The sequence below is a fragment of the Manis pentadactyla genome, chromosome 1 (assembly GCF_030020395.1).
Source record: "Manis pentadactyla isolate mManPen7 chromosome 1, mManPen7.hap1, whole genome shotgun sequence".
In the NCBI taxonomy this organism is placed as follows: Eukaryota; Metazoa; Chordata; class Mammalia; order Pholidota; family Manidae; genus Manis; species Manis pentadactyla.
Genome location: NC_080019.1, coordinates 21,498,013 through 21,565,151, shown reverse-complemented (window position 1 = coordinate 21,565,151; position 67,139 = coordinate 21,498,013). Strand labels below are relative to the sequence as shown.

At 38.3% G+C, this 67,139-nt stretch overlaps 1 protein-coding gene across 1 annotated transcript; it reads left to right on the top strand.

The window, feature by feature from the left end:
• The first annotated feature begins 19,277 nt into the window (after positions 1-19,277).
• Positions 19,278-50,191, top strand: LOC118924894 (IQ domain-containing protein M-like). Its single transcript, XM_036910127.2, has 4 exons — positions 19,278-19,383; positions 23,681-23,763; positions 25,575-25,839; positions 50,031-50,191. The coding sequence occupies exons 1-4, from the start codon at positions 19,278-19,280 to the stop codon at positions 50,189-50,191; spliced, it is 615 nt and encodes a 204-aa protein (XP_036766022.2).
• Positions 50,192-67,139: the final 16,948 nt, after the last annotated feature.

Here is a 67,139-nt window from a genome sequence, read left to right as displayed (position 1 = left end):
AAGCAGCATATGGATGGGTCTTGCTTTTTTTTATCCATTTTGTTACTCTTTGTGTTTTGATTGGTGCATTCACTCCATTTACATTTAGGGTGATTATTGAAAGATATGTACTTATTGCCATTTCAGGCTTTAGATTCATGGTTACCAAAGGTTCAAGGTTAGCTTCTTTAGTATCTTACTGTCTAACTTAACTTGCTTATTGAGCTGTTATAAACACTGTCTGGTGATTCTTTACTTCTCTCCCTTCTTATTCCTCGTCATCCATTTTTTATATGTTGGTTGTTTTATTCTGTGCTCTTTTGTGTTTTCTTTAACTGCTTTTGTGAGTAGTTGATTTTATTTTTTGCCTTTAGTTAGTAATTGGTTGGTCTGCTTTCTTTTCTGTGATTTGATTTTCTCTGGTGACATCTATTTAGTCTTAGGGGTGCTCCCATCTAGAGCAGTCCCTCTAAAATAACCTGTAGAGGTGGTTTGTGGGAGGCAAATTCCCTCAACTTTTGCTTGTCTGGGATTTGTTTAGTCCCTCCTTCATATTTAAATGATAATCGTGCTGAATACAGTATCCTTGGTTGAAGGCCCTTCTGTTTCATTGCATTAAATATATCATGCCATTCTCTTCTTGCCTGTAAGGTTTCTGTTGAGAAGTCTGATGATAGCCTGATGGGTTTTCCTTTGTAGGTGACCTTTTTACTCTCTCTAGCTGCCTTTAAAACTCTGTCCTTGTCCTTGATCTTTGCCGTTTTAATTATTATGTGTCTTGGTGTTGTCCTCCTTGGGTCCCTTCTGTTGGAAGTTCTGTGTACTTCCGTGGTCTGATCAATGATTTCCTCTCCCAGTTTGGGGAAGTTTTCAGCAATTATTTCTTCAAAGACACTTTCTATCCCTTTTTCTCTCTCTTCTTCTTCTGGTACCCGTATAATGCAGATATTGTTCCTTTTGGATTGGTCACACAGTTCTCTTAATATTGTTTCATTCCTGGAGATCCTTTCATCTTTCTCTGCGTCAGCTTCTATGTGTTCCTGTTCTCTGGTTTCTTTTCCATCAATGGCCTCTTGCATCTTATCCATTCTGCTTATAAATCCTTCCAGAGATTGTTTCATTTCTGTAATCTCCTTCCGGACATCATCCCTTAACTCTTGCATATTTCCCTGCAGGTCCATCAGCATGGCTATGAGCTTTATTTTGAATTCTTTTTCAGGAAGATTGGTTAGGTCTATCTCCTTCTCATGGGGTTGACTCTGTGATTTTGGTCTGTATCAAATTCTTCTGCCTTTTCATTGCGATAGAGTTAGTTTTGCTGAGCTGGTGCATGTGTTGGCTGGTAGAATGTTCCTTCTTGCTGGTTTGTGGCCTTCCTCTCCTGTGGCCTTCCTCTCCTCTAGCAGCTTGTGCTGGGCAGGTGTGCGCACATGGGGCCTCTGTTTCTTGCCCTGCCGCTGAGGAGTTAAGCTCCACGGTTGCTGTGGGCGTGGCCAGCCTCAGTCAGCTGCTCCAATATGGCGGAGCCGTGTTGGAGGGGAAACAGGCGGGAGGCTGTTTATCACCGTGAGGGGCCTCTAAGCTTCACTGCCGCCCAGGGTGTTAGGGCACCCAGAGTTCCCTGGGATTCCCAGCTGCTGGGCTAAGTGTCCCGGGACACTTCCGTCCAGCTGTGGGGTCCCTGTCCCTTTAAGACTTTCAAAAAGCTCTCGCTTTTCTTTGTCCCAGGGGTGCCAGCCGCGGGAACCCACTCACAGGTTTTACTGTCCTGTTTCCCTAGTTTCCAGCACCCCATGCACGCACTGTGTGTCTGTGCTCCAGTGCGGATGGCTAGGGCTGGATGATTAGCAGTCCTGGGCTCCCTCTCCCTCCCCTCTCCGACTCCTCCTCCCACCAGGAGCTGGGGTGAGGGGTGCTCGGGTCCCGCCAGGCCGCGTCTTGTATCTTACCCCCTTCACGAGGCACTGGGTTCTCGCAGGTGTAGATGTAGCCTGGCTGTTGTCCTGTGTCTTCTGGTCTCTCTTTCAGGAATAGTTGTGTTTTCAAAAATATATATGGTTTTGGGAGGAGATTTCCACTGCTCTACTCACACTGCCATCTTGGCTCCCAGAAGTCTGTTTCCACAGCTTTTTGCCCTAGAACTATTGATCTTTGTTCTAGCTTCCCTTTCCTACATCTAAGTCCTTCCTCCTCCTAATCTCATCATTGGAGCTTGCTTCTAGAAGATCTTTCTTCACATGCACTTATATTCAACCACTGTTAATTTTTTTTTTTTACTTGTTTGGTGTGTTTTTGTTATTTTTAACCAAAGCATTTTTTCTTACAAAATAAAACATAGAAAGAGCTCAAATATGTAAACCAGATAAGATCTGAGCTGCTCTGAAAGAAGGAAGCACCCTAAGGCATGTGAAATTGGTGAAGCACTCTTAAAACCACTGCCTTAGTCTGGATTTGATTCACTGTTTTATTTCTCTTGGGATATTCTGTTTTAAACTTAATCTCTAATAATCCAATGTAAGTGTTTTCCTTTTTTAAAATTATTTTTGCATTTCTTTTTTTTCCCTTAAAGTATTATTGATATACACTCTTACAAAGTTTTCACATGAAAAACAATGTGGTTAATACATTCACCCATATTATTGTGTCCGCCCCATATCCTATTGCTGTCACTGTCCATCAGTGTAGTAAGATGCCACAGAGTCACTATTTGTCTTCTCTGTGCTACACTGTCTTCCCCATGATCCCCCTGACACCATGTGTGCCAAACATGATACCCCAAAATCCCCTTCTCCCTCCCTCCTCACCTGCCCTCCCCATCCCCTTCCCTTTGGTGACAACTAATCCCTTCTTAGAGTCTGTGAGTCTGTTGCTTTTTTGTTCCTTCAGTTTTGTTTTGTTGTTGTACTCCACAAATGAGGGAAATCATTTGGTATTTGTCTTTCTCCACTTGGCTTATTGCACTGAGCATAATATCCTCCAGCTCCATCCATGTTGTTGCAAATGATAGGATTTGTTACTTTCTTATGGCCAAATAGTGTTCCATTGTGTATATGTACCACCTCTTCTTTATCCATTCATCTACTGATGGATGCTTAGATTGCTTCCATATTTTGGCTATTGTAAATAGTGCTGCAATAAACATAGGGGTTCATATGTCATTTTGAACCTGAGAAATTATATCTTTGGGTAAATTCCTAGGAGTGGAATTCCTGGGTCAAATGGTATTTATATTTTGAGTTTTTTGAGGAACCTCCATACTGCTTTCCACAATGGTTGAACTAGTTTACATTCCCACCAGCAGTGTAGGAGGGTTCCCCTTTCTCCACATCCTCGCCAGCATTTGTTGTTCTTAGTCTTTTTGATATTGGCCATCCTAACTGGTGTGAGGTGATATATTTCATTGTGGTTTTTATTTGCATTTCCCTAATAATTAGTGATGTGGAGCATCTTTTCATGTGCCTGTTGGCCATCTGAATTTCTTCTTTGGCGAAGTGTCTGTTCATATCCTCCACCCATTTTTTTTTTGAGAGGGCATCTCTCATATTTATTGATCAAATGGTTGTTAACAGTTAATAACAATAAAATTCTGTACAGGGGACTCGATGCACAATCATTAATCCACCCCAAGCCTAATTCTCATCAGTCTCCGATCTTCTGAAGCATAATGAACAAGTTCTTACATGGTGAACAAATTCTTACATAGTGAATAACTTATTACATCGTGAACAGTACAAGGGCAGTCATCACAGAAACTTTTGGTTTTGATCACGCATTATGAACTATAAATAATCAGGTCAAATATGAATATTTGCTTGATTTTTATACTTGATTTATATGTGAATCCCACATTTCTCCCTTATTATTATTATTATTATTATTTTTTAAATAAAATGCTGAAGTGGTAGGTAGATGCAAGATAAAGGTACAAAACATAGTTTAGTGCTGTAAAAAAGCAAATGTAGATGATCAGGTGTGTGCCTCTAGACTAAGTATTAATCCAAGCTAGACAAGGGCAACAAAACATCCATGGATGCAGAAGATTTCTCTCAAAACAGGGGGGGTGAGGTTCTAAGCCTCACCTCTGTTGATCCCCAGTTTCTCACCTGATGGCCCCCCTGTGACTGTGCCTGTCTTAGGTTGTTCCTCCCTTGAGGAATCTTACCCGTCTCTGGCTAACCAGTCATCTTCCGGGGCCATACCAGGAAATGTAAAGTTGGTAAGTGAGAGAGAAGCAATATTGTTTGAAAAGTTTGGCTTTTTACTTCTTTGCATATTTATGCCCTGTGGCTTTTATGCCCAGCATTTGTCTTCAGGTATCTTTACCACTTGGAAGAATTATGATACTCGGTAAATTTGATATGAGGCATGAATTCTATTTAAGGGTTGTAATTAGGAAGGAAGAAGAAAAGCTATAGAAGTAGCAGACGGAAGAAAACACGGGAAGATTGGTTATTTCTCTGACATAGCTTCTTGTAGAGTAACTTAAGCATGTATAGGTTTTCAAACTACTTAATTAAATTGGGCACCCACATTAACATAATAGGAATACAGTTACATAACCAAAGCAGACCTACAATTACCAGCCATCTCCAGTGAAACCAAGAAAACCAGTTAGGCACCCTAAGCATTTGTGAAAACTTATCTATGATATAATGGATATTGTCTAACTGAATTTGAATAGTTTGAGAAAAATCAGACAATTTGAAACAACACATTCCTGGGAATGGTTCACATCCCATATGTTCTTTGAACAGTAGATAGTCTGTACTCAAGATTTTGGAGCGCTGCAACTTGCACTTCTCCTAATTCTTGGTTGAGTTCCAACAGTATAGATCCAGTCAAATTTGTTCTTTTACTGTATGCACAGGCCAGCTTAGATATCTCCTTCTTCATTCCAATGGCAATTCCAGGAACCAGTGGGATGAATGCAGCTACCACTGCAACAGCGCCAGGATCTTTGTTGATGTTTTTTGATGATCATCTTCTGGAATGACTCTTCCAGAGTATGTTGATGTTGGAACTTCTTCTTCATATCGTATCCTAGTTCGTTTTCTGGGTAGCGAAAATGGGCTATGATCCTCTGTATAAACACAAACAGACCCTTTGCCCACCCTTTGATATACCCTTTATACCATTGTTAAGAACTTAATGGATGTCCCACACAGGAACTGCTTTTTTTTTGTTATTAATAATCTATAATTACATGAAGAATATTATGTTTACTAGGCTCTCCCTTATGCCAGGTCCCCTCTATAAACCCCTTTACAGTTACTGTCCATCAGCATAGCAAAATGCTGTAGAATCACTACTTGTCTTTTCTGTGTTGTACAGCCCTCCCCTTTCTCCCATCCCCCCTTTATGCATGCTAATATTAATATGCCCCTTCGTCTTCCCCCCCTTTATCCCTCCCTACCCACCCATCCTCCCCAGTCCCTTTCCCTTTGGTACCTGTTAGTACATTCTTGGGTTCTGTGATTCTGCTGCTGTTTTGCTCCTTCAGTTTTTCCTTTGCTCCTATACTCCACAGAAGAGTGAAATCATTTGGTATTTCTCTTTCTCTGCTTGGCTTATTTCACTGAGCATAATACCCTCTAGCTCCATCCATGTTGTTGCAAATGGTAGGATTTGTTTTCTTCTTATGGCTGTGTAATATTCCTTTGTGTATATGTACCACATTTCTTTATCCAATCATCTACTGATGGACACTTAGGTTGCTTCCAATTCTTGGCTATTGCAGATAGTGCTGCGATAAACATAGGGTGCATCTGTCTTTTTCAAACTTGAGTGCTGCATTCTTAGGGTAAATTCCTAGGAGTAGAACTCCTGGGTCAAATGGAAAGTTTATTTTGAGCATTCTGAGGAACCTCCATACTGCTTTCCACAATGGTTGAACTAATTTACATTCCCACCAGCAGTGTAGGAGGGTTCCCCTTTCTCCACAGCCTCACCAACATTTGTTGTTGTTTGTCTTTTGGATGGTAGCCATCCTTACTGGTGTGAGGTTATATCTCATTGTAGTTTTAATTTGCATTTCTCTGATAATTAGTGATGTGGAACATCTTTTCATGTGTCTGTTTGCCATCTGTATTTCTTTTTTGGAGAACTCTGTGTTCAGTTCCTCTGCCCATTTTTTAAGTGTTTTTTGTTTGTTGAGGTGGGTGAGCTCTTTATATAGTTTGGATGTCAAGCCTTTATTGAATCTGTCATTTATGAATATATTATCCCATATTGTAGAGTACCTTTTTGTTCTATTGATGGTGTCTTTTGCTGTACAGAAGCTTTTCAGCTTAATATAGTCCCACTTGTTCATTTTTGTGGTTGTTTTCCTTGCCCTGGGAGATATGTTCAAGAAGAGGTCAGTCATGTTTATGTCTAAGAGGTTTTTGCCTATGTTTTCTTCCATGAGTTTAATGGTTTCATGGCTTACATTCAGGTCTTTGATCCATTTTGAGTTTACTTTTGTATATGGGGTTAGACGATGGTCCAGTTTCATTCTCCTACATGTAGCTGTCCAGTTTTGCCAGGACCATCTGTTGAAGAGACTGTCATTTTGCCATTGTATGTCCATGGCTCCTTTATCAAATTTTAATTGACCATATATGTTTGGGTTAATGTCTGGATTCTCTAGTCTGTTCCATTGGTCTGTGGCTCTGTTCTTGTGCCAGTACCAAATTGTCTTGATTACTATGGCTTTATAGTAGAGCTTGAAATTGGGGAGTGAGATCCCTCCTACTTTATTCTTCTTTCTCAGAATTGCTTTGGCTATTCGGGGTCTTTGGTGTTTCCATATGAGTTTTTGAATTATTTGTTCCAGTTCATTGAAGAATGTTGCTGTTAGTTTCATAGGGATTGCATCAAATCTGTATATTGCTTTGGGCAGGATGGCCATTTTGACGATATTAATTCTTCCTAGCCATGAGATGAGTTTCCATCTGTTAGTGTCCCCTTTAATTTCTCTTAAGAGTGACTTGTAGTTTTCAGAGTATAAGTCTTTCACTTCTTTGGTTAGGTTTATTCCTAGGTATTTTATTTTTTTTGATGCAATTGTGAATGGAGTTTTCCTGATTTCTCTTTCTGTTGGTTCATTGTTAGTGTATAGGAAAGCTACATATTTCTGTGTGTTGATTTTGTATCCTGCAACTTTGCTTTATTCCGATATCAGTTCTAGTAGTTTTGGGGTGGAGTCTTTAGGGTTTTTTATGTACAATATCATGTCATCTTCAAATAGTGACAGTTTAACTTCTTCTTTACCAATCTTGCTTCCTTGTATTTTTTTTTTTTGTCTGATTGCCGTGGCTAGGAACTCCAGTACTATGTTAAATAGCAGTGGGGAGTGTGGGCATCCCTGTCTAGTTCCCAATCTCAGAGGAAATGCTTTCAGCTTATCGCTGTTCAATATAATGTTGGCTGTGGGTTTTTCATAGATGGCCTTTATTATGTTGAGGTACTTGCCCTCTATTCCCATTTTGCTGAGAGTTTTTATCATGAATGGATGTTGAACTTTGTCAAATGCTTTTTCAGCATCTATAGAGATGATCATGCGGTTTTTGTCTTTCTTTTTGTTGATGTGGTGGATGATGTTGATGGATTTTCGAATGTTGTACCATCCTTGCGTCCCTGGGATGAATCCCACTTGGTCATGGTGTATGATCCTTTTGATGTATTTTTGAATTCGGTTTGCTAGTATTTTATTGAGTATTTTTGCATCTATATTCATCAGGGATATTGGTCTGTAATTTTCTTTTTTGGTGTGGTCGTTGCCTGGTTTTGGTATTAAGGTGATGTTGGCTTCATAGAATGAGTATGGGAGTATTCCCTCCTCTTCTATTTTTTGGAAAACTTTAAGGAGAATGGGTATTGTCTTCTCTGTGTTCCTGATAAAATTCCGAGGTAAATCCGTGCAGCCCGGGGGTTTTGTTCTTGGATATTTTTTTGATTACCGTTTCAATTTCTTTGCTCGTAATTGGTTTGTTTAACTTTTGTGTTTCTTCTTTGGTCAGTCTTGGAAGGTTGTTTTTTTCTAGGAAGTTGTCCATTTCTTCTATGTTTTCCAGCTTGTTGGCATATAGGTTTTCATAGTAGTCTTTAATAATTCTTTGTATTTCTGTGGAGTCTGTCGTGATTTTTCCATTCTCATTTCTGATTCTGTTGATTTGTGTTGATTCTCTTTTTCTCTTAATAAGTTTGGGTAGAGGCTTATCTATTTTGTTTATTTTCTCAATGAACCAGCTCTTGGTTTCGTTGATTTTTGCTATTGTTTTATTCTTCTCAATTTTGTTTATTTCTTCTCGGATCTTTTTTATGTTCCTCCTTCTGCTGGCTTTAGGCCTCATTTGTTCTTCTTTTTCCAGTTTCAGTAATTGTGATGTTAGACTATTCATATGGGATTGTTCTTCCTTCTTCAAGTGTGCCTGAATCACTATATACTTTCCTCTTAAGACTGCTTTTGCTGCATCCCACAGAAGTTGGGTCTTTGATTGTTGTTGTCATTTGTTTCCATATTTTCCTTGATCTCTGTTTTAATTTGTTCGTTGATCCACTGATTATTTAGGAGCATGTTGTTCATCCTCCATGTGTTTATGGGCATTTTTGTTTGCTTTGCAGAATTTATTTCTAGTTTTATACCTTTGTGGTCTGAAAAGTTGTTTGGTATAATTTCAATATTTTGGAATTTTATGAGATTCTTTTTGTGAGCTAGTATGTGGTCTATTCTGAAGAATGTTCCATGTGCACTTGAGAAGAATGTATATCCTGTTGCTTTTGGATGTAGAGTTCTATAGATATCTATTACGTCATCTGTTCTACTGTGTTGTTCAGTGCCTCCATGTCCTTACTTATTTTCTGCTCAGTGGATCTATCCTTTGGGGTGAGTGGTCTGTTAAAGTCTCCTAAAATGAATACATTGTAGTCTATTTCCCCCTTTAGTTCTGTTAGTATTTGTTTCACATATGCTGGTGCTCCTGTGTTGGGTGCATATATATTTACAATTGTTATATCCTCTTGTTGGACTGAGCCCTTTATCATTATGTAGTGTCCTTCTTTATCTCTTGTTACTTTCTTTGTTTTGAAGTCTATTTTTTCTGATATTAGTACTGCAACTCCTGCTTTCTTCTCGCTGTTGTTTGCCTGAAATATGTTTTTCTATCCCTTGACTTTTAATCTGTACATGTCTTTGGGTTTGAGGTGAGTTTCTTGTAAGCGGCATACATATGGGTCTTGCTTTTTTATCCATTCTGTTACTCTGTGTCTTTTGATTGGTGCATTAAGTCCATTTATATTTAGGGTGACTATTGAGAGATATGTACTTATTGCCATTGCAGGCTTTAAATTCGTGGTTACCAAAGGTTCAAGGTTAGCCTCTTTAGTATCTTACTGCCTAACTTAGCTCGCTTATTGAGCTGTTATATACACTGTCTGGACATTCTTTTCTTCTCTCCCTTCTTATTCCTCCTCCTCCATTCTTCATATGTTGGATGTTTTCTCTGTGCTCTTTTTAGGAGTGCTCCCATGTAGAGTAGTCCCTGTAAGATGCCCTATAGAGGTGGTTTGTGGGAAGGAAATTCTGTCAGCTTTTGCTTGTCTGGGAATTGTTTAATCCTGCCCTCATATTTAAATGATATTCGTGCTGGATACAGTATCCTTGGTTCAAGGCCCTTCTGTTTCATTGTATTAAATATATTATGCCATTCTCTTCTGGCCTGTAGGGTTTCCGTCGAGAAGTCTGATGATAGCCTGCTGGGTTTTCCTTTATAGGTGACCTTTTTCTCTCTAGCTGCCTTTGAAACTCTTTCGTTGTCCTTGATCCTTGCCATTTTAATTATTATGTGTCTTGGTGTTGTCCTCCTTGGATCCTTTCTGTTGGGGGTTCTGTGTATTTCCGCGGTCTGTTTGATTATTTCCTCCCCCAGTTTGGGGAAGTTTTCAGCAATTATTTCTTCAAAGACAATTTCTATCCCTTTTCCTCTCTCTTCTCCTTCTGGTACCCCTGTAATATGGATATTGTTCTTTTTGGATTGGTCACACAGTTCTCTTAGTATTGTTTCATTCCTGAAGATCCTTTTATCTCTCTCTATGTCAGCTTCTATGCGTTCCTGTTCTCTGGTTTCTATTCCTTCAATGGCCTCTTGCATCTTATCCATTCTGCTTATAAATACTTTCAGGGTTTGTTTCACTCCTGTAATCTCCTTCCTGGCATCTGTGATCTCCCTCCGGACTTCATCCCTTTTCTCTTGCATTTTTCTCTGCATCTCCATCAGCTTGTTCATGATTTTTATTTTGAATTCTTTTTCAGGAAGACTGGTTAGGTCTGTCTCCTTCTCTGGTGTTGTCTCTGTGATCTTTGTCTGCCTGTAGCTTTGCCTTTTCATGGCGATAGGAATAGTTTGCAGAGCTGGGACGAGTGACGGCTGGAAGAACTTCCCTTCTTGTTGGTTTGTGGCCCTCCTCTCCTGGGAGAACAGCGGCCTCTATTGGCTTGTGCTGGGCAGCTGCGTGCAGACAGGGTTCCTGCTTCCTGCCTGGCTGCTATGGAGTTAATCTCCGCTGTTGCTGTGGGCGTGGCCTGGCTCGGGCAGCTACTCCAAAATGGTGGAGCCCCGTTGGAGGGGGAGCGGCCTGGAGGCTATTTATCTCCATAAGTGACCTCCGTTTTCCCTGCTGTCCAGTGGGTTAGAGTGTCCAGAGATCCCCTGATTCCCTGCCTCTGGATTATGTGTCCTTCCCTGCCCCTTTAAGAGTTCCACAAAGCACTCACCAAAACATAACAACAACAACAAAACAAAACAAAAGAAAACAAAAAATGCTCACTTTTCTTTTTCCTCAGGCGCCAGCCTCAGGCACCCTCTCACCAGTCTTGCTGCCCTGTTTCCCTAGTATTGGGTTCCCTGTCCCTTTAAGACTTCCAAAAAGTACCCGCCAAAAAAAGAGAAAAAAAGAGAAAAAATAAAAAAATGGCTGCTCGCGTTTCTTTGTTCTCCGTCCCCTGCCTCAGGCACCCGCTCGCCGGTCTTGCTGCCCTGTTTCCCTAGTATTTAGGACCCCACGCATGCACTGTGTCTGCACTCTGGTCCATATGGTTGGGGCTGGGTGTTCAGCAGTCCATTGCTCCCTCTCCTTCCCCGCTCCGACTCCTCTCCTCCTGCCAGGTGCTGGCGGAATGGGCCCTCGGGTTCCGCCGGGTCGGGGTTTGTATCTTATCCCCTTGGCAAGGTGCTGGGTTCTCGCAGGTGTGGATGTAGTCTGGATGTTGTCCTGTGTCCTCTGGTCTCTATTCTAGGAAGACTTGTCTTTGTTATATTTTCATAGATATATGTGGTTTTGGGAGGAGATTTCTGCTGCACTATTCATGCCGCCATCTTGGCTCTGCCTCCCCTCAACCCATTTTTTAATTGGGCTATTTGCTTTTTGGTTTTGGAGGTGTGTGAGTTCTTTATATATTTTGGATGTTAACCCCTTGTTGGATATGTCATTTACAAAAAATATATTCTCACATACTGTAGGTTTCCTTTTTGTTCTGTTGATGGTGTACTTTGCTGTACAGAAGCTTTTTAGTTTGATGTAGTCCTATGTGCTCATTTTTGCTTTTGTTTCCCTTGCCCAAGCAGATGCATTCAGGAAAAAGTCCCTCATGTTTATGTTCAGGGGATTTTTGCATATGTTGTCTTCTAAGAGTTTTATGGTTTCATGACTTACATTCAGGTCTTTGATCCATTTTGAATTTACTTTTGTGTATGGGGTTAGACAATAATATAGTTTCATTCTCTTGCATGTAGCTGTCCAGTTTTGCCAACACCAGTTGTTGAAGAGGTTGTCATTTCCCCATTGTATGTTCATGGCTCTTTTATCATATATTAATTGACCATATATGTTTGGGTTAATATCTGGACTCTCTAGTCCACTGGTCTGTGTGTCTGTTCTTGTGCCAGTACCAAATTGTCTTGATTACTGTGGCTTTGTAATAGAGCTTCAAGTTGGGGAGTCTAATTCCCCCTGCTTTATTCTTTCTTCTCAGGATTGCTTTGGCTCTTCGGGGTCTTTTGTGGTTCCATATGAATTTTAGAATGATTTGCTCTAGTTTATTGATGAATGCTGTTGGTATTTTGATAGGGATTGCATCGAATCTTTAGATTGCCTCAGGCAGGATGGCCGTTTTGACAATATTAATTCTTCCTAGCCAAGAGCATGGGACAAGCTTCCATTTGATAGTATCTTCTTTAATTTCTCTTAAGAGTGTCTTGTAGTTTTCAGGGTATAGGTCTTTCACTTCCTTGGTTAGGTTTATTCCTAGGTATTTTATTCTTTTTGATGAAGTTGTGAATGGAATTGTTTTCCTGATTTCTCTCTCTGCTAGTTCATTGTTAATGTATAGGAATGCAACAGATTTCTGTGTATTAATTTCATATCCTGCTATTTTGCTGAATTCAGATATTAGATCTAGTAGTTTTGGAATGAATTCTTTAGGGTTTTTTATGTACAATATCATGTCATCTGCATGCAGTGACAGTTTAACTTCTTCCTTGCCAATCTGGATGCCTTTTATTTCTTTGTGTTGTCTGATTGCTGTGGCTAGGGCATCCAGTACTATGTTGAATAACAGTGGGGAGAGTGGGAATCCTTGTCTTTTTCCCTATCTTAAAGGAAAAGCTTTCACCTTCTTGCTGTTAAGTATAATGCTGGCTATGGGTTTGTCATATATGGCCTTTATTATGTTGAGGTACTTTCCCTCTATACCCATTTTGTTGAGAGTTTTTATCATGAATGGATGTTAAATTTTGTCAAATGCTTTTTTTCAGCATCTATGAAGATGATCATGTGGTTTTTGTCCTTTTTGTTTATGTGCTGGATGATGTTTATGGATTTTCTAATATTGTACCATCCTTGCATCCCTGGATTAAATCCTTCTTAATCATGATGGATGATCTTTTTGATGTATTTCTGAATTTGGTTTGCTAATATTTTGTTGAGTATTTTTGCATCTATGTTCATCAGGGATATTGGTCTCTAGTTTCCTTTTTTTTGTGGTGTCTTTGCCTGGTTTTGGTCCTAGACTGATGCTGGCTTCGTAGAATGAATTTGGGAGTATTCCCTCCTCTTCTATTTTTTGGAAAACTTTAAGGGGAATGGTATTATGTCTTCTTTAAATGTCTGATAACATTCAATGGTGAATCCATCTGGCCTAAGGATTTTGTTCTTGGGTAGCTTTTTGATTATCAATTCAGTTTTGCTGCTGGTAATTGGTCTGTTTAGATTTTGTTTTTCTTCCTTGGTTAGTCTTGGAAGGTTGTATTTTTCTAGAAAGTTGTCCATTTCTTCTAGGTTTCCCATTTTGTTAGCATATAAATTTTCATAGTGTTCTCTAATAATTATTTGTATTTCTGTGGTGTCCATAGTGATTTTTCCAGTCCCATTTCTTATTCTGTTTATGTGTGCAGACTCTCTTTTTTCTTGATAAGTCTGGGCCTTACTTTTTCTTCTTTTTCTAATTTCATTAATAGTGAGTTTAGACTGTTTATATGTGGTAGTTCTTCTTTCCTGAGGTAGACCTGTTTTGCAATATACTTCCCTCTTAGCATGGCCTTCGCTGCATCCCACAGATTTTTGTGTTGTTAAATTATTGTTGTCATTTGTGTCCATATATTTCTTAATCTCTGTTTTTATTTGGTCATTGATCCATTGGTTATTTTGGAGCATGTCATTAAGCCTCTAGATGTTTGTGGTATTTTTCATATTCTTTGCATAAGTTATTTGTAATTTCATACCTTTTTTTGTCTGAAAAGCTGGTTGGTACAATTTCAATCTTTTTGAATTTACCGAGGCTCTTTTTGTGGCCTAGTGTGTAATCCATTCTTGAAAATGTTCCATGTATACTTGAGAAGAATGTGTATCCTGCTGTTTTTGGTTAGAGTGTTCTGTGGATGTCTGTTAGGTCCATCTGTTCTAATTTGTTGTTCAATGCCTCTGTCTCCTTACTTATTTTCTGTCTGGTCAATGTGTCTTTTGGAGGGAGTGGCATGTTGAAGTCTCCTAGAAAGAATGCACTGAATTCTATTTCCCCTTTTAATTCATTCATATTTATTTCACATATGTAGGTGCTGCTGTGTTGGGTGCATAGATATTAATAATGGTCATATCCTCTTGTTGGATTGACTCCTTTATCACTATGTAATGTCCTTATTTGTCTCTTGTGACTTTCTTTGTTTTAAAGTTGATTATGTCTGATACAAGTACTGCAACAGCTGCTTTTTTCTCCCTATTAGTTGCATGAAATATCTTTTTCCATCCCTTCACTTTTAGTCTGTGTATGTCTTTGGGTTTGATGTGAGTCTCATGTAGGCAGCGTATAGTTGGGTCTTGTTTTTTAATCCAGTCAGTGACTCTTATGTCTTTTGATTGGTACATTCAGACCATTTACATTTAGGGTGATTATTGATAGGTATGTACTTATTGCCATTGCAGGCTTTGATTTATGGTTACTAAAGGTTTAAGGGTAACTTCCTTACTATCCAAGACTCTAGCTTAACTTACTTGGTATGCTTTTACAAACAGAATCTAAACATTCTTTTTTTTTTTTTCTTGTCCTTTTTCTTCCTCTCCATTCTTTATATATATGAGGTATCATATTCTGTACTCTTTGTCTATCCCTTGGTTGACTTTGGGGGTAGTTGATTTATTTTGCATTTGCTTAGTAATTAAATGTTCTACTTTATTGTGTTTTATTACCTGTAGTGACAGCTATTTAAACTTAGGAACACTTCCATCTATAGCAGTCCCTCCAAAGTACACTGTAGAGACAGTTTGTGGGAGGTAAAATCTCTCAGCTTTTGCTTATCTGGAAATTGTTTAATCCCTCCTTTAATTTTAAATGATAATTTTGCTGTATATAGTATTCTTGGTTTGAGGCCCTTCTGCTTCATTGCATTAAATATATCATTGCACTCCCTTCTGTCCTGTAAGGTTTCTGCTGAGAAGTCTGATGATAGCCTGATGGGTTTTCCTTTGTATGTGATGTTTTTTCTCTCTCTGGCTGCTTTTAATTGTCTTTTCTTATTCTTGATCTTTGCCATTTTAATTATTATATGTCTTGGTATTGTCTTCTTTGGGTCCCTTGTGTTGAGACATCTGTGCACTTCCATGGACTGATAAACTATCTCCTCACATGATTGGGGAAGTTTTCAGCAATTACTTCCTCAAAGACACTTTCTATCCCGTTTTCTCTCTCCTCTTCTTCTGGTATCCCTATAATACAAATGTTGTTCCGTTTGGATTGGTCACACAGTTCTCTCAGTATTCCTTTATTCCTAGATGTCTTTTTTCTCTCTGTGCTTCAGCTTCTTTGTATTCCTCTTCTCTAATTTCTATTTCATTTATCATCTCTTACACTGTTTCTAATATGCTTTTTAAACCCTCCATTGTGTTCCCCAGTGATTGGATCTATGTCCTACATTAATTCCTGAGTTCTTGAATATTTTTCTTTACCTCTAGGAGTATGTCTATGATTTTTATTTCCAAATCTCTTTCAGGAAGATTGATTAGTTCAGTCTCACTTGACCCTTCCTGGTGTTTGTGAGATTTTGCTTTGAACCAGGTTTCTTTGACCTTTCATATTTGTATGTGGCCCCCTCTAGTGCACAGAAGTTCTTCTCTCTGGAGCTGCTAAGTCCCTGGAGGGATGTCAGGGGTTGCAGGGGAGCAGTGATGGTGCCAGTGGGGAGGAAAGAGGATTTTCCTGCTTCTCAGCTGCTATGCTTGTCTCCACTGCCAGAACCAGTGGGCCAAACACCCAGGTGTAAGCCTCTATGCTTTGTGTTTGTAGCTGCTTTAGGCAGAGCTTCCTTCTGGCTGGCCTAATGCCAGGGCAGGGGCTGCTGGTTAGTGTTCCAGGTGCATGCTGGCCTGGAGGAAGGCTCAGCAGGCTGGTTATCATGGTGGGGGGCATTGGAGCTGCATAGCCAGCCAGGTTTTTGGAATGCCTGAAGCTTCTGAAAGTTCCCAACCTGCTGGGCATAGTGCGCCTGGACAATTTTGTCTTCCTGTTCTTTCTTCTGAGCAGTAAAGTCTGTGCAATCCTTGTCCCTTTAGAAGCCCTCTCACTGTTATTAAGTCTCTCAGACTGCCTCCTTTTATTTTGTCCCAGAGCAGCCAGATATGGATCCCTGTTTTACACAAGCAGCTGGAATCTCAGTCTCTCCAGGTATCCTGACTGTCTTAGCTTTCCATCCCCTCTAATCACCAGAGCACCATGCAATGCAGGTTTGTGCACCAGGGCTAGGTGTGCAGCAGTCCCAGGCCTCCACTCCCTCCCCACTCCATTTTTCTTCCTCCTGCCAGTGAGCTGGGGTGGGGGAAGTGTTTGGGTCCTGCTGGATCACAGCTTGGTACATTACCCTGTTCTATGAGGTCTGTTCTTTTCTCCAGGTGTATGCAGTCTGGTGCAGCCTTATTTCCTGTTGCTCTTTCAGGATTAGTTGTATTAATTATATTTTCCTATTATATGTGATTTTAGGAGGAGGCCTCTGTCTTACCTCTCATGCCGCCATCTTTAATCCTCTCAATGTAAGTGTTTTCTTTAAAAGGAAATTCATACATTAGTGAGTTGGCAGTAGGTGGTGTTGGTGATTTATGTTGGCCTGTATCACAGCATATATCTTACTGAATGTTATGGCATTTGTTTGCAATGTTTTTCTGGCATTAGGCTGTAACACCTGGAAGGTATGGGTGCTGAGTGTCTTATTTATTTTAGCACATTAGAATGAAAATAGCATCTGGTACTTAGTAGGTGCTTAATGAACATATGCTGAGCTGAGTCTCATTGAATCAGAGGTAGGGCTTTTCTCATACCTGTGAAATCAAACAGGCCTTCTTCAGGCACTCACCCTAACTGTATAGACAAGGAAGGCCTCCGCCATGTGGCCATACATCTTTGTCAGGATATCTTCTTAGGATATTTTTGTGAAGTCTCTGAATAATGCAGCCTGTTTCTAAGAAGGATGGAAACCCTCTAAGTAAGACCAGTTATTTTTGTCTGGTTATAGAAGCACTTTTGTTAGTGGGTTTGGATGTAGAAAACACTGAGTCTTTTTGGATGCAGAAAAGATTTGCTCAATGGTGACAATCAAAAGATGGCCCATGGCTTATTCTGTCATAGTCTCCATAATTAGATCTTCTTCTGGTTCTTCACCTCAGAGGTTTATTAGAGCAATTATATGGAATCTTTAAAGCATTAGGAGAAATCTGGAGTTTTACGAACTATCAACTGTAATAGCATTAAACTGATGATATATGAAGAGTGAATTTTTAAAGCAAATACAGAATAAATACTAGAAAATATTTTAGGCTAATGAAATTGCTTGCGTTAGAGATTCTTTTCTTTTCCCAAGGAAATGTTAATATTTTCATTTATGTTTTAGATAAGTCTAATATGACTATTTCATCCTTTTCATGAACTTTATCATAAACTGTTTGTCATTGCCTATAATGATTGTATTGCTTTTTGGGAATTTAGTAACTCAAAGAATCCAAAGTATGCAGAGATTCTGTTATTTGAAAACCTATTAATTAATTGATTTTTGATAAAACAGACTATAAGAAGACCAGATTCACTTGAATTAATTTAGAAAGTTGAAATTTATCTTTGTGCTAATGAAGAAGTGAATATTCGCTAGTGAAATTAATAACATAAACACTTATGGGGAAAAGTTTAGCCCAATGATAGTAATACAACAATAACTATAGTAATAGTAATTGCTCACATTTATTGAGAGCTTATTATGTAACAGGTACTGTGCTAAGGGTCTTGTAACCAAGTCCAATTTAATCTTCACAAGTCTGTGTGAGATACATTATTATTGTCTTCATTTGACAAATGAGAAAATGAAGCCTTAAGATGATAAAATAAGGTTCAGGAGCAAAGTGGAATTCAAGAACAAAATAGTGTGACTCAGGAATGAGAGCTCTTAAAAATCATTCTGTATGCTATAGATATGTATTTGCAAATAAACAAAGTCTTAATTGTAGGTTTTTTAACAGAGAAGGACCGGACCATGACAACTTCCTCTTAATAATTGAAGTTATAATGTACATTTGAATGTATAAAAGCTCCATTCTTATATACTTACCATGTTATGAACAAAGAAACAGGAGTCTCAACTATTAACTGGATGGATTCTTAATGTTAAAGTTGTTTAATTTCTTGTAATTTTAGACTCATTTGTTGAAAATACATATATCTTTGGAAATTATAAAAATAAAAAATATACTGTATTTTTGCCTTTTCTAAGGCATTGAGAAATGAGTTACACTGTGCTACCTTGAGAGAATTTAACTCTTTGGTTCAAGGCTAATTTTTTGTTACTGGAGAAAAGCAGAACAGTTCTGAAGATACTTTAAATGCCAATGAAAGTTTAAGATTGCCAACTTGTAGCCCATGTGCCTTCAGTAGAGTCATTCAGAATCTGTATGAAATTGTTGTCTTCTGGTGGTGGCTTCCTTTCTCTGCCCCTTTAGAACAATCCCAGGCTTTGTTCTGTTCAGGAGCCTCCTGGCCTTACTGGCCTCACTGTATCTCAGTGAGTCAGAATCTGCTTGCTGACTCCAGAAAGGCCATTACAATCGCCAGAGTGTACACTAGCCTCTCCACACTTCATAGGCAACAGGTGGCTGTTGGAGATGGGGAAAATCAGACACATTGGTCAGTAAACAGCCCGACTAGGAGAAAATGCTACCTTGGAAATTTAACTCTTTTGTCAAAAGTTAAGTTTTAGTTATGAAGGGGAAAATCAGAACAGCTCTGTAAGCACATTAAATTATAACAAGGGCACAGGATTGGAAGCCTGACATGAAGTGTCTGAGTCCATTTGGGTTACTATAATGAAATATCATAATCTGGCTTATAAACACAGAAATTTATTTCTCACAGTTCTAGAAGCCAGGAAGTTGAAAATCATGGCAAATTTGATGTCTGGTGAAGGCCTGCTTCCTCACTGATGGATGTCTCCTCACTCACTGTAGGCTCATTTGGTGGAAGGGGCTGCCTAGGTCTCTGGAGTCTCTTTAGTAAGGACCCTAATCTCAATCATGAGGACTTCACCTTCCTTCATGAATTAATCACCTTCCAAAGGCCTTACCTCCTAATACCACCATACTGGGCATCAGGATTCAGCATATGAATTTTGGGAGGACACATGTTCAGTCTAGCGCAAAGTATTGATAAAATGTGAGTATTTCACTAGGGGGGCCAGTCAAACCTTAGAAGAGTCTCCAGTATTTACAAGGAGTGCACAGCATCAGGAAAATCAGTAGATATGCAGAAAAAAGCAGGAAGCAGCCCAGGAGACCAGTACCAGTGCGGGTCCCCAGCACAGCTAACTTTAGAAGAGACTCAGGCCCCCTGTGCAACAGAGTTCCCCTGTAAATGAAAGCTAGATCATCTCTAAGGCCTTGTTTGGAATAAAGAAGTGATGGTTTTTGTAAAGCTACATTTTCAGCAAAAACCAGTGATTTAATAATTTCATATATTAATAAAATATATTGTTTGTCATGTGTATGACACATGGCAATATTACAATTATAAGGGAAGTTTGATTAGTCAGAATGTTACTGGCCGAGATGCTGTGTTTTCCCAGGATCATGTCTTGGAGGTGACAAAGAATGAAGCCACCAGACAAGAGTATGGAGCAACCAGCAAAGTTTTTAATGAGGGGTGAAAAAGAAAGAAAATTTCCCACTTATTGGGAGGGGCTCCAAGGAAGGACACTGGTGGGGCTTCAGTGTCCAGGGTTTATAAGCACAAAATGGAGTAAACCACGCAAGTGGTTGGGAGTTGGTGCTCGGACCTGTTTCTATGGCCAAGCTAGCATCCATGGAAAAAAAACTTCCTTTTTTCTCAGGCTGAATTTTCCCGGATGTCCAGGCTGAGGCTTCTTGTTAACTAAGAAGCCTTGACCCTAGTTCCCTTCTGCCTGTGACCTACCAGGACCTTGAGCTCTATCTGCCTATGTCTGGAGCCTTGAGTTTTGTCTGCCTGCATCTGACTAACACTTCCCTCAAGAAGAAGGGCATTAAAGGAGGAGAGATTGTCATGGGAAGAGGAAAAAGAGGTCGAGTTGTGGAGTCACAGCTCAGAGTAGCTCACTGCCTTTCCCCTAGGAAGTAAGCAGTCTGGTTCGAAGCCCTTTCAAAGTAGATTTCTGACCTTTAGTTGAAACTTGATGAAACAGAATGATTTATGTGTGATTTTGTGCTCAGATCTGTACAACGAATATGTACACTTCTCCAGAATTGTGTACATGAAGTCTTGAAACTTTTTTTATTGTAAAGAAGAAAAAAATTCCCCAATCAATATCCTTAGAAATATGTAGACAGCCCTGAGTATGGGGAGATACAGTGGCAAGTGTAGGAGGACAGGGAGATTCGAGTTTGGTAACGGCTTGCAGCATTTTCTATAGGTAAGAGTGGAAGGAGGGAAGAAGATAGAGAGCAAGAGGAGCTGTTCTTTATAAAATACTTCAGAGAGACAATTCCGGTTCTTCTGATGGGACACCTCAGTAGATTCTTCCTCTCCTAACCCAGTACTTTTAAGGAGTGCTAGTGTCCGGTTGTTCCTCCCCTTTATTGCTAAGCTCTCCCCAGGCTTCATTCCTCAGTATGTCTTTGCCCCAAAGTAACATCTGCCTGTGATCCATGAGTCCAGGGAGAAAAGCAATGGGAAATTTTGTGAAGGAATAAGGAGAGTTTGCCCCCCTCCCCCATATTTTGTTATGAAATTTTCAAACATATAGCAAGATTGAAAGAATTTTAAGTCAACACCCATAGGCCTACCACCCAGTTCTTACCCTTCATATATTACTGTATTTGATTTTTCATGTATCCATCCACAATCAACATGCATATCATTAGTCAAAATTCAGTATTTGTTTATAGTTTGTCTTCCTTTGATGTAGAATGTACTACAATGAAATGCAGAAATCTTAGATATACATTCAGTGAGTTTTGATCATTTCATATGCCCCTGTAACTCACTGTGTATCAAGATATTGAACATTACCATTATCCCAGAAATTTCCTTTAGTGTCCCTTCTAGTCAGCTCATGCTCACCAGAAGAATCACTGGTCTGTTTTTTTTCTCCCACATATTAGCTTTGCCCTAGAAGTTCATGTAAGTGGAACCATACAGTACATGCTTGTTGTGTAAGGATGCCTACTTGGCATAGGTTTTTGAGATACATCCATGTTACTGTGTATGTCAGTAGTTTTATTCTTCTTTACTGCTGAGTAGTGTATCATTGTTTGAGTTTATCACAGTTTGTTTACTGTTCTCTTGTTGATACACATCTTGGTTGTTTCCAGTGTGGAACTACTATGAATACAGCTGTTATGAGCATTCTTGTACAAGTCTTTTGTAAATATGTGTTTCATTCTCTTTGGTAAATACCTAGGAGTGGGATTTCTGCATCATAGGATAGGTATATATTAAATTTTGTAAGAAATTTCTGTATCTTTTCCAAACTGATGATTCTGTTTTACATTTCTACTAATGACATGTTAGGGTTCCTGTAGCTCCACAGCCTCACCCAAATTGGCTGTTAACAGTGTTTTTTATTTTGGCCATTCTGGTGGGCATGTGGTGGTATTTCTGCAGTCTGAATGTTTGTGTCCCCCAAATTTGTATGTTGAAATCCTAACCCCCAGAGGTAATGGTATCAGGGGGTGTGGTCTTTGGGAGGTAATTAGGTCATGAACGTGGAGCTCTCATGAGTGGGATTAGTTCCCTTATGAAAGAGGCCCCTCAGAGCATCCCAGTCCTTTCCACAATGTGAGGACACAGCGGGATGTCTGCGATGAAGAGTGACCATTCTGGCACCCTGATCTTGAACTTGCAGCTTGCAGAACTGTGAGAAATAAATTTCTGTTTATTTATTTATTTACACGTTTTATATGTTATCCAGTGTGTGGTGTTTTATTATAGTAGCTTGAACAAAATGTGATAGTGTATCATTACTATCTTGATTTGTATGAAGATGGAGTTTTTAATTGCTTAAAATTTGAGTGGATGAAGAGAAAGAAAATCTTGGTCCTAAGAATACAAGCATACCCTGGAGATACTGTATGGTTCCAGACCACTGCAATAAAGCAAATATTTCAGTAAAGTGAATCAAGTATATTTTTTGATTTCCCAGTGCATTTAAAAGTTACATTTACAGTATACTGTTGTCTGTTATATGTGCATAGCATTATGTCTAAAAAAATAATACATATACTTTAAGTAAAAATTACTTTATTGCTAAAAAATTCCAGTCATTATCTGCTTTAAGTGAATTGTAATATTTTTGCTGGTGGAGGGTTTTGCCTCAAATGTTGATGGTTTCTGACTGATCAGGTGGTGGTTGCTGAAGGTTGGGGTGGCTGTGGCAATTTCTTAAAATAAGAGAACAATAAAGTTTGCCACATTGATTGACTCTTATACAAACTATTTCTCTGTAGCATGCAATGCCATTTGATAACATTTACCCTGGTAGCACTTCTTTCAAATTTGGAGTCAGTCCTCTCAAACCCTGCCACTGCTTTATAAACTAAGTTTGTGCTAAATCCTTTGTTGTCATTGCAACAGTATTTATGGCATCTTCACCAGAAGTGGGTTCCATGTCAAGAAATACTTTTTTAGCTCATCAGTAAGAAGCAACTCGTCATTGCTGAAAAGTTTTATTTTGAGATTGCAGCAATTCAGGCCCATCATCAGACTCCACTTCTAATTCTAGTTCTCTTGCTGTCTCTACCACATCTTCAATTCCTTCCTCCACTGGTCTTGAATCTTCAGTTTGTAAAAAGTGAAGTTATCTGTGAAGTGCAATAAAGTGAAGTGTAATATAATGAGACCTACCTGTACTAAAAGAGGTAGAGTTATAGAAATGGGGAGCACACTGGTCAGATTGAAATGCTAATTCAGATGGCAATATACTTATTTGCACTTCACTGATTCTAGGTTAAGAGGAAGAGACCAAGAAAGACTTAAAATGTCAGAATCAACTAATAATAAAGGAAATATATATAAAAAGGGTATCTTAGATAAGACTAAATAAGAATGATGTATTCTGTGTACATGTTACAGAGTTTTGTACATAGCTCTGGACAAAAAGATAAATTATCAATCAGGAAAATACAAGTGAGAAGAGTTATTAAAATATTACTCATTTTTAGGTATACATATTTTTTTATTTCACTGCTATTCCTATTTAATAAATCTGTTGAGCTTTATTTTGCAGTTCTAATTTTATCAACAATTTGTAAGATAAATATTCTTGGAGAAATGTATAGCTATTTGAATTAGTCTCAGAAAGCACAGGTAGACTTGTTAATAAGTTTTGTGCCCAAATCATATTGTGTCTTCTACTTAGTAACATTTAAAGAACTTCTAGAACTGAAGGAGATTCCAATTTTATATATTTTCTTTGGTTCCCTGGATTTTAATAATTTAGGATAATCCACTTTATCACTCTGACCATTTAAGCTGATGTTTTTTAAAGTAAAATATGATGTTAAAGGAACATTACATTAACTTCTGCATCCACTTATAAAATTAACTTTTTTATAATGTCCTGCAAGATTCATAACTGTCCCCTAAGTATAATTGCATGGTTTTGCCATTTTTGATTAATAAAGTACATTAACTACATTAAAAATATAAAATGTCACTCTGTTTCTATTTTAGGTCCTATATTAGAGATCACCAAGCAAGATTTTTTTCAAGAAGCAAAATCCCTCATTGCCCAGCATTATGAGAGAATAAATGAGGTTAATACTTTGCATTTATCTAACAGTATATTTTTCAGGGGACTAGTAAGTATTTCTGTACACTAACAAAGATTGTTTCAAATGATTGCACGAACTCTTATAGATTTTGAGTAAAAAAGACAAAATGAAAGGCTAGCTATAAAAATTGATTTCAGATTGCATTTAAAAATAAAAATTTTCAGTTATATAGATTATTTAATTACATATATATTTAACTTGCACATTGATCCAGTTTTTAATGTTTTCGTTTGATAAATTATAACAGAAATACTTGGATTAAATATCTTAAGTAAGTATCTCTCTTTGAATATTATTAGATAAAGCAAAAATAAATAGAAAATATGCTGTGGTGTGCCTTTCCTAAGCCCCTAGCATGACATGCTTGCTTGTATCTTCTCCCACAAGACTTTGCATTAGAATTGTTTTACCAGTCTAATAGCTCCTTGAGGACAGTGAATGTCTTTTTTTGAAGTCACTTCTCCAGCATTGTGCCTGGCCCAATAAATATTTTCTGAATGGCATAGTTTTGGAAGGTGATAAGAAAGAGCAAAAAGGAAAGGGATGGCAAAGAGATGGGGAGAGTCAGCACAGGGTAAAATTTTGGATGAGAGCATCTATAGAAGAGATGGGAACAGCAGCTTTGGACAAATGAGCCTTTGGGGAGACAGGTTGGGGAAGGGAATCTTAGGATGGTCACTGCATGCCACACTATCCTGTTCCTTTTTTTTAAAAGAGAATTTTAGATGAAGAGTTTAAATAATTTTTAGTACTTACTGTGGGGCGGGGGTCGTTATAACTTTTATGTTTCTTTTGAATGGTCCTCTAGGCTGATACTAGCCACAGGTGATTTTAATCTTATCAACTGTTAACATGGCTTAACTAGTCTTTTTTTTAAATATACTTTAAATATATTTAAAAATACTTTTTAAGTTACATTGATTCCATTAGTGGGCATATGGGATAAAAACTTCACAGTCTTCAGAGTTAGATAGATGTATATAATAGCCTTCATCTATTTTTAGAATTTTATCTAATAATAACTGCACAACATTCCATCTTTTGTTCCTTGGCAAAACATAACTAGCATACTAAAACCTCCTTACTGGCATCTTGAGTTGGCAACAATTTGAATTTGTCTAAACCTTTTTTATTTGTGGAGGTGGGTGGAGATTGGGTGGGAGCTATAGCTCTATTTATGAGGCAGAGAATGATTAGACTAGAACAATTATAACTGTTTGGATAATTACCTGTCAGAGACCTGTTACTGTATTATTTTTCTATTACTCAAAGTAGTCAAAGCAGTTTAATTGAAATTTCTGAAATACATACCCAATTACTAATATGCTTTACTTGAGAATCTATCTCCATATATGAGCAGTTATTTCTGGTTCAACAGAGAAAGAGGTTTGGGGGGTGTTAGCATTTTATGGACATTTGAAAATTATTCAAGGATTGAATTATTCAAGGTTGAACTATTTAAATTCTTACATGTCTAGTTTTTATGGACTTTAAAGCTGTATTTGCAAATACCACATTTGAGGAGGAAAATGACTACTTTAAGATTTATATTTTTTTTATAAAGTGGAATCCCTCATGCTTGCTAAGAGCTTTTGGAGAACTACAAAGATAACATCTGCTTTATTTGATTACTGTAATGTGCTTTACAGTAAAGTCTTATGCAGTAATGTACTTTGTACAATGTATTTAGTGGATATAATTTTATTACATTATTAATAAAATTTTTAATGAAATTTTATCATACACTTAATATTACAATTTCATTAAAAGAATTTTTTTTGTTTTATTCACAGAATAAATTTCAAGGTACTTCTGTAAATGTTTTTAAAAATAAACACCAAAAACCAAAATCTGGCAAATTCATACCTTTGGACATTAAAATAAAGGAAACACCTGATGTGGTCCAAAAACTTCAGGCAGCATGCAAAAGTATTTGTTTTCCCAAAGATCTTTCCAAAAGTGAACATTTTGAGGAGCTTCCACAACAAACTTTCAAGGAGCCACACATTTTTCATATGAAAGAAAAATGCAAGGATTCTATAGATCTAATTGTGAAAGGTAAGCTTTTGATGGAGCAAAGAAATTTGCAAACTAAGAGGCAAAACTGTCTTGCTTTTGGTGTGCTTATGATGGAATTCTCTTGGTCAAGTAAAACCGTACAATGGTTGGCCATGTCTTCCTTGTTCAAGTAAAACCTTACAGTTAGTTAGCCATGTTTTCCAACAGAGTATATTCCTTCTAGCACATACATATATGTATATATATATTCCTTCTAGGACAAGTTCTCAGAGACTGTTATGTGTGCCGTTACTGATTGTTCAGAGGCTTATAGCCCTGATTCTCTTGTTGAGCAGGTTAGTTAGGGTAGGCAAGCTATTTGTGAGTGTATTTTCCCCAAGCCCGAAAAGGACTTTTGAAAGCTGTAGAATTTTCCTTTAAGATAAATTGTGGTAAAGGTTTATTCTCTAACAGAAACTTGGTAAGTTGGAACCTGGAGGTCTATTTAAGCAAAATGATAGTTTGCCTGAGGCTGATGGCTGGAATAAATGGCCTCTTTAAACACATTTTTAGTTATAGTGTTCATAACTTCATTTATGTTTTCCTCATTTGTAATTGCTTGTTATGTTATTCATTCATTTGATATTTTTTTCATTCAGTGAGAGACTGCTCTATGCCAGGCACTATGTTAGGAGCTGAAGAAACAAAGATTTAAAAGGGTCAGAGAGTAATGGTGGGGATAGACACCTGGGTAATTTCTGATCATACAGTGTGGCACTTGCCGTAATAGAGGTAAGTGCAAAGCATTATGGAAACACTGAGGCATAACCAGCCAAGTGCCGGAACGAAAATTTCTCAGAAGAGATTTCATTAGCAATGGGTTTTAAGAGAAGTTTGTTAAATGTAGGGTGGGAACCAGAAACGCCATTTGTGTAGCTGGAGCCAAATATTAAAGCACTAAAGGATGAAAGCATGTGTTGTGTTTTGGGAAAGGAGGCATGTGGTAAGAAACAAAGTTGGGAAGATGGATGAGTCTAGATATTGAAGATAATATGATAGCAGTTCTAGGATTTGGACCTATGTGAAATGGAAAGCCAATGATGATTTTAAAGCAGGGTGTGAGGAAGGGTGATGTATGATGAGAACTTTCTGGTAGATAAATAAAACTGGCAGTAGAGACTGTGGAGAGAATGATGGCAACAGAGGTAATAAGTGAAGAGAGAGATTACCCAAGAAAGGAAGTCCATGTGAGGGATGGCAGGGGCCTCAATTAGGGCAGTAGCAAGGCATGAAGCATGAAGGAAGGATGTTACAGCAGCATTTATGTAGGAGTGGTTTGCAGAACACTAGTCCTGAGTGATTTACCTCAACAAAAAGTGTTCTTTGGTTAGGTAAGTTTGAAAAAATGCTTTCACTTCTTGGAGATTCAAATTGAACATATTGAAAGCTCTGAGAAATACTGCAGAATACACAAAAAGTTTAGTGTTGTTTACCTGGCTATCACCAGCTCATTTGATCAAAGATTTCCTGAAGAAAGATAATGAGGTTTCCAGACTGGAAAACTGGGCAGACAGACAATAAATTGAGGTCAAAATTAGAGGGAGAAGCAGATTTTGGACAGGTGGAGAAAGGCTTGGGAAAGATAATAAATTCAGTTTTAGATATGATAAGTAGACATGCCTATGGAGATAACCACTGGGAAGTGGGAATGGAGATCTGGCACTTTAGAGAGAGAGAGGTGAGGACTGAAGATAAATGTTGGGGGCCACTGACATACTGAAATTGTGGGGTTCATGCATTTGTTCAAGCAACATTTATTTACTATTTGAGATATACAGAGACAGAAGATATGCTCCTTGCCCTGAAGAAGTTAAAATTTGATATGTGTAATTTGTCTGTGGTTGGACAAAGGAGGGTAAGAAGACAATTACTATATAGTGTGACCAATACTGTAATACAAACAAGCTTTGAAATCAATAGGAAGGACACCTAATCCAGATTTAGGAGTCAAGAGTTGATTCCTAGGAGGCTTAAAGTCTTTGGTAAATTTTTCTTTTTTTTTTTTTGAGAGGTCATCTCTCATATTTATTGATCAAATGGTTGTTAACAGTTAACAACAATAAAATTCTGTACAGGGGACTCAGTGCACAATCATTAATCCACTCCAAGCCTAATTCTCATCAGTCTCCAATCTTCTGAAGCATAACGTACAAGTTCTTACATGGTGAACAAATTCTTACATAGAGAATAAGTTATTACATGGTGAACAGTACAAGGGCAGTCATCACAGAAACTTTCGGTATTGATCACGCATTATGAACTACAAACAATCAGGTCAGATATGAATATTCGTTTGATTTTTATACTTGATTTATATGTGAATCCCACATTTCTCCCTTATTATTATTTTTAATAAAATGCTGAAGTGGTAGGTAGATGCAAGATAAAGGTACAAAACATAGTTTAGTGCTGTAAAAAAGCAAATGTAGATGATCAGGTGTGTGCCTATAGGCTAAGTATTAATCCAAGCTAGACAAGGGCAACAAAACATCCATGGATGCAGAAGATTTCTCTCAAAACAGGGGGGGTGAGGTTCTAAGCCTCACCTCTGTTGATCCCCAATTTCTCACCTGATGGCCCCCCTGTGACTGTGCCTGTCTTAGGTTGTTCCTCCCTTGAGGAATCTTACCCGTCTCTGTCTAACCAGTCATCTTCCGGGGCCATACTGGGAAATGTAAAGTTGGTAAGTGAGAGAGAAGACATATTGTTTGAAAAGGTTAGCTTTTTACTTCTTTGCAGATTTATGCCCTGTGGGTTTTATGCCCAGCATTTGTCTTGAGGTATCTTTACCACTTAGAAGAATTATGATACTTGGTAAATTCGATATGAGGCACAAATTCTATTTAAGGGTTGTAATTAGGAAGAAGAAGAAAAGCTATAGAAGTAGCAGAAGGAAGAAAACATGGGAAGATTGGTTATTTCTTTGACATATCTTCTTGTAGAGTAACTTAAGCATGTATAGGTTTTAAACTACTAATTAAATTGCACACACACATTAATATAATAGGAATACAGTTACACAACTAAAGCAGACCTACAATTACCAGCCAATTCCAGAGAAATGAAGAAAACCAGTTAGGCACCCTAAGCATTTGTGAAAACTTATCTATGATATGATGGGTATTGTATAACTGAATTTGAATAGTCTGAGAAAAATCAGACAATTTAAAACAACACATTCCTGAGAACTGTTCACATCCTATATGTTCTTTTAACAGTAGATAGTCAGTAATCTCAAGATTTTGGAGCACTGCAACTTGGACTTCTCCTAATTCTTGGTTGAGTTCCAACAGTATAGATCCAGTCAAATTTGTTATTTTACTGTATGCACAGACCAGCTTAGATATCTCCTTCTTCATTCCCATGGCAAGATCAGGAACCAGTGGGATGAATGCAGCTACCACTGCAACAGCGCCAGGATCTTTGTTGATGTTTTTTGGTGATCATCTTCTGGAATGACTCTTCCAGAGGATGTTGATGTTGGAACTTCTTCTTCATATCGTATCTTATTTTGTTTTCTGGGTAGCCAAATTGGGCTTTGATCCTCTGTATAAACACAAACAGACCCTTTGCCTACACTTTGATATGCCCTTTATACCATTGTGAAGAACTTATTGGAGGTCACCACACAGGAACTGCTCTTTTTTTTTTTTAAAGAGAAAGGAATATTATAAGAAAAATGTACTTCCATAGCTGATCATCTGACACCCTTTAAATGATAAAAATTAAGGATATTTAAAGCATGCATTAATTATTGATTTACAGTTAGTTTTATCCTATCAGGGAGTAATACCCCCCTTTTTTTTTGTTATCATTAATCTACAATTACATGAAGAATATTATGTTTACTAGGCTCTCCCCTATACCAGGTTCCCCCTATAAACCCTTTTACAGTCACTGTCCATCAGCATAGCAAAATGCTGTAGAATCACTACTTGTCTTCTCTGTGCTGTACAGCCCCCCCTTTTCTCCCACCCCCCCTTTTATGCATGCTAATCTTAAAACCCCCTTCATCTTCTCCCCCCCTTATCCCTCCCTACCCACCCATCCTCCCCAGTCCCTTTCCCTTTGGTACCTGTTAGTCCATTCTTGGGTTCTGTGATTCTGCTGCTGTTTTCTTCTTTCAGTTTTTCCTTTGTTCTTATACTCCACAGATGAGTGAAATCATTTGGTATTTCTCTTTCTCTGCTTGGCTTATTTCACTGAACATATTACCCTCTAGCTCCATCCATGTTGCTGCAAATGGTAGGATTTGTTTTCTTCTTATGGCTGAGTAATATTCCATTGTGTATATTTACCACATCTTCTTTATCCATTCATCTACTGATGGACACTTAGGTTGCTTCCAATTCTTGGCTATTGTAAATAGTGCTGCGATAAACATAGGTGTGCATCTGTCTTTTTCAAACTTGAGTGCTGCATTCTTAGGGTAAATTCCTAGGAGTGCAATTCCTGGGTCAAATGGTATGTCTGTTTTGAGCATTTTGATGTACCTCCATACTGCTTTCCACAATGGTTGAACTAATTTACATTCCTACCAGCAGTGTAGGAGGGTTCCCCTTTCTCCACAGCCTCACCAACATTTGTTGTTGTTTGTCTTTTGGATGGTAGCCATCCTTACTGGGGTGAAGTGATATCTCATTGTAGTTTTAATTTGCATTTATCTGATAATTAGCAATGTGGAACATCTTTTCATGTGTCTGTTGGCCATCTGTATTTCTTTTTTGGAGAACTGTGTGTTCAGTTCCTCTGCCCATTTTTTAAGTGGATTGTTTGTTTTTGTTTGTTGAGGTGGGTGAGCTCTTTATATATTTTGGACGTCAATCCTTTATCAGATCTGTCATTTTCAAATATATTCTCCCATACTGTAGGGTTCCTTTTTGTTCTATTGATGGTGTCTTTTGCTGTACAGAAGCTTTCCAGTTTAATATAGTCCCACTTGTTCATTTTTACTGTTGTTTTCCTTGCCTGGAGAGATATGTTCAAGAAGAGGTCACTCATGTTTATGTCTAAAAGGTATTTGCATATGTTTTTTTCTAAGAGTTTTATGGTTTCAAGACTTACATTCAGGTCTTTGATCCATTTTGAGTTTACTTTTGTGTATGGGGTTAGACAGTGATCCAGTTTCATTCTCCTACATGTAGCTGTCCAGTTTTGCCAGCACCATCTGTTGAAGAGACTGTCATTTCGCCATTGTATGTCCATGGCTCCTTTATCAAATATTAACTGACCATATATGTTTGGGTTAATGTCTGGAGTCTCTAATGTGTTCCACTGGTCTGTGGCTCTGTTCTTGTGCCAGTACCAAATTGTCTTGATTACTATGGCTTTGTAGTAGTGCTTGAAGTTGGGAGTGAGATCCCCCGTACTTTATTTTTCTTTCTCAGGATTGCTTTGGCTATTTGGGGTCTTTGGTGTTTCCATATGAATTTTTGAATTATTTGTTCCAGTTCATTGAAGAATGTTGCTGGTAATTTGATAGGGATTGCATCAAATCTGTATATTGCTTTGGGCAGGATGGCCATTTTGACGATATTAATTCTTCCTAGCCAAGAGCATGGGATGAGTTTCCATTTGTTAGTGTCCCCTTTAATTTCTCTTAAAAATGACTTGTAGTTTTCAGGGTATAGGTCTTTCACTTCTTTGGTTAGGTTTATTCCTAGGTATTTTATTCTTTTTGATGCAATTGTGAATGGAGTTGTTTTCCTGATTTCTCTTTCTATTGGTTCATTGTTAGTGTATAGGAAAGCCACAGATTTCTGTGTCTTAATTTTGTATCCTGTAAATTTGCTGTATTCCAATATCAGTTCTAGTAGTTTTGGAGTGGAGTCCTTAGGGTTTTTTATGTACAGTATCGTGTCATCTGCCAATAGTGACAGTTTAACTTCTTCTTTACCAATCTGGATTCCTTGTGTTTCTTTGTTTTGTCTGATTGTTGTGGCTCGGACCTCCAGTACTATGTTAAATAACAGTGGAGAGAGTGGGCATCCCTGTCTTGTTCCAGATCTCAGAGGAAAAGCTTTCAGCTTCTCGCTGTTCAGTATAATGTTGGCTGTGGGTTTATCATATATGGCCTTTATTATGTTGAGGTACTTGCCCTCTATACCCATTTTACTGAGAGTTTTTATCATGAATGGAAGTTGAATTTTGTCAAATGCTTTTTCAGCATCTATAGAGATGATCATGTGGTTTTTGTCTTTCTTTTTGTTGATGTGGTGAATGATGTTGATGGATTTTTGAATGTTGTACCATCCTTGCATCCCTTTAATGAATCCCACTTGTTCATGTTGTATGATCCTTTTGATATACTTTTGAATTCGGTTTGCTAATATTTTATTGAGTATTTTTGCACCTATATTCATCAGGGATATTGGTCTGTAATTTTCTTTTTTGGTGGGGTTGTTGCCTGGTTTTGGTATTAGGGTGACGTTGGCTTCATAGAATTAGTTTGGGAGTATTCTCTCCTCTTCTATTTTTTGGAAAACTTTAAGGAGAATGGGTATTATGTCTTCTCTGTGTGTCTGGTAAAATTCCGAGGTAAATCCGTCTGGCCCGGGGGTTTTGTTCTTGGGTAGTTTTTTGATTACCGTTTCAATTTCTTTGCTCGTAATTGGTTTGTTTAACTTTTGTGTTTCTTCTTTGGTCAGTCTTGGAAGGTTGTTTTTTTCTAGGAAGTTGTCCATTTCTTCTAGGTTTTCCAGCTTGTTGGCATATAGGTTTTCATAGTAGTCTTTAATAATTCTTTGTATTTCTGTGGAGTCTGTCATGATTTTTCCATTCTCATTTCTGATTCTGTTGATTTGTGTTGATTCTCTTTTTCTCTTAATAAGTTTGGCTGGAGGCTTATTTATTTTGTTTATTTTCTTAAAGAACCAGTTCTTGGTTTCATTGATTTTTGCTATTGTTTCATTCTTCTCAATTTTGTTTATTTCTTCTCTGATATTTATTATGTCCCTCCTCCTGCTGACTTTAGGCCTCATTTGTTCTTCTTTTTCCAGTTTCGATAATTGTGATGTTAGACTATTTATTTGGGATTGTTCTTCCTTCTTCAAGTGTGCGTGGATCGCTATATACTTTTCTCTTAAGACTACTTTCGCTGCGTCCCTCAGAAGTTGGGGCTTTGTGTTGTTGTTGTCATTTATTTCTATATATTCCTTGGTCTCTATTTTGATTTGTTCGTTGAGCCATTGATTATTTAGAAGCATGTTGTTAAGCCTCTATGTGTTTGTGAGCCTTTTTGTTTTCTTTGTAGAATTTATTTTTAGTTTTATACCTTTGTGGTCTGAAAAATTGGTTGGTAGAATTTCAATAATTTGGAATTTACTGAGGCTCTTTTTGTGGGCTAGTATGTGGTCTATTCTGGAGAATGTTCCATGTGCACTTGAGAAGAATGTATATCCTGTTGCTTTTGGATGTAGAGTTCTGTAGATGTCTGTTAGGTCCATCTGTTCTACTGTGTTGTTCAGTGCCTCTGTGTCCTTACTGATTTTCTGTCTGGTGGATCTGTCCTTTGGAGTGAGTGGTGTGTTGAAGTCTCCTAAAATGAATGCATTGCATTCTATTTCCCCCTTTAGTTCTGTTAGTATTTGTTTCACATATGCTGTTGCTCCTGTGTTGGGTGCATATATATTTAGAATGGTTATATCCTCTTAATGGACTGAACGCTTTATCTTTATGTAGTGTCCTTCTTTGTCTCTTGTTAGTTTCTTTGTTTTGAAGTCTATTTTGTCTGATATTAGTACTGCAACCCCTGCTTTTTCTCACTGTTGTTTGCCTGAAATGTTTTTCCATCCCTTGACTTTTAGTCTGTGCATGTCTTTGAGTTTGAGGTGAGTTTCTTGTAAGCGGCATATAGATGGGTCTTGCTTTTTTATCCATTCTATTACTCTGTGTCTTTTGATTGGTGCATTCAGTCCATTTACATTTAGGGTGACTATTGAGAGATATGTACTTATTGCCATTGCAGGCTTTAAATTCGTGGTTACCAAAGGTTCAAGGTTAGCCTCTTTAGTATCTTACTGCCTAACTTAGCTCGCTTATTGATCTGTTATATACACTGTCTGGACATTCTTTTCTTCTCTCCCTTCTTATTCCTCCTCCTCCATTCTTCATATGTTGGATGTTTTCTCTGTGCTCTTTTTAGGAGTGCTCCCATCTAGAGTAGTCCCTGTAAGATGCCCTATAGAGGTGGTTTGTGGGAAGGAAATTCTGTCAGCTTTTGCTTGTCTGGGAATTGTTTAATCCTGCCCTCATATTTAAATGATATTCGTGCTGGATACAGTATCCTTGGTTCAAGGCCCTTCTGTTTCATTGTATTAAATATATCATGCCATTCTCTTCTGGCCTGTAGGGTTTCCGTCGAGAAGTCTGATGATAGCCTGCTGGGTTTTCCTTTATAGGTGACCTTTTTCTCTCTAGCTGCCTTTGAAACTCTTTCGTTGTCCTTGATCCTTGCCATTTTAATTATTATGTGTCTTGGTGTTGTCCTCCTTGGATCCTTTCTGTTGGGGGTTCTGTGTATTTCCGCGGTCTGTTCGATTATTTCCTCCCCCAGTTTGGGGAAGTTTTCAGCAATTATTTCTTCAAAGACAATTTCTATCCCTTTTCCTCTCTCTTCTCCTTCTGGTACCCCTGTAATACGGATATTGTTCTTTTTGGATTGGTCACACAGTTCTCTTAGTATTGTTTCATTCCTGAAGATCCTTTTATCTCTCTCTATGTCAGCTTCTATGCGTTCCTGTTCTCTGGTTTCTATTCCTTCAATGGCCTCTTGCATCTTATCCATTCTGCTTATAAATACTTTCAGGGTTTGTTTCACTCCTGTAATCTCCTTCCTGGCATCTGTGATCTCCCTCCGGACTTCATCCCTTTTCTCTTGCATTTTTCTCTGCATCTCCATCAGCTTGTTCATGATTTTTATTTTGAATTCTTTTTCAGGAAGACTGGTTAGGTCTGTCTCCTTCTCTGGTGTTGTCTCTGTGATCTTTGTCTGCCTGTAGCTTTGCCTTTTCATGGTGATAGGAATAGTTTGCAGAGCTGGGACGAGTGACGGCTGGAAGAACTTCCCTTCTTGTTTGTTTGTGGCCCTCCTCTCCTGGGAGAGCAGCGACCTCTAGCGGCTTGTGCTGGGTTGCTGCGCACAGACAGGGCTTCTGCTTCCTGCCTGGCTGCTATGGAGTTTATCTCCGCTTTTGCTGTGGGCATGGCCTCGCTCAGGCCGCCGCTCCAAAATGGTGGAGCCCCGTTGGAGGGGGAGCGGCTAGGAGTCTATTTATCTCCGTACGGGGCCTCTGTAGTCCCTGCTTCCCAGGGGGTTAGAGTGCCCAGAGACCCCCGATTCCCTGCGTCTGGACTATGTGTCCCGCCCTGCCCCTTAAAGACTTCCAAAAAGCACTCACCAAAACAAAACAACAACAACAACCACTTCGCGAGGCGCTGGGTTCTTGCAGGTGTGGATGTGGTCTGGATGTTGTCCTGTGTCCTCTGGTGTCTATTTTAGGAAGAGTTTTGTTTGTTATATTTTCATAGACATATGTGGTTTTGGGAGGAGATTTCCGCTGCTCTACTCATGCCGCCATCTTGGCTCCCTCTTTGGTAAATTTTGAAGTAGGAATAAGTATTAACTGAGAAAGGAGAAAAGGCCTTTCTAATCAGAGGTCTTAGCATCTACATGATAATGGATATCCAAGAAAGTGGTTATGCTGTATTTGAGGGTAATAAAATGATTTTATGTAACTGAAACACTAGGATTGGGAAGTAATTAGAGATGGGACTAGATGTTGAAGAACATTGAATTTAACCTTAAAGTAATGGGAACAAGAAAAGCAATGTTTTACAGAAAAGTTGCAGAGATCACATTTGCATTTGAGAACATTTACTGGCAGCAGAGATGAGGTGTGTTAAATTTTGGAAGCAATGCCGACCAGTGAGAAGACAGTAAATCATGAGAAAGAATGGCTTGAATTAAGGGAATGGCATGGGGATAAAACAGAGGGAGAGATTTTAGAGATGTTTGAGAAGCCGAGTTATCTAGATTTGGTCAGCAGTTAGATAGAGCATTAAAACATAGAGAAGAGCTGTGGTATTTGTTGGTCTGGTTCATATGAGTAGCAGCAAGGAAACAGATACAGCAAATGAAAGGGTTGGCAGTGCTTCTTACATAATGGTAAAACTGCCACCAGTAATACATTCGAATCTAGACCACGTACTTACTGAACTTTGCAGCTTTAAATGAAGAAATTGGGAAATGGCCTTACTGAAATATGTTGGTGGTTTTGGCTGTCTTTAGGAAATTATAACAGAGGTGAGCTTAGAAAAGTATTGGCTGGTTTGCAAGCAGAAATGAAAGGGTATAGAGAGATAGCAGGTGTTTGGGTCCTTGTTTTCAACAGATGTCTACTAAGACTTATTTTTGCAGCAGAAATCAGATTAAGGATGTGTCTTTTCCACCCAAGCCAGTATCTCAGATAAACCAAAGACACTTACCATGCAGTTGAGAGACTAGGGCAAGAGGTAAAGAAGCGAAGATACAAAGGAGATTTTAAACTATGTACGAAACCAAAAAACAGCGATAGACTCTTAGGCACTGAGAGGTGACTGGTGGTTACCATGGGGGATGGTTGGAGTGTGTGGGTGAAATAGGTGAAGGGGATAAAGAGGCACAAAATCTCAATCATAATATAAATTAGTCATATGGATGAAAGTACAACATAGAGAATATAGTCAGTAGTTCTATAACATCTTTCTCTGTTGACAGTAACTACACTAGTTGGGGTGAGCATTTATAAGATATATAACTGTCAAATGTTGTGTACTTGAAACCACTATAACACTGTATATCAACTATACTTCAATAAAAATTATATATAAAATATAAAACCATGTAAAAAAGGACTTTGAATGTGGTTTGTGGCATGTAGAATTAATTGGAGGAAAATAGATTTAAAAGTCTACCAAATATTTTCAACAATTCATTGCCAAAGAAACCATGAACCTTGATTTAATTGAACATTTACAAGTAAAATAATCTGGCTTTATCTGGAAATGGACCACAAAGGTGTACAGTCCCTGAGGAGGGTAACAGCAAGATGTGGCCAAGTAGCAAGGGAAGAACTCCCAGAGTGGGTAAGGGGGCCACTAAAACAAAATGAAACATGGAGTGTCTCCCAGAACAGAATCATTGTCTGTTCAAAGAACTTTCCCACCTCTGGGTTAGGGGGCTTCTCACTGACTCCCCACAAGCATGCTATAACTTTGGTTTAGTGATTGCTGTGTCTTCGCTTTTTCCCTTTCACAAGTGGAGTGTTTGCTGAGGTTATCCTATTCAACTGTTCCACTGCTGGATGTTGTGTGCTTTTGGGGGAAAGTGGAAATACTTTTGGTATTGGTATGAGTGATTACTGGACCAGAAGAAGCCACATCTGACCCTGATGGAGACCATAGACAGCCAGGGATCCTGGATGTGGTGCCTTGCGCCTTAGGGGAAGTTTGTGTTGCCTCCTTGGGGAGAAGGAAGAGTATGTTTGGTCAGGAAGTAAGAATGGATATTTGCTGTTCAAAAGGGCAGACTGCCTAGGTGCTCACCAATCTTATTATATCCTTTTCTTCCTGGATACTTGGTTAAAAGCTATTCCTCATGTCCCTTGCAATTAGATGGAGCTATGTGACTAAGATCTGGCTTCATAGGTTATAGCTGCAAGTGATACACATCCATAAAAATGCCTTGTGTTCCCCTCCCAACATTTTCAAATACGAGGACTCTTTTTCTATACTCTTAAAACAATTGCTGTTCCACTCATAGGAGGGTGCTAAAGGTGCTTTTAATATCTGCTGATTGTAAAACTTCTGTTCAGATGTTCAGTAAATATACACAACTATGTACAGGAAATACAAGAGTGAGAAAAAATGATTATGATTTGCTCCCTAATGGAACTTGGAGTCCAGCTGGAGAAACAGATATCAATTAAATAATCACTTATATAAAGATTGAGCGTATATGACAAATGAACTGGACTTGGATGGGGTGGGGGTAGTGGTAGGGTTGGCAAAGGCCTCCTAGAGGAAATGACATTTGAGCTAAGATATGAAAGATGAGGAGGAATTACTCAGAGAAGGAGTAATTCCTGCTTGGAATTCTAGGCCGTGAGAAAATCATTTGCAATGGCTCATGTGAGGGAAGCACAGAAGTACTTGCAAAGAAGTGCAAAAAGAACTAATGCGGCTACAGCTCTGAGAAGGAGCTGGAGAAGGTTAGTTAAGCTGTGGCTGTCTGAAAAGCAGAAACTGATCATCACTGGTGTGCTAGCAAATGTTTAACAACTGGGTCTGTGGGAGGAGGGCAGGAGCCTGATTTATAGCTTTAGCTGGCTTCTATGGTGTACGTACTCTAAGGTAGCCAATTTCAAGCTACCAGTGTGACATACTGATGATGGGAGTTGGGAAGAGATAAACACAATCTGTTCTCCTGAGCCTTGTGGCAAAAACCTTTCATACACCACTTGAAATCCTCTCTGCCTCACTTATTCCAGCCACTGCTGTAGTGACTTCTAATTTTGTAGGGGTTCATGTACCAGGCTTCCCTGACTCCTTTTTGGTTGGAATGGGCTCAGCACTGACACATAAGCCATGAGGAAGGAAGAATGAGAACCAGTGAGTGACTGTGTCTCCTCTTCTTCCCCCGGAACCTCAGGAGGGTCTCAAGTTACTTCTGTAAAGCTTCTCAGAAGGTCCCAAACAGTTAAGCAACCAGTTTCTTGTAGTGATGGTCAACTCAAAAAGGATTCTTACATTAGTTCTCCCTTCTTCCTTACTTTACTTCCTAATTATTCATTCCTGTTCTCTAAGCTTGCTTCCTTAAAATACTCCCTTAATATATTTTGATGGTGAGTTGTCAGTACTTGCTGAAAAGACTGGGAGTGGAATGTGAGGGAAAGGAAGACTCTTAGGCTTTAGACTTGATGACCTGGAAGGTAAGAATTGCCACTTTCTGAGATGGGGAAAAGAGATAGTTTTTGAATGAGCAAAAACCCAGAGCTGAGATTTGGACACACTGTGTTTGAGAAGCCTGTTACACATACAAATGAAAATGTGAAATAGGTGGTCTATAAGTGTGGGCTCATAGGAGAGGTTGGCGTTGTTAATGTATGGATCAGTATTGTCCAATAGAAATCTAATATGAGCCACAAATGTTGTAATTGAAAATTTTCTAGTAAAACGGAACAGCTAGAAGTAATATTAAAGATAGATTTATTTACCTTAAATATCTAAAATATTATCATTTTAAGATTTAGTCAATATAAAAATTATTAATGAGATATATTACATTTTTTCACATTAGGTCTCCAAAATCCAGTATTACAGGAATCAGTCTAACCATATTTTCAAGTGCTCAGTAGCTACAGTTGGCAAATAGCTAATGTATAGGACACCACAGGTATAGATTTTATTTGTAGTCATAGATGTAGATATGACCATCTAAGAAGTAAATGTAGGTGGAGAGAAAAAATCCAAGAACTAAATAAACCCTGCAGGTTCCTATCATTTAGAGGGCACGAAGAGGAGTACCTAACAAAGGAAGTGGAAAATGAACAGGTAGGAGGGAAATCAGGAGACTGTGAAATATGTTCCTCCTGGGTCAGTTGAGGAGGAGGACTGCCTTGGACAGGAGCAAGGAAAGTGCATCCATGGTTTTGGGAGGAAGGCAGGGGCATGGACACAGACACAGGCCGACTGGTAGGTTGGGGTGAGGGGATGCTCCTACTTTTTCAGTGAAATTAGAAGTGAGGTCTCTACCTGAGGAGATGGGATGGAAAGTACTGGAGTTTTGAGGAGTACGGAGAGGGTGTGTAACCATCATCTTGTAAAGTGTGAATGTGTATGTACTGTGAACATCCTCCTCCCCATTTTTAAGGAAAAAGAGAAATGGTTGGGAAGTGTCAATAAGGATTAAGGAAGAAATTCAGTTTATCTCTAGCCCTAGAGTATGGGAAGGGTAGAAGAAAATAATAGTTGCCCTTGAGAGAGCTGCTGGAGAGGCTGTGTCCTTAGGATTTAAGGGTTGTTAGAACACGAAGATGGGGGAACATATGGAGTACACAGGTGGATATCAGTTTAGCTGCTAAAAGATCTGGGGTTTCTTAGGGCACAATGAAGAGTTTGGGGAGGTGATTCAAGGAAGGATGAGACATTGAGGGTCTATGGAGATTAAGGTAAATAGCAAAGAGAGAGAGAGAAGGCTAGTTCTGAGGGTCCCTTAGAGAAAGCAGGGATTGTTCTAAGGGACTAGAAAGATTGTTTTCTTTTTTGGAACATTCTCTTTAGCACTTTGTAATCACAAGGCCCAGGATGTAGGGAGAGGTAGATAAGAGAATGGAGTGAAGGTTTTAACATTACGAGAAGGACAGCGGTCCTCCTGCGAATCCTCTCTTAGGCTCTACTGAAGTCAGAGATATTTCACTATGAGCCTTAGCATGTATCCCACCAGACAGCTGTGAAGTGCTGATTTTACAGTTTATATTTGAATTAAAATTGGAATTCATTTCTCAAAGTTCTTATCTCAAAAAAGTATATATTAAGTCTGTAACTTGGATCTATTTTTCAAACATGCTCCCAATATTCACTTAAGTGTGAATGGAAGCATGTCTAAGATATCAGTGGCATTAATTCCAGAATTTGATTAAAGTTTATGAGATTAGAAAGAAAAGTGAGTCCTGCGTGTGTATGTACCCTTTGCTCATGCTGCACTGACAAATTGATTGTGTTATCTTCCATAAGCTGCAATTCTTATGTGAGAACATGCCAAACATTCCTTGAATTTGATCCAAGAATATAAACTTTAAAAATACAGGTAACAGTTATAATATCAAATATCTTTAGTAAATGTGTTCTTTGTGCTTACATATAATACATGCCCATATTTCTCTTAATAGAGCAAAATCAGAAAAATATGAAATGATTTCCTCTTCAAGTATATAGATTTCTGCAATGCTGCTTAACCAGCTTCTTTGTTATGCTGCCAACAATTTACGAATCTTGATAATTAGAAATCACATGTCAAAATCAGTTTTTTGTAATGTGTATTAAATACTAGTTTATAGTTATTAAAATACATGGTATTCATCTACTTTTGCATTCACTTGGATCAAAAAACATTTAGGTCTAATTTTGAGTTATTTAAATTTGCAGACAGATTTTAATTAAACTCAATGTGATTTCATGATGTTCATGTCAAATAAATGCATTTAGGGTTGATATTGGTTTGTTCCTTAACCAGTTTGAAAGGAGTAGACTCTGTGTGTGTGTGTGCGTGTGTGTGTGTATTCTTTCATTGCCAAATCACAAATCTTTTCCTTTATATATAAAATGAAGGCATAATAAATTTTAATAATGCTTTAAAATAACTATGTGGCTAGAAAGCACTAAAGAAACCTATCAGGAAAAATGATTTGTGTTTTGTTTATTTTATTTTTTTTGCCCACAGTGGTGACAACTTACCAAACAGCTTTTGGATCAGCAATATTTATAACCCTCATTTATATTTTAATGATTTTAAGTAAACATATGATATTAGTAAACATAGTAAAACTGTTAGTTACTTGCTTCCCAAAATTATTTGGAAGAATTTAAGACCATGTTCCTTAGCAATTTATAACAAACATGGAAATGAGAGATTTTTTTTTAATGAGGTGGAAAATTATTTTGACTTTGGTATTACAAAATAATTTGATTTTTAAAGCTTTGGAACTTGAAACATACTAATTTTTTTCCATGTATAAAAAACAGACTCTAATTGAGGAATCTGTAAATGAAGGGATAAATTTGGGATAATGCCCTTAATGTTTATCACACAGAGAATTTTGCAACTGCTTCTCTTAGCTTCTTTGGGATCGAGATTGCTATGTTTCTTCTCATTGCCTGTCAGAAATTTTCTTCTATTTGCCTATGCTCTTGAAGAAGGAACCTAAGCAAAATTCATAAAATCAGCAAACGAATGGAATTATATATCTGATTGACAAATGTCTTGAATACAGTCCTATTTTCTTTATGCTTTTTTCTCTTTTTGTGCTGACCTGGTAAGCTCTGAAATAGAAAAATGGAGGATGGAGACTCAAAGTAAAATAGGAGACTCATTGCTTCTGTAGTAACATGGTTTCTTACATTGAAGTAACCACAAAGTTCATTAACTGTTGTTAAATTTATAGAGTCTTGAATGTGAAAATTATTAAAACATTATGAAGTATTTAGAGACCATTGAAAAGAATTCTTCTTGCCACCTGTCTTGTACTAACTCTTATCAGCCCAGCGGATAACTTAGGGAATAATAGAAATCTTAGGATAGAGTGGTGACTTGCAGAGTTTTTGACTAAGTACACCTGTCCCATGTTTTGCATTTGACAAGGAAACCAGGCAGAGAAGAGTTAAGAGACTAGTGAAATACTTTGCAGTGAGCTGGAGTCCTTCCTATGCCATTTGTACAGAAGCTTATGTCCAAGAAAGTTATACCAACGTCTCTGAGGAAATGAAATGAGAGCAGTTGCTTCCTAGAAATGGTTTCCTGTTTTAGGTGAAAACCTTCTTCCATGGACATTCATTGTTTTTAGCCTCTCAATATCCTTTAACCTGACTTGGGAAACAGCACTCTTATCTGACTTAGGAGAAACACTCCCCCCACTTTGAGTCTGCACAGTTTGGGGAGGGCTGTCACTCCACCTTCTAGCTTCAGGGTTGGCATATGAGTCAGCATAACCAATGAAAAGAGCTTATTCTCCTGGCCACAGTGAAGAGTGGAGGGATGGGACTTCACCCAACAAGGCCGATGTGAGCTGGGAGGTTCCAGAGAACACAACACAGAGTCCAGAATAAAGTCAACATGGAAGAGTGAGCTGAATGATACAGAGAAATCAAGTCCTGATGATGTGTTTAAGCCTCTGATTCAAGCTTTGTTGAAGACAAACTATCTGGACTTCCCAGTTTATGTAAATCTGTGAATTCTTCTCTTTTGTGAAGGCAAGGAAGGTGTAGTGACTCGGAACATGGGAGTCGAACTCCCTAGTTTTAAGTCTCAGCTTTTTCATTCATTAGTTTCTTCTATTTAGTTTTGTTTTCATTGGTAGTCTGATGGAAACACCTTCCTTATCCAGTCACTGCAGGAAAAATTTCACTTAAGATAGGTGTAGTAGGCTGAGTAATGGCACCCAAAGATACCAGATCCTAATTCCTAAAGCCTATAAATATTACCTTATTTGGAAAAAAAAGGGTCTTGCAGATGTGATTAGGTTAAGGATCTTGAGCTAAGGAGATTATTCCAGTGGACCCTATACACTAGCACCTTCCTAAGAGAAAGCCAGAGGGAGATTACAGACCCACAGAAGGGAAGATGGAGCCACAGAGGCAGGACTGGAATCCTGTGTCTCCAGACTAAGGATCACTGGCAGCCACCAGAAGCTGGAAGAGGTAAAGAATGGATTTGTTGTAGAACCTCTGAAAGAGTACAGCCCTACGGACATCTTAGTTTTGGACTTCTGGCCCCCCAAACTGAGAGAGAATAAATTTCTGTTGTTTCAAGCCACCAAGTGTTTGGTAATTTGTTGTGATGGGCATGAAACTAATACAGTGTGCTTCCAAAAGTAAGTTTCAATTCCAAACATGATTTTAAAACATAACTGTTACAATGAGTGCAGAAATGTGACCAATGGGTTAACTGGTTCAACTTTCATTTCCTCATTCATGTATTTATTCAGCAGCTATTAAGCTCCTACTTGAACCAGGTATATTGTGTAACCTCATTGGAATTTTCAGTTTAGCAGAAAATTACTTTTCCTCTCTCTCTTAAAAAATATGGATACTGTAAATATATATATATATATATATTTTAGTGGGGGCACCCAGATTCTAAGTGACACTGCCTTTTTCCCTTCTGAGTTTGGGACCAACTGAATTGAGAAATAAGATGCAGGAATTGAACAAAGAAGATTTAAATGTTCATTTTGGTACAGAGAAAGCTGATGAGAGAATATGGCTCTGGATAAGTAGCCTTGTGGCTTATTAATCCTCTCTCAGAATTAAACCCACCCTCTCCGGTGTAGGCAGAATTTGCCAGCAGCTGCCCTTCTACTCTTGCTGGCTGCACGGAGCAGCGAGCGCCCTCTAACGAAAGCTTGTAGTGCTGGGGAGAACATGCTTGCTTGTTCATCCTGACAGGCTGGAGAAATGCCACAAGGACTAAACCCAGCCCAAGCCTCCCAATCAGAGTGAGGACGCAGGGTGGGGTAAGACAGATCTTTTATTCTCAGGAACCAAAGCTGTGAATCTTCCTGTCCAGCCATACCTTCTCTCTCTCATATTGCTGAACTAAGAAAAGTATAAATATATGTGTCCTCCCCAGTGATGCAAATTCCTATCATCAGAGGCCACCATGTTACCTATTACTTGCAGGATTTGCCTGTAGTCTGAGGTTTACATACTTTTTGGAGGGTTTGGGAAAAGGAACTGCCATTGATGGGGTATTAAGGTAACGAAATCTTTTCCTGAGTGGCATGTGGTTTCCTCAGCAATGTAACATGAGCAATGCTAGGCACTTTGGGCCATTAAAAAAAAATGTAAGCCACAGGAAAGTTCATTCCTTTCAGTTGACATATATAGCTAAGGGACCCATAATTCTGTCCTACTATATGGAAGTTGGTCAACCCCAACTATGAACATTTGTATGAATTTAACCTTTTTCAGGTACAAATCTGATCATTACATGCTAACTAATCAAGTAAAGTTAACTTTAAACATTGGAAGCTGAACTCAAGGTCTTGTCTTTTTTGAGACAATGCCTTTTTGAGGTTGATATCTATATAAAAAAAATAAGCAGAGGCCAACTTAACTGACTTTTCACTAATTTTGAAATAGAGTTTTTTTCATTGACTTCCACATAAGCTAAAGAATGTTGTTGAAATAGTAACCCTATTTCTAGCAAGAGAAGGTCTTTTGTCACTTTGAACTTGCATTATTAATGTATTTCCCTAAATTGTTCCCCTGCCTCTTGTCTAAACCAGACTTAATCTTTAAAGTTATGCCAAGGTGACTTTCGTAAAATGCAAGTCCTATGGTGTCTTTTTCTAAAATTCCTCAGTGTTTCCCTAGGGCTTATAGGATAAAGGAGGTAAAGTTATGTGTTTTATGCATCCCAGGTAAGAAAATTACATTTTTTTGATCAACCATGATAGAAGAATGCATTATTTTTCTATTCGTTTTATGGAAAATATGGAATTTTTTGTCACACGCAAACAGTATATGGCCAAAAAAGTAGGAAAAAGTATTATAGAGGTGTATCTGATAGTTAACAAAAATATTGTTGTATTTCTGGATTTTGTAATGTGATTACTTGTAAGTTTTTTAGAATTTGTTGCTTGTTGTGATAATCTTCTCTAGTTCTAAATATTCATTTTGTATTTATGTTTTTATACACGCTTTCTTTAATATGGCCCCACAAGTTTTATAAATTTTAGTCCCCCAAATATCTAGATCTACTACTGTTGGAGAAACAGAGTTGGAAGCAGGAAAATTGGAGTCTACTGCTGTAACATATAAATAGTGAGATGTTGACTTATATTAGGGTGATGACAAGTATTTAGGTTGCGGGTTTGTTTTGAAGGTAGAGCCTTTAAGATTTGCCGATCAATTGGTTATTGGATGTTACTGGAGAGAAAAAGAGACAGAGATGACCATTTTAACAGCAAGTCCCATTGAAGGTTCTACCTTCAAAACAGTCTAAAACCTAAGGGCTTTTGCCCTAAGTTGTTGAGGATGGAGTTGCCATTTACCAAGATGAAGAAGTCTAGGGGAAGGACAGGTTTGATTCTTATGACCAGGAGCTCAGCTTTAGTCATATAAATTTTGAGATGTGTTAGACATCTTGGTGGAGATACTGAATAGAAAGTTGGTATCTGGATTTGTAGTTCATGGCTGAGGACTAGATTTAGATATAACTGTGGGCTATCTCAACTTATAGATAGTATTTAATGCCTGGAGGCTGTATGATGTGGCCATAGGAGTGAGTTAGAGAAGTCCAAGAACTAAGCCGTGGAGTACTTAGAGGCCAGAAAAATAAGCAATACATTGTAAAGATGAGTGAAGAAGGAAAAAGAAAACCCCAGACAGGAGACTGAGATGTGCTGCAAATTGAGTGAAGAGGGTGTTTCAAGGGGGAGGGAGAAATTGATAAACTATCAAAATCTGCTTAGAGATCAAATAAGATGACTGAAAATTAACTTTGGATTTAACAATGTGGACGTCAGTGATAACCTCAATACCTGCTCTTTTGGAAGAGTGGTCAATTCAAAAGCGAATGGATGGAGAAAAATTAGACAACACATGTGAGAACTAGTTTAAGGAGTTATAAAGGAAAACACAGAAATTGAGTCCCTGTTGAGGTAGGTGAGATCAAGAGAGTAGTTTTTGTTTGTTTTAAAATGGGAGAAATGACATTTCTGATCAGAACAATCAAGAGGAGAGAGAAAAATCATAGAAAAAGGAAGGAAAAGGGAGACTTGCTAGAGCAATGTCCTTAAGGGGTTGGAGTGGATGAAAACTGTTGACAAGTAGGAGGGGTTCGCCTTACGTTGGAACGTGGATGATTTTCCCCAGCAGTAAGGAGAGGGCACACAGGGTCTGTGGACACACGTGGTTAGGAGGGTAGCTTAGGCAGTCCCTTTTGGTTGCTTGTAGTCTCTCAGTGAAATTGAAAGCAAGGATATCAGCAGAATGTAAGGTCAGGGGGAAGTGTTGGAGGTTTGAAGAGAGAACAGAAATATGAAATAGGGGGGTGAATGGACTAAGGAGTTGTACTATGATTACTGAGTAACATTAGGCCCACGTGGGTTCATGTTAATGAATGTGGAATGAGACCAATCATGTATTTGTTTTCTCCCATCACATCAGTTGTTCAGACTGAAAATACTATAGGATAGGCAGAAACTTAGATATGACAAAGGGTTTGTTTTCTCAAATGAAGATGACAGAAATGAAGGCGGGGCCTCAGAGTTGAGAGTCTGTAAGAGAGAGATTATAAGGATTGGCTTTGAAAGTTAAGCTGGCTGAGACATGAAGGTGGCAAGGGAGAGTGAAAGGGTGGTAGTATCAATGAATTGCAGGTCTTGGTAGGGGTCAAAAATTGTTGGTGATGGGGAATAACCTGAAAAAAATAGAAGGTGGTGATTAGAGAGTAGGAGGCTTCCAAGTGAGCTCATTAAGTAGCCGTGATTGGTCATGAAGAGGACCAGGGTGTGAACATGAACATGAACAGCGCCTTGAGGGTTGACAGTAGATTCTTTCAACTTTTTATAATTCATACTTCAGCCTGATAGATATTCAGTAAATGTTTCTGAATAATTGAGAGAAAAAGTTGACTATCAGAATAGAAGGAGTTGGATGAAAGTAGGTCACTCTGGGTCTGACTTAAATTAGCAGCTGCATTTGTCCTCCTGTGTTGTGAGGTGCACAGGACGAAGACCCCCTCAGGCTAGGTCAACTAAAGGGAGCTTACTCTAAGTTTCAGACCTTGCTAAATGCAAAGAATGGGAACAGAAAATGCAGCAGGGCCCCATAAGTACTGAAAACCCACCAGGAACTGAAGCTACTCTCTCAGTCTTTCAAGGACCTCTTGGTCTCATCCTACACTGCCCCCCTTACACCCCCTTCCCACCCTGGTGGCACGTCTTTCCTCTCTTTTCCTCAGAGATAGGTCTCTTCTCCTTCTCATCTTACACACAGACCAACATGCTCACATCAAGTCCCAGTGAACTTTGACTTCATTACACACATCTAAGTCATTATCTTAATGCTCTTATTTCTGGGAGAGGGATATGATGGGTGTAGGTTGGGTCAGGTACCCCTGTGGCCTTTAAGGGCCAACCTCTCAATAGAGTGTGTAGATGAGAGTGGTTTGCGGGAGGGAGGGTGCATGGGACAGGCAGACCAAAACTAATGATCTTTTTGTGAGGGTGGAGTAGAAAAAAATGAACTACTGTATTGAGCAAAACTACTCTTGCATTTATAGGAATGTATGTTTTAGCCTCTATGGTTTTATCTTTTGTTTTAGTAGAAGTTCAGTAAAATATAATCTTATTATCACCTAATTAATATTGTTTATCTTGCTAGTTACTATTACTATTAGCAAGCCTAGGACAGTCAATATCTTTATAAATGTCTTTCCATTTCTTCACACGAGGACACTTATTTGTACCCTGACCTAGTCAGTTAATTTGTATTGAGCATACCAGGTCAAATTATTTTTTTCAGGCCAAACATTCAAATATTAAAAAAATGAAGAACCCCCTTTCATAGCTCTCTACTGCAGAAGTACTAATTAAGCAGGCAGTGAATGATAGGTTGGGCAATAGCTTTGTGAAACATCAACAGTCTTCCGAGATGAGTGGATGATGTTCTTATTACCATTTTAAAGGGGGTATTAGGTACTACTCCTGTTTGTAACTCCAAGAACATCTCCCTTCAGATTGGTTTGCCTGTGTACTAATCTGTATTCCCTGCCAGAAAGTGAGCCTTTAGAGAGTAGGGGATCATATATAACTTATTTGCATTTGCACCCCCAGTGTCTAAACAGCAGAATGATGCACTCATTTAGAACCTGAAAGCTATTCTATGATTGTTTGTTAATGAAGGGTGTGAGTGTGTGTGTAAATTACTAATCAGGTTTAAGCAAGGCTGGTGTTTTTCAAACTATCCCATGAACCATTGAGTGGATACTTCTGTTATAAGCTGCTGATCCCTGTGTTTACACCTTAAGATCTGCAGAGTGTGTGTGTGCTTTGCATGTGTGCGTGTGTGTGTGTGAAGAAGTGTGACAGTTACTGTACAGAAAAAATAAAGAGATCTATCCTAATCACGTCCGGTGTAAACCAGCTGTCGCCTGAACTCTTCAGTGCCCAAGGCAGTTACTCATTTCTCTGGCCTATATAGATACTTGCAAAATGATTCTGTCACAGCTTGTGTGTTCTGGCATTCCCTCTGAACACTGGGAAACCTGGAGCCAAGGATCTATTAGGGCCTGCAGTGAGGAATGTGTGACATTGATCATGCCCTCTTGAGCTGGCACTGCTCTAAGGCAGCCTCAGGACCATGGGAACAAGCCTGCTGCCCAATCCATCTGGTTTTGGTCCCATTGCACTTAATGAACCAAAATATTATTTTAGAGAAATATTATTTATTTATTTTTAACTTCAAGAAGTCCGGTGAGTACTCTGACTATACTTAGGATGGATCCCAAAATTGTTAAATGTAGTTATTGTAAAAACACATAAAGACATAGCATGTCTTATCATCACTTGTTGAATTGATGCTCAATAGTACTTCCAGTGTGCTTGAGTTGATGGCAGTTTCTACTTAAGTTCTTGGTTTCCAGCTACACTAAACCACAGGCCTTTACATAGCACTCAAAAATAGATTGAGATACATGGTTGTAGCTCTACAAATAAATGACCTTTGCTTTTTATTTCTCAGTGAAAGTTGGGACATCTCTTTGTAGCACTACAAGCTGATTTTTGGTTTTAAGAAAATGAAAATGCTCCCATTATTCTTTTAGAAGCCAATTAATGGAGAATTGGGCAGAGGAGCTAAAAAATAGCATATATTGAGCATCTGCTTATTAAGCCCTCTCTTAAGCCACACAGTGTCCAAAGTCATGCAAGATAGGCGTATTATTATTTGCATTCTTTAGATCAAAAAATCTCAGGCCCAGAGAGAGATACAGAAGCTGCTATTGTGGGTAGTACATGGCAAGACCAGGATTTGAGGGCTTTCTGACTCTAACGCTTAGTGTTCCCACTCATGGACTGTGCTCCATCCTCTTTCAAAGTGGCGTCAGGAGCAGTTTGGAGCACCTGGAGGAAAAAGGGTCTCCCCAGGGCTCTGAGGATGTGGAAGCAGCATTAATCCTCTGCTAAATTATTGTATGCCTTGAGCAAGTCACTTTTCTTCTCTGTGTCTCAGTTTGCCTCAGAAAACTGATCTAATCCTTGCCACTTTGGAAGCCTGTTCTCTTTCATGGAGATCTATGATCTTTCAGAAGAAAGATGACCTTTAAAGTGCTCAACCTCATTCATAGATAATAATGAAAATGATGCCATTGTCATTTTTGTTCTGTAGCAATTGAATGCTTTCTTGTGTCTCCCAAAGATGTTCATTCCTAGTGGCAGTGCCATTTTCTGTAGATCCTCACAGTCACCCCGTGGATGACGCCAGAGAATGCCAGCAGGTAACCCAGCCCTGGTTGCCGGGACGGCAAGAAGTGAAATTCTTCTCTATTGCCACTGCTTTCACTTTCCTGTCTGACAAAAGCCACAAAGACTGACTGATTTTAGAGATTTCACCAGAAGGGAAATGCCCTCTGAGGGGGCTACTGTGCTATGAACAGGTGAGCTCAAGCAGTCCCAGGAAATGTGTATATTTTTGCTAGTAAAAATGACAAATCAGCCAGCGTTACACAGGTATTTTAAAGGTTAGAATATAACCTTTGGGATGAGTTTTGGCAGTGTTTTTCCTCTTGATCGTGAAGATGGTGACTGTTCCTGCGTCCGCTCAGAGAATCTTTTCTGACAATACCATAGTCATTAAAGGGAGGGCTGGTGGTTTCCTTGAGTATTTGTGTTTCTGTAAAAGAGCTGAGGGCATGATTACTTTGCTGGGCCAAAAATAATGAATTGCCAAAATGACCATAAAGGTGTACTTGGCATTCCTTCACAGCTTCTTAGATAAAATTGTTACAAGAGTAGGTAAAACTTAGCAATGACACAATGTATTTATGATGCTATGACCCAATGCTAGAAGTACCAGGCCTAGGTTTATAGTACCCAGGGCATTTCTTTGCCCAGCTTTTAAGTAAAGCTTGACTTTAATTTGTACATAGTGCTTTCTCCTTGCTTAGAGAAAAAAAAAATCACAGTAGTTGGACCCCTAATTTGCTCAAATATTCCTTTTGCTTACAAGCATAATGACATTTCAGAAAAGTTTTATGGCATTAGCAGTAAAATTAAAGGAGTACATAACTTTTCTAATTGTTTATTTCCTATCAAAAAATTCTAATCATCCAGATCTACAGATTTGGATCACTCTTCCCCTTTGAAAAGGAATATTTCTCTTTCAATCAAAAGTGTTGATTTTTGCTGTAACTAAAGGTTGCAGTCCTTTTATGACTGGCCACCATGTTTTATTTTCATGAACCTGGAGTGAATTTCAAATCTCCTAGATTTGTTCCTGTGTTTGTAGTACTGATATACTGTCCACGAGGAAATACTTGCATTCTTTAAAGGAGCAGTTTCTGTGGCTGGAGAGGGTGCGTAACAAGAATACCTTGTATTTGTGCCACCATACTGTGAACATAGTCCAGAATGATGGCCTATACTTGGATGGTAATGGGAATCTAATAAACGTGTCATACTTAATAAGCTCTCTCTATCTGCTTGGGAAAGAATCTGAGATTTAGAAACTAAATAGTCAAGATCTGGTTCTCTTTGCTGAATGATCCCAGCCAAATTATTTAATACATTGGATCTTCAGTTTCCTATTTTGTTAAATGGCAATGATAAAAATGATTGCTGGCTATATTGCTATGAGGACTAAATGAGAATTCTATGTGAAAATGTAATGTAACTACAAAACACTAGACACATTATTAATGACCCATTGAAAGGCTTATATATGAAAAGAACATATATGTCTATATGTAGAAAAGCTGATGGTTGTCTCTCAGTGTAAAGCAGTTAAAAAGTGCGTTTGCAAAAAAAAAAATTTTTTTCTTAGAAATATGAGTAGGCTAACTGTGCTCTCTCTCTTCCTTTACTTCCCCTCAGTCAACAGATTATATTCAAATATTACACTTGGTGGGGAATCCAAAGCATAGTATGATACATTTACCTGGTGGTTATCTGAAAACTAATGTTCTAGTTTTGTGTATGTGAGTTTAAGCTACATGGGTGCCCAAGTGTACCATAGTTTTAGAATTCCATCTATCATGTGGTTTTGAAGAGTCAATAAAACCGTAATTACTCAATAAACTGCTGGGGAACAACTGTGACAAATGTTGGCATCATATACCCTGGGAAGTAGGGTTGTCTGCAGAAGTGTCTTAATTAGGAGTGTGGCCAGGTTGCATCCTCTATTTCATCTTGATTTCTACTTCTGCAAGTAGGCACAAAACTGGTCAGCTTTACAGCCTTAGAGCTCTGTGATCAACTGCAAATGAGTCAGATTCCTCTTCTGTCTGGTGGTTAATACCACTGGCAAGACTATGTAGATAAGCAACAAGAAGAGCGCCAAGTCCATTTGAGGACAAACAACATATCACGGTTTGGTGAGCCTCCTTTGTTCTTTTATGAGGACTTAGTTTTAGACATGAGAAAAATATTACTCCAATACAAGGTGACAAAGTATGTCAAGGTGTTTGAGTTATTTTACCTAAAACAAATAATGTTATGAAATGTGAGGAAAGCTAAGAGCTGGTGAGAAAACAAAGAAGGAAATAATCATTTACAAATAGCTGTTTACCTCACTTGAAAATGATCCTAATCAGGAATTTGCATTTCTTTAAAGCCTTTCCGTTATTGATAATATCCCTACCCCTATTTCTCAAAAGGCAATTATCACATAAAATAGCTTATAATAGAAGTGTTATTGCTTCCCTGACACTCAGTATGTAAAATTTTTATTGGTGTATTTTTTTTTCTCTAAACAGCTGCAATTATATTTACATTGTCACAAAATATAGTAGAGGTGGCACTTAAATCTCCAAGTTCTTGTCTATGATCCTAAGCAATTTGATGGTCTTTTCAGCTCTACCTGTTTCCTGTAATAATTTCAAGTGCAGTTAAGGCACAGAAGTATCATCTGTAAAGTCTCCACAAAGAGAATGTATTTTGAGTTTTGGTGCTAGGTAACATCATAATTTGCCTTGTTATTAGTGTGGCAGATCTAGGAATAGCTCAGGATCAGAACTTTAGTAGTGAGGCTGTTAAGATCCTAGCTTTCAGTGTGGGGAAAACCCTGACTATGAGGAAAGAAGAACGGGAGTGAAGTGCTAGCATTTGTCATCAGTAATGATGAGTGGCTGGCAGGATGGGCTGCTGATGGGAGTGCAGTGAATTCCCTGACAGATGACAGTTTGTGAGAACCGGGAGGAAGGAAGGTGACAAACACCATACAAATTCTTTTCCTGTTTCTAGGTTAAAGCAGACAACTCGGTTTTACTAAGAATAGATAATGAACTTACCTTAGATTTCTTCTGAGAAGGTAATGCAATACATACGAGGTACTCTAATTTTCCTTCATCCAACAATCAGACATTTACTAAGCATCTTCACAGGATCTGTGAAGGGTCTGGGATTTCCCCTTATTTACAAGCTAAAAAGTTAGCCGGCCACAGTTTCATAGACACAGGTTGAAGAAAGAATCAGGACTCATCTGACTCAAGGACTTTATTACTCACAGCATTGCAAACAGGCCAAGCTTCTTGTCTGGGTCAGTTCCTCTTGCCTCCACATGTCATGGCGGCCCTGCCGCGGGGCTCAGGTAGATGCTAGTACATGTGGATTGTGTTACGGCTAAGAGATGTGAGCTTGAGGAATCTACGGTCCAGTGTGGCGGGCATTTCCTACCTCCTTAAGATCAGTTGCTGTAAACACAAATGAGAAGCACTCTGAGTCAACAGCAAAGAGCAGCGAGATCGCCTGGCATTCTTGGCACCTGATACCATTGTCAGGGATGCTCAGGACCCGTGGTGGATTGCCTCTTCCAACGCTAAGAAACTCAAGATAATTTTCTTGCAAACGATATGTCTTTTATAACATTCATAAACTTTATGAATGTTTACTTGCAGTTTTAAAGCATTATTATTTCCTCTTTTTGGCAAATGAGGAATTTGAGGCTCAATGTGTTTAAAGAAGCAGCTAAAAACCACAAATAAATGGCACAGCAGGCATTACAGCAGTGTTTTAAATTTCATAGTGTAATGTTATGGCCATTAGGCTGTTTTGCATTATTGCTAAAGATTTTCAGGCTATGTTGACTCTGTGTTTCAGTGAAGGCTTTTCCATTAATATATTTACTGCTGTGTACATTTCTTTGTAGTCATTCAGCTCATCTATTGCTGCATTTTGATTCTATCAGCCTAGTTTTTCCTACATCTTTTCCTCCCTTTAGCTTTCCTCCCTAAAAGCTAAAGGCCTGTAGCTTTTACTGAGTTCCAGGAAATAAGGTCAAAACAATGTAATTGCCTGTTATCATGGAATTGAAGAATTGTAGAGATAACATGTATATCAGACACAATTTAGTCTAACCACTCAGCCTCCACTTCACAAATGGGAAAGCAGCCTCCAGAGAGCCTCAGTGAGTTGCCACCCAAGGTCAAAGGTATTACCAGTGGCAGAGAGAAGACCAGAACCCAGGTGTTTTTGTATCTAAACTTTAGTGTTTTTATTACTACACTATAGTGTGTTTGAAAGATCAAGCCTTCAAGGATATTGGTAGAAGCTTAGTACCTTCTCATTATGTGTTTTAAAGTTCTGTTAAGTTAACAATACTACTTCTGTTCTTCATGTACAGGATAACCAGTTTAGGTATTGAAATGACAACAGAATTATAGTTCCTTTCAAATATGGGGTTACACACTTAGATGCTCTTCTAAGATTAGCATGTAACTTTTAAACAGTGTGATCAATATGTGGAATGGATTCTATAGCAAATTAGGGAAAGCACACCCATCCAGACACCTCTGATTCAACATTTCTTGACATTGCATGCCTCCTGAGTGTATGGCTACCTCCGGATTTGGCCCTCTAGCTGCCATTTTGCAATGCTTGACTTGAATAACATGGTTTAAAAAGATTTGCTATATCCTTAAATGTTTTTAAGGATTTTATCACATAGACTTTTAGAGCTAACTAGAATTAGAGCTAAGTTGTCAGCTGTTATAACCCATCATTATGTGGAAAGACAAACAAAGGAGATTCAGTGGTCTGCTCAAGTCAGTAAGGCTTGTTTGCCCACCAACTGCGACTAGAACCAAATTTCCGAACTTCTAATGCTGTGCTCTTTTCACTTCATCTTTAAACATTTTTTTTAAAAAAGAAGAGCCAACTTTGTAATAAAAAACGATGGGAAAATCAGATTTGATGTGCAACCACACATTTTGTGGATAGTTCCCCTGAAGTCAGTAATTAATTATTGGGTGTATCATCCCATGTCCATGCTAAGTGACATGAGGCATACACAAACATATCAGACATCTTTGTTCATTTCTGTCCTCTTAAGTTGGAAAAGTCAAAACCAATATTGGAGAATAACTAAATGCTAGAATCTTTGGCATTGACTTCAAGTGTAATAAAAGTTCAGAAAGAAGAGAGATTACTGGGAGCTTGAAGGCCTTAACTCTCCATATTCCAACAATTATCTTTAATGCTACATTTAAGAGAACCCTCTCTCATAGCCAAAACAATATTATATTTGCCAGAGGGTGCCAAAACTAGAATTATGTGTGTGTGCATGTGTGTGAGAGAGATTGGATTGGAATCTGTGCTATTCATTGTTCATATTAAATCATAACTTTTGCACATTGGTATCTTAGTATATCTCCTTGGCCTCTATTTTGATATTTATGGCAAGAGCTGAAATAGAAAAGGTGTGCCAACTCAAGTTGTACTGAGACAGAGAGAGATACCTACCTTCTGATTAAGGTGTTATAAACAATAGCAGTTTAAAAAAATTGGCCCTCAATGCCTTTTGATTTATGCTTTGGCTTCACCAGTGTTTAAGTTCTGTTTTTATTATCGTTGTGCTGTGCTCAGCCTCACCTAGCAGTTTCTCCCGGGGGGGAATCCCTCTTCTACTCCTGTCCTGCATCTTGGCTGGTGACCCCAGCAGGTTTGTCACTTCGGCCTCTTTCTCTCTTTCCATCTCACATTCTCAGTCTTATGGATTTGTCTTTAGAACTCTCCCATTTTAGGCACTTTGAAATTAGTCCCAATCTAATTTCAAAAGGTTGGCATACTTTTTTCTGTAACACATCAGATAGTAAATATTGTTGGCTTTGTGGCTCATTATGGTCTCTGTCACAATTACTCATCCCTGCCTTTGTGGCAGAAGGCAGCCATAGACAACAGGTAAACATGTGGGTGTGGCTGTGTCCTAATAAAACTTTATTTACGGAAACGGGTGATAGACTGAATTTGGCCTGGCCATGGTTTGCCAACCCCTGCTTTCATCTGTTGGTTTTATAAAATAGGGGATGCTTACTCCAAGGGTTGAACAAGGTGATGTCTGATCGTTTAGGAAGAAGCTCCTATTTATATTTTTCTGTATGTTCTGATTATAAGTCTATACTTGCTTGTTTTATAATAAACATAAGGTAATAAAGTTTAATATAAATAAAATTTACCGATAAACAACTATATTATAGGAACATCTCAAAAATTTTTGTACTGATAGTAGTGTGCAAAGAAGTTTGGAAAATGAGAGACTTCTACTTCAACTTTTCATGTTCTTCACAAAGACCAAAAGTTTGAAAATACACCTCTCTTGTGCTTATACATGCTTGTATACATATAATAAAGGAAGTAGTGACTGTGGAGCTGTGAAATAGGGGAAGGGTTTTAGAGAATGTTAGGATCTTATGAATCCTCTCTCATGTTCTAACATTTTAATTGGCACTGTCTCAGCTATTCAGCAGTTGACTCTTAGTCTAGTTTTCTTTCTAACAGTAATCATTTTCCCTTTGGCATTTTTAGAATACTCTGAATTATTACTATCTAAATATTATTAAAATAAGTTATTCCACAGAAGGTATTATTCTCTAACTCTACTGATGGCTCAGATCATATATTTTATAGCTTTTGTGGACCTCATGTTATCTGGAAATTTGATACACAAAGAGCAATACGTTCATAACTAAATAAAATGTTAACAGAACAGAAATGACTGAAGCCCTGTAGGTCTCTTTATAGGCTATGGTCTACTGTCCACAACCTTTTTTCTTTTTTTGGCAACTGTGATACTTACGAAGTTTTATGTATGTTTTGTGACCTGTTTCTTTCACCTCCTCCCCACACCTACTTCTATGCCACTGGGAAGGGTTAATTTTAACATGAATTACAATTAATTTATTTGAGAACTTTCTGTTAATTTTATGAGGCTGTTTGGTAAAATTTCAGTACCTTGGAGCTGTGGTAAATCCAGGGTCTGAATATCCAGTGCAGGTGGCTAGTACAGGTAAGCAAATTAAATGAAAACCTTTTAAATAGTGTAGCACTGCATTCTAGTAGCCTATTTTTATAAAGAAATATTCTTTAAGCTTTTTGTGTTGTTACTACTAAGCATTTAATTGTGCATGCATCTAAAGAGAACATTGCAAACGTTAAATGCAATAGAGACAGTTTTGCATTTTTAGTGTGGCCTTGTTAAATAGAGTTTAGGTTAGGTTTGGGAGCACAGAGTTGACCATGCTAGCATTCTGTCTTGATCAGCTTTTCTTGTGCCTGCTGTCCATTTTGAGGTGGATGGGCCTGGCTCTGCACACCCACTTTTAGGGTTACTCTGGATTTCTGTTGGAATATTTGAAACTAGATTTAGATAGCCACACTGTAAGCATGAACTCCCTCTTCTCATGAGGGGAAATTTCTTTTAAAGTGTCAGAGGAAAATAATTTCAGATAGTAAAACTTACTCAGAGCATGTCAAAACGTGTCAGAACTTGACTTTCCATCTGTATTTGCTTATTTCTCTTTGGTTTCTTCTCCTGCTTCCCAATGGCTCTGAGTTTCTATTTGTAATGAAACAAACCAGACATTTAAACTTGAAGGAGGCATATTGTGCAGTTGGAAAGACAAGGAGAGGAAGAGGATAAACCTTTACTTAGTGCTTTATATGTGCCAAGGGCTTAGTCTAGATACTTCTCTCGTGTGAAAAGTTTCCTTTTTTGCATCTTAACATGGTTATCATTTAGTTGTTTAATTTTTTGGTTGACTCCTAGGTTAACAGACTATGTTAATAAAAAATGCATGTAGGTGATCAACTGCCAAAGTGCTGTGGGTGTATGTAAAGGAAGGGAGTCGCCCGTAAGAGCACACAGGCAGAAATAGGAGTCATAGGGTGTTAGTGCTTTTACAAAAATGGATGGTAAAATGCTTCTCATTATTTGTAGGTATTGATTAATCACTGTATTGTTCAGTGCATGATCAGTCTTAGTGCATTTATATTTGTGGCAGATATAAGTTATTCTATCTTTGTTTAAGTGATTGACTTTAACACATTAAACTAAAACATGCATCAAGATATATGCATAGAAATTCACTCAATATGTATTCTGAATTAGATCAGATGACTGAATTGAAGCTTTTGGGTTTGTTATGTTAGAGCATATGGGCAAGTTGTAGGCTAGAAAAGATGTATGGCATTTTCAATTTCCGCCTAATTATAGAATCTTATCTACATCAGTGGAAGTTTATATTTAACTTTGTAAGACCTGTATGTGGTGAGCAAAATAATTGTATGCACCCATGCATCTGTAAAACATAATTAGATTTTGATAAAAAGTAAATTGATTCTTGATAAAATTCTGAATGTTAATGGGACAGAAATTACCATCTGACTCTAAGCATTTTCTACTCTTGCAGGATCTTTGTCAGTGATATAGGCTGGCTTTTATTTTTGTTTTTTGGCACCCACATATAGCAAATAACTGTGAAACATTTCAAACCTCAAAGTGACACTGAAACTGTGCAGTATGAAATGGAAGTGCCAGGGCACGTGAGAGCCAGTGCATAGCGCTGCTCGGTAACTCAGTGTGTGCACGCGAGAGAAATGGAAACACCATTGCAAGATAAAACAGGATTGATGCCACCAAAATTAATAAATGAAAACAATCTTCATTTGCAAACACTCCCTAATGCCTTAAAGTTACCACCTCCTTTGGCCCTAGTAATGACACCCTTCTCACTCTGTGATTGTCTGCTGTGAGGAATAACATTATAAATGAATATCCTCCTTGCTCTCTCAAGGTTGCTAAATGGTTATAACAAAGGGCTATGGTATTTTAGGCTTCTCCATGAATGCTTGTATTTTTCTCCCCTAATATGTAGATATAATTAGCTTTACACTGGTTTGTCTTTATATTTGTCACCAACTTCTGATGATTGCTGCCTTCCCAGGTTTTTCAGACAGTATTCTAGCTGGGATCGCATGAGTTCTTTGAGTTTTTCAAAATCTGAATCAGGACTTACATCAGGATGTCTTAAAATGTTTACCTGCTTCTGAGATTCAGTTTGTGTATTTGTGTTTTTTGGGAAGCATGTTCAGAGGGATTTGGGATGACTACTGATTCTCCTGTATTCCCTGGGTCAGACACAGTGGGAAGGGGAGATGAAATGCTGTGCAGCCCCTGCTGATGTCCATAGCGGATACAGGAGTCATACTAGGTACAGTGAGTGCTGACAAATTTATGTTTGGTCTCAGCGAAAAGCAAAAGAGACAATACAGATATTACTGACAACAGCAACACTTCCGTATTTCCTGAGTGCTTGTAAATTCAATGCTTTATAGGTAGTTCGTTTATAACTTAACGCATTGCAATCTAATTTATAATGCTCACAAGCAGCCTTTCCGAATTTTAAGAATGAGGAAACTGAAGTTCACAGAAGCTAAGTGGCTTACCCAAGGTGAGCGGTGGAGCAGCAGATTCACTCTGCTGAGCCAGATGCCCGCCTGCCCACTGAAAAGTGTCTATCACACTCTCTGGTATGATGCATTTCCTGTAAGAATGAGTGTTTTTATCACGTCGTTTTAAAAAGCTCTTGTCCTGAGAGATATTGCAACAGATTGATTAGTACTAGAGGGGTTAGTAGGTGCCCAGGTGTGAGCTAAAGAGAACGGTGCTGAGGGATGTGGCTGGAGCCATTTCCAGAGGACAGTCTTCCTTCCGCAGCGATGAGGGAGCGTGGGGATCAGGCATGGGGGCTGGTGACCTGACAGAGCCAGATTTAAGAAGCTGCCACAAAAGTCGTGAATTTGAAACATTAGGAGGTGTCCAAAGAAGAGAATGAGAACGTAAAAATGTTTCAGCTTGGAAAGCAACCACGAGGAGTCAGCTTAATTGCTGGACTAAAGAACACTCCTGCATCTGGAAGGCAGATTTACTAACCTCCATGGGGGTCATCTGCGAAGGAAAGGAGCGTGTCAGCCCTGCTTATGTTAAGGGTTATAGTTCTCTCTCCTGATAAGAAACATGAGGCTCTGGATCAGAGACAGACTTAATTACTCAGGGAGCATCTTACCTCAGTTTCCCCATGCCCCCTGTATACAGTGGAGTTAGTACCATAGAAGAGGAGCTCCTCAGCTGTGAATCTTATTGCTTATTTAGGGGACTTAACACATTTGTAGTTCTCTCTGTAGGGAAGAGAGAGAGATGGGGAGAGAAACAGTGAAACAGAGGGGAAGGGAGAGGGGAGGAGAGAGAACAAGTACTTTATAAATAATGTAAGCAAATCCCTGCTGGGAAGAGGAGGCGAAGGGAAGGTCCCTATGTCTGTTATTCTTTGAAATGCAAATGATCCAGGAGAAGTGCCTCTAAATCGCTCCTGAGGGCTCTATCTTTAGCATCTGTCCCTGTGTGTTTGCCATTCAGGCATCCTTTAACCCAGGTGCCAGAATTTGTGGCTGACAGTGCAGAAATGTGAAAATATTCATGGAGAATTATCTTCTGATACCTGTTTAAATTTTGTATAAGGGAAAGATCAAGATTGGCGAGGTAGGGATATACACCAGTATTTTCCTTCAGATGGATTAGAACACAGTAAGCCCAAGTAAAGGCTCAGGTTTGTGAGAGTCATTAAACCATAGCCACGTCTTTGGGTTTTTGGTTTTAGTTTTTCGTTTGCTTGTCTTTTTTGTTGTTGGGAAAGATGGCCCAAGAAAATCAATATAAACACATTTCTTCTGGGCAATTTTCTTAAGCCTTTGGCTATGGAATTTATTTGGTAAAGATTCAGCTATTTCACTAGGGGATAAATGGTATTATTTGCCTTTTGGGGGGAAGAGTGCATGCTACCTAATTTGTCAAACGCTTGATGGGTCGGTCCTGTTGTATGACTGGATGAGAGAAAAATGAATGCTTGGTAGAGAAGATTTAGGCATAGGGGTATTCACTGATCATAACATGACTTTGTGTTTTGTTTTCAACATATGCTATTACTAAATGTTTACATACTTGATATAGTATATAGCACTTTATCTTATGGCACTTATAGCCTCCACTTTGTAAACATGTTGTATGTGTGCCTTATCTTTTGTCTGAAGTACAGTCAATGTCATGTTATAATTCTCATCATAACCATTACCATCATTAATTGTCTTGAGCACTTACTGTGTAGCAGGCATTGCACTAAGTACTTTGCACATATCATTCACTCAATCCTCATGGCAACCTAATGTCATCATATGCATTTTCACAAATGAGAATGTTGAACTCAGAGACATGATGTAACATACTGGTTGTAAATTTCAAATGTATACCCCCTCATCTATCTGCCCTCTTAACCACTTACCTGTACACATAATGCAATATACCCACCAGGAGGATGAGAGTCAGATTCCTGAAATACCACGTTAACTAAAATAATAATTTGTACCTGGTAGAAATTGAATTGATTATCCCTGAGTAAATTGTCTTAAAGTTTATGGGAGTTGTGTAAACCTTGTCCTCCTTTTCATGACTATTAGATTATATTTTTTGATTTCTGAAAATAGTTATCTATTTATTGTTTTAGTACATTTTACACTACTGCTTTACATATTGAGGTTTCATAGTGGAGTTAAATTGTACTAATAAAATAGAGATTAATGTCCAGTACTCTTCTGTTGCCATCATAGAGAACTTTGCATTCTCTTGCATTTAGTTCAACTTGCTCTTAGTTTCTGGTTGAGTTTTCTTCATTCATTCTGCATTTATTGAGTACCTGATTCATGCTGGCTGGGTACTGAGGTGTTTGTTCAATGAATGAATGAATGGTTACCTTTACTGTGGGATTAAAAGAATATAAACTTTAGGGAAGTGATGATGTTTCCCCCTTTTCTTATAAACTCCATGGTCTCTGGCACATGGCTGAAGGAGGTAGTCAATTATAATTTATTAACTGAATGAGACTGTATTGAGGATAATATCTACATGAGGGTGGAATAGAGAAATACATGGTGAAATCTGAAGTATTCAAACTGTTTAGCACAAATGTCTTTATTCTCTTTTCTGACATGGATTCTGATATTCATTACATCTGTGCCTAGTAAACACATTAATAAATTATTTCATTTATTCAACTAATGGTTACTGGGCTGTTGGTTTATAATGGCATGTGTGAGTTAGGGAATAAACATGTCCCCATTCTTAAAGAGCTTATAACATACAAGGGGAACATCATTCATTCATTCAATAACTACTTATTAAGCATCTTTTATATGCCAGCCACCCTTCTTAACACTAATGATACAGTTGTGAAAATGGAGCTTATCTTCTGCTGGGAGAAGACAGGCAAAAACCAAACAGATGAGATAATCACACTGAAGGAAAGAGAGTGGACTGTAGGGACATACTTTAGGTGCAAATGCCATGAAGACATCTCTGAGGAACTTATACTTGATCTGAGATCTGGGGAGAGAACAGCTGTATGTGCTGATAAACTGGCTTTCTGGGGAAAGAAAAACAGAACCTGATATAACATGTTCTGACATTCATGGGATAAGTATTCCCACCGTGGTTGATTTCAGGTTACCAAGCATTTAACATTTGGATTGCAAAATTTCTAAAAATTTAACACTGACTCTTGAAAGCTGGTATAAGGCAGCTGTAGCCCATTACTAGCAGCAATAAGAAGAGGAATCAAGGCAGAGAAAAAGCCCTGAGAAGGGACAGGAATTTACTTATTTAAAGCTCTGAGTGGGAACCATTGTGGCTGTGATATAATGAATAGATAATCAGGATAATAACATGAAACCCTATGAAAGAGACGGATAGGAAGGAGATGGGGTACAGACTTGTAGGTATTGGCAAGGGGCTGCTTTTTATTTTAAGAGTGGTAGAAAGTCATTGAATGGGTTTAAGGTGAACATGATTATCAGGTTACCATTTTAAAAAGATATGTTGACCTCTGTGTAGAAGGGTATACATAGAGTCTAGAGGGAATACAGGAAAAGAAATAGAAACCTATTTTTCAGTCCGGAAAAAAAAAGAGATAATGTTGGCTTAGGCTGGGTTATTGCTAACACACATTTAGCCTCTTTCTCCACCACCTTGGGTTGAAGTATGCTTCCCGGCCCCACTGACTTTGAGATTGGCCATGTGCTTGCTTCGGCTAGTAGAAGGTGAGAAGACATGATGTAAGCAGTAGCTTTAAGTGGGCTAGTGGCTTAACTCTTCTCTTACACTCCTTGATCTGCCACGGAGAGACCATGCCCCAGGTGGCTTTCCTGCACCCTTCCCACCTGGCCCATGTAAGCCACATGACTCACAACCGGAAGCAGAGCTGCTTAGGCCAAGGCAAAGAACTGTGAGCAAGAAAAATCTAAGCTTGTCATCCCCTGAGTTTGGTTAGGCTTGTTATGCAGCATTTTTGTGGCATTTGAGGTATTAGTGAATTTAGAGAGAAATGGACCCATTTTAGATATATTTTAGTGATAGGTAATGCATTTCTTGTTTGAATGGGTAGCTGTACGGTGATGCCATTCACTGATATGAGTAAGACAAGAAAAACCATCTTTTGGAAGGGAAAATCAAGAGTTCTTTTAAGTATATTGTATTTGACATACTTATTAACACATAAGTTCACATGTAAGATAATTGTATATATGAGCCTGAAATTTTGAGGACAGGTATGGGCTGGAGAATAAAGTTTTAAAGTCTTTGTGTTTGGAGATAATTCATCCAAGGCAGTGGATGAAATCACGTAAAGAGCAACTGAAGTTAACATAAACAAAGGGGCTTATGATAGAGGTCCGAAGACACTCCAGTTTTTAGAGGTCTGGTAGAAGAGGGAGAGTCAGGAAAGGAGACTGAAAACAAGCATCCTGGTTTCGGTAGGAGGAAAATCAGGAAAAAGGGTCATCACATACTTCCTTCCCAAGATGGTCACCGTTGTTATTGGGTACTGCTGAAGAGCCAGTAAAAAGCAGACATATTTGTCCAGTGGGCATGATGCCTGAAGTCTGTGTGTCCTTGATAAGATCCGTGACTGTGCAAACTGCCTTGGGAGTGGACTGAGAAGAGTGTGAGGAAGTGCAAACAGTGTGTGTAGACAACCCGTTTAAACATTTTGCTTTAAAGCGAAGAGAAAATGAACAGCGGCAGGGAAGAAAAATTGAATAGGAGCAAGAGGTTTTGTTTTGTTTTGTTTTGAAGTGTTAGCTGTGGTGATGGCTGCATTAGGTGGCAAAAAATGTTAAAGCCTTTTATTTGACCTTAGTTAATTTTTTTTTTACCCACCCCACTTACTGCTTATTTCAAATCTTTGCCAACCTCCTGGAGACACCCTTATTAAGTTCTATCCCATTATTTCAGTAAATAACCTCACCTCGTACTTCGTGGAGAAAATAGAATTCTTGATGATGAATTCACTGGAAACTTATCAATAGCCACCTAAAACCTTATCTATCTCCTTCTTTTAGAAGAAAATGCCTTTTTTCTCTAGATTATGGCTAAATTCTATCCCATCCTTTCCCTTCTATGCCAGGAACCTACCTCATCTGTTAGTATTATTTGCTTTCTTCCATGTTTCCACCTTCTCCTTTCCTATCATACATAAACGTTTTGAAGTCTCTTCCATCTTAAAAATATACTGACACCAAAACATTCTTTCTCAAACTTATGCCCCTGTGATGATCATTTCATCTTGCTTTTCCCCTTCACACCACAACTCTTGAAAGGAGAGTCTACATTTACTATCTTCAAAAACTTTATTCCTTCAAAGCAGTGAAATCTTGCTTCCATTTTTGTCTTTCCATTCAATGGTCCAGCAATGTAATTATCCTCCCAATTACAGAAGTTAAAGGATATATTTCATGCCTTGTCTTCGATTTATGAGGTAGTGGAAATAAATTTTCATGGCACTGCAATTGGAATTACTCATTTATTTGCGTAACACATAATTATTCAGTCAACTTAATTCCTTACAATATATTCTTCCCCAGGTTATTTCTTGCATCCTTGGTGCCTAGCAGACTGAATGCCACATTACAGGCATTTGGCAAATATTTGTTGAGTGAATTACTGAATAAGTGGCTGATGGATAAAAATGCAATCACTGTTCTCAAGAGACCACGAAAGAGTTCACAATCTAGTAAGAAATTGGCATTCTATATAACACACATGTGTTAGAAATTCCAACAGTAGAAAATCATATGACATCTACCCAGCCCACACACTAGAATGTGAAATGTCAGTAAATTGCAATCTGTCATTCTTGACTAATGAATCTGTCTATAAATTTGAAACATTAAGGTTTAAATTTTATTATAATTACTTTATATAAAATTGAAAACAGTTTAAATTGTAAGTCCTAAAAAGAGAGAAAGGTGAGAAAAGTATTTTATAATCACTCAACATGGAAAATCTAAAATCTTACTTTTGAATGAAAAGGATCTGGGTTTAACCTATGTGGAGCACTTTCATAGTATCAAGTCTCTATGTAGAAGAGATCTTTGCACTCTTCTAGCTCAACTATTTTCATGATATAAAATCCCCTAATTAATATTCTCTGAAAAGTTTCTGTCCAGGCTCTGACAGGAGCCATCTGTGATGGGGAACATACTCCTTTTTATATTATCCAATTACTGAGTTATTAAAACTCTAAATTCTAGAAAACGAGTTCCTAGTAACTTATATTCGTCCAGTTTAATTAAGCTTGGCTACTTTTAGCCACCTGAACCAGATATCCTGGGTGTTTGTTTTTTTTTTTTTGCTTTTGTGGAAAGGGGAGAATAAGGGATTTTTATGAAAGTAGGGGGAGAAAGGAGGATCAGTTGAAGGAGGAATGTATATAATATCTACATTTCTGAGAAAAAAATTGAAGCAAATTAATTCACATCACTAGTAAACAAAGTAGTGATATTAAAAATTCTATGTTACTAAGTGCTATTAAGTATTTTATTTATTGATTCATATAACAAATGTTTCATGAATGTGTTAGATATATTGATCCACTGAGGATTCAAGGGAAGTCTCAGTTCACATCATCACAGAATTTACAGACTAATATGGGTGAAGTGGGCTAAGTAAACAATGATTGTTGCAAGTTGTTTCACTGTTAAGTCAGATGAAATAACACCCCCTTGAGCTGAGTCTTGAAATGTGAATGACTAGCAAATGGGAAAAAGTACTTCAGGCATTTCTTCATTCAACACATTTTTAATGCAGCACTTGAGAATCCAAAATGGAAGAAAACCAAACCAAACCAAACCAATCCAACAAAACAAAATAAATCTAAAGACTTAGGGCAAAGCCCAGGTTCTGTTCCTGGTAGTTTCTGCTTATCTTGGTGGCCTTGGGCTTTCATTTCCCCTGAGCCTGGCATGAGAAAGGCACAGAGAGAATACCGATGGCACACGGGGCCTCAGGTCAGAGGCTCCCCCAGTCTGAGACCCCACCCCCCAAAAGGTGATATAAATGAAAGAGAAAGCAGGAAAATAAAAAGCCTTGCTTGTAAGAAGAAATGACAAAAAACCTGTCTCAGCCTTGGTTCTGAGAGAACAAAAAAAGAAATTTCCTATTATAATTCGTAACCACAAACAAGCTCAGCTGGGATTGATCTGAATCCATATTACCAGTATCTCAAAAGTTTCTAAGTGAGAAATCAACTTAATGTTATTAAGAGTTGAAAGTTCCTCAACTACTTGGAGGAAAACCAAATTATTTCTTGAGGAGTGGACCTTAAAGCTAAGTTGCAAGTAATTCCCATTCCTAGGAATATGAGTTTATAATTTTAAAAAATAACAAAATGTGTGAAGAAATTAGCAACTATGAATGAGAAATTTAGCCCTCTACCTCCCACAAAAAGAAGTAAGACTTACAAAAACCATAGATATTAGAACTGTCCAATATAGAAGAGAAAAATAAGTATGCTTAATACACTTAAAAAGTAAGTGTAAAAATATGAATGAACTAGACTACAAGAATGTTCACGAAGATTTAATAAGAACTAAAGGAACTTTAAAAAATAAGTTTATAATAATTTAAACAATTTAAAAAGTTTTTAAATACAGATTTAATAGAGCTGG

What these genes read in the sequence shown, in the direction of transcription:
- LOC118924894 (XM_036910127.2), top strand. Translation starts at nt 19,278, where the DNA reads ATGCAGAAAAAAGCAGGAAGCAGCCCAGGAGACCAGTACCAGTGCGGG. An exon ending in ATTATGAGAGAATAAATGAG is followed by an intron (nt 23,764 to 25,574) that starts GTTAATACTTTG and finishes TTTTATTCACAG; the next exon opens with AATAAATTTCAAGGTACTTC. An exon ending in TATAGATCTAATTGTGAAAG is followed by an intron (nt 25,840 to 50,030) that starts GTAAGCTTTTGA and finishes GTTCATTCCTAG; the next exon opens with TGGCAGTGCCATTTTCTGTA.